At 35.9% G+C, this 60948-nt stretch overlaps 1 protein-coding gene across 6 annotated transcripts; it reads left to right on the forward strand.

Moving 5' to 3' along the window:
• The first annotated feature begins 17681 nt into the window (after positions 1-17681).
• Positions 17682-60263, forward strand: WDR17 (WD repeat domain 17). 6 transcript variants are annotated; one of them, XM_065633832.1, is made up of 30 exons: positions 17682-17762; positions 23269-23397; positions 24467-24650; positions 26398-26628; positions 32356-32607; positions 33125-33247; positions 33593-33780; positions 34995-35163; positions 37165-37256; positions 38402-38484; positions 39396-39482; positions 40194-40358; positions 40898-41100; positions 41235-41384; positions 41480-41610; positions 43357-43482; positions 45821-45976; positions 46249-46313; positions 46712-46844; positions 47818-47909; positions 48817-48916; positions 50081-50220; positions 52567-52587; positions 53512-53623; positions 54374-54515; positions 54601-54703; positions 55588-55689; positions 58054-58149; positions 58337-58520; positions 60144-60263. In XM_065633832.1, exons 1-30 carry the CDS (start codon positions 17697-17699, stop codon positions 60261-60263), a joined length of 3945 nt encoding a protein of 1314 aa, XP_065489904.1. In that variant the 5' UTR covers positions 17682-17696. The 6 variants fall into 6 exon arrangements, with proteins under 6 accessions (XP_065489904.1, XP_065489905.1, XP_065489906.1 ...); XM_065633833.1 differs by having other exon boundaries at positions 17697-17762; positions 53491-53623; XM_065633834.1 differs by lacking the exon at positions 17682-17762 and having other exon boundaries at positions 23275-23397; positions 32356-32670.
• The last annotated feature ends 685 nt before the right edge of the window (positions 60264-60948 follow it).

Raw genomic sequence — 60948 nt, forward strand, 5'->3', positions numbered from 1 at the left:
GCCAGTCTCTTCGTGATATGCATTGCCTAGGCTAAATGTCTGTTGCTAGTAAATATCTGGAAAGAGATTCAGATGACCTAAATTTAAGTACCCAGATTTCCTATTATAGTCAATAATGATCTAATCAATATGACAACAGATCCCAGGAAACAATTCTTTTTACCCTAAACACCTAGTCTCTAGTAAACCAAGCTGCTCTGTGAGAGATTGTGAAAGATCTTGTGGGACTCCTGTGAGGGATTAATGGTATTCAGTTTATATATCTACTGGTCTAGCGCCTCAATATAATTGCCCCAGTCTCAAAGTGAATCTCACCCCAATGCTACATTTTTTAACTAGAGCCTGCCAACCAGTTCAGAGCAGTAAGCATCCCACATTGCTAAAAAAATCTGCTTTTTGAAAACTACTGGTAATCATCGGCCAGGAAGTCTGTGACTTTGCACTTCCTCAGGTCCCGTGGAACCTCTGTGTTCAAAATCTACCCCATACAAGTCACTAAGGGCAAGTAGGACTTTCTGACTGGTTTGATCTCATCTGCCAGTTATGGACTCTGTGACAGATATTCTATTTCCTGACATGAATTCTAGGCAATCACAGAATCACAGAATCACAGAATGTTAGGGATTGGAAGGGACCTCGAAAGATCATCTAGTCCAATCCCCCTGCCAGAGCAGGAAAACTTAGGTGAGGTTACACAGGAAGGCGTCCAGGCGGGTTTTGAATGTCTCCAGAGAAGGAGAATCCACAACCCCCCTGGGCAGCCTGTTCCAGTGTTCTGTCACCCTCACTGAGAAGAAGTTTCTTCTCACATTTAAGTGGAACCTCTTGTGTTCCAGCTTGAACCCATTACCCCTTGTCCTACTGTTGGTTGTCACCGAGAAGAGCCTAGCTCCATCCTCGTGACACCCACCCTTTATATATTTATAAACATTAATGAGGTCACCCCTCAGTCTCCTCTTCTCCAAGCTAAAGAGACCCAGCTCCCTCAGCCTTTCCTCATAAGGGAGATGCTCCACTCCCTTAATCATCTTTGTGGCCCTGCGCTGGACTCTCTCCAGAAGTTCCCTGTCCTTCTTGAACTGAGGGGCCCAGAACTGGACACAATATTCCAGATGAGGTCTCACCAGGGCAGAGTAGAGGGGAAGGAGAACCTCTCTGGACCTACTAACCACCCCCCTTCTAATACACCCCAGGATGCCATTGGCCTTCTTGGCCACAAGGGCACAGTGCTGGCTCATGGTCATCCTGCTGTCCACCAGGACCCCCAGGTCCCTTTCCCCTACACTGCTCTCTAATAGGTCATTCCCCAACCTGTACTGGAACCTGGGGTTGTTCCTGCCCAGATGCAAGACTCTACATTTCCCCTTGTTATATTTCATTAAATTTTTCCCCGCCCAACTCTCTAGCCTGTCCAGATCTCGCTGGATGGCAGCACAGCCTTCTGGCGTGTCAGCCACTCCTCCCAGCTTGGTGTCATCAGCAAACTTGCTGATAGTACACTCAATTCCCTCATCCAAGTCATTGATGAATATATTGAACAGTATTGGTCCCAGAATCCTAATGCTGTAACTACCAACGGACAACATCAACAGCACCGCCAAGGTGGAAGTTCCTCCACTTAAGATAGCTTTTAAAAGTTATTGATTTTAGCCACAGCAGAGACCACATGCATCTAATAAAACAACTGCATGAGCTAAGCATAATGAATGAAACTTCTTTCAACTCTCTTCTTTTGACACCTTTCAGTAAGTACTTCTCAGCAAGAACAAAGAAAAATAATCATTAGCCTGGGTCCTACATGAAATCCTTTGCTAGATGCCATTTGACAGTTAACATGAGGCAGAAAAGCATATTATTCCTGCCAGGCAGCAGGCTAATAGTATTACAGGATCACTAGTGTAAAAAAAACCAAACCATACTTAGTGGGAAATTAAAATATTTGCTGATTCCCATCAGAGGTCAGCCACATCATAGGAATAAAATGAAAGTTACCAAAATTCTAAGTACTCACTGATTCTACATTTAATGGAAATTGAAACTCCTTTTTTTGACCCAATTTAAAGTTCTACTTCTACTTGTTTTATTATATTATTCATAGTTGGGATAAATGTATCTTGCTTTAATAACATGACTGCAGGAGAAAATGCAGGTTTCTGGTAAGAAGAAGAAACATCTAGCTGAATAAACTCCAGTTTAGCTTTCAGCGATTGAGGAAGAACAAGAAACAAGTCTGTAAAAACTTAAAGCACTGGTAAGTATAACTAATGCTCTAGATAATTCTGTGTATGATGGATGTGGATGGCAATAAGGTAGTACGTTTCACCATGAGAGTTATTACATATGCCTAGATTAATCAAGACTCCTAGTAGTTAGTAAAAGTTGTATTACTTTTTCTGAATAACTAAAATAAAACACAACAGAGATTGCAGTGCTAGATATAATTTCAAAATCCAGAGAAAATTACAACTTTATGCCCTCAACTGTGAGTAGCCTTATTTAAATAAAAGGTTTCAATATTAACACGTGAAAGATTATTAAAACATTTTCTATTATACATATTTAACTTTTTTTCTCTACTCAGTACTTCTTAGACCACATCTGTAATACCACATCCAGTTTTGGGCCCCCAATGCAAGCAAAGCATCAACAAAATGGAGTAAATTCAGCAGAGGACCACCAAGATAAAACATTGAGCAACCTAGTCTGACCTCATAGTTCACCCTGCTCACTTTGATTGCCTCAGAAGGCTCCTTCTAATCTGAATCATCCTCTTGTACTATCTTATGATCCTATGAACCTGTCCTATGACGCAAAGACCACCTCTTTTCCAGGAATAATCCTCAGGCAGTTCCAGTCACCCTATATCAAAAGAATGAAGTAGAACTAGAAAAGATAAAGAGAAGGGCAACAAGGATGGTCATTTGAATTTACAGATTAGGTCTTACCTAAGAGACAAAATATGCTAGATCTCTTCAACCTGTGAAAGAGATGGTTGGAAAGAGCTACGAAAGCATGAATGACACACAGAATAAAAGAGGAGCACATGGATCACTAGATAGATATTTTAAAAGTAACAAATATATATATGGAAATACAATATCAAACCATATCATATCATAGGATATTAGGAAAAATCTCTTCACAGGAAGGGTTGTCAGGCAATGGAACAGGCTGCCCAGGAAGTGGCTGAGTCACCGTCCCTGGAGGTGTTTAAAAAACATGTAGATGAGGTTCCTAGGGACATGGTTTAGTGCCAGAGTTAGGTTGTAGCTGGACTTAATGATCTTAAGGGTCTCTTCCAACCACAATGATTCTACGATTTGATGATTCTATAAATGCAGATGCGCTTCTGCAGGACTTTAAAAACAGAATTCAGTGTGGTGGCATATTCTGTAGAGCAAATGTTTAGGGGGACAGTTAAATGCCAGGAGTACATATCCACGATCTGAATGTAACATTTAGTACAATAATCTCGTAGTTTATAATTGCCAAAAGATATAATATCAAGAGGGGAAGAATACTTTTTTCCCTTTATATTCTTTGCACCTACCTCCACTAAAAGCTTTTGCTGGAGATGGAATATAGTGCTGGTGGGACCATCTGTATGACTGTGTTGGCAGTTGCACTTTCCTCCCCCCCACGCCCTGAGAACTGGTGTGGCAGTTCTCTGGTAGCTGCCCATCCCCCTCTCAGAACTGGGGCCTTCAATGGGGCAGCTAATGGCTCTTTGTGGAGACCCAGAGTTGGTGGACAGGGACGTTAGCAGGGGAGGGGCCAAGAGCGCCCACAGCCCAGAGAAGCCGAGAAGCTTCTCGAAGGCCCACACTCGAGGGGGCGGGGTGTAGAGAAGCTGAGAAGCTTCTGGAATGCCCACAGTCAGATCTGAGCATACTATAAATGGGGTTCCCGCCGGAGACCCCCTTTGTGTGGTCTCCTCGGAGCTGCGGGTCGGCCATGCTGCCGGAGTCCCTCCCCTTAGACGGGGAAGCTGTCTAAGGTAACCTCCCGGGATGAGGAGCACCTCACCTCTGCGTGTGAGTGAGTGATAAATTACTGAATTTATGCTTTAATAAGTCCTTGCCTGGTATGCAAGTGTACCTTCCTCATCTGGGACGGATGAGTGTACCTTCCTCGTCTGGGGCAGGCGAGTGTAAGTCCTGGCCGCAGTAGGCTAGTGTTTATCTATTATGGGCAAAACGGGGCAGAGAGGGCTCCGATTTGTTCTTCTCGTGAGTGTGTATATGCATGCTGTGGATCCTCATTCTTATTTCGCTGCACCCCAAATAATTCCCTAACCTAATATCCGAACCTTTATCTTATGTTATCGGAGTCCTAGTCCGCCTAAACTTATATTTGGGATGCCTCCATGACAATGACCAAGTCCCTAATTCACGATTGTCAAAAGGCATATCACAAAGAGGAAAAGGATGTATAGCTTTGTTCCTTCCCCTCTCTGCACCTGCTTCTTGTACTGGCTTTGACATACAGTGTTTGTGACTTCTGGTATGAACAAGTATCTTTGTTATCATCTTCAAGATCACATAGATTAAAACTTGGCATAGGCTTCGAAGGAAGGAAGCAAATTCAGCAAAAATTTTCATGGATAGGCGGTGTGTGTTGGAGCTGTGCACTTTCCACTCATTAAATCATGTATAAAGTGTCACTCTATCCACCTCTTCTCAGTTCCTTCTGCTAAAGAAGAATCTATTGGCAAGGTCAGGAATTACATTGTAGGACAGATCTCCTCAAACGATAGAGTATTTTTATCCAGAGAACTGAGTAAGAAGACATTTTTTTCTTATTTGAGCATTCACAGATACCAGTGACAGTGGATGTAGTTAGCTTTAATGAAAGAAATAAAGAACTATCTTTGGAGTTGAAGTTCCACAATACTTGGGCTACTTCCCTACTATTTACATTGCATTGACACAAACACAGTAATGGTGATGAGGTGAGTTGAATCAGGAAATTGTTCTGTCTGCAAAAATAATTAAGGAAAAATAGTTGTTCAGTAGACAATTTTCCATGCTGCAAGTCACCTTCCAGCTGCACAAACAACTGGAGGAGGTAAAAAAGGAAAAGAGAAAGATAATTGTCCAGTAAATGTCTGTGGACTGAAAGCCCACATGATGTACCTGATGACTCCAGGCTGGTGGAGTAGGATCCAGTGGAATGGGTGTTGTGACTCCTACTTGACGGGCTTAGTCAGTGTGTGACATGATAGCCTGCAGCTCTTTTCAGTCCCTCAGCGTGGAGCAATGGTCTCTACAAATGAGGCACAGCTCCAGCTAATTGGCTCAAAATTCATTTCATCTTTAAAATGCTTGGCTTAACAACAGCGTCGTCTGGGGGTATGAGGCCAGCACTCTGCGGAGATCCTCGAAGCACAAAAAATCTCCCCTTCCCTCCCGACACTGGTTTCTGATCCTCTCACGGTAACGGGGAAGGCAGCTTGCTACCTCTGGAAAATCTCTCCTCTACTAACTACCGACGCGGTCGAAACCCGCAGGAAAGAGCGGAGCCGGGGCCGGGGTCGGGGTTCTCCCCCTCAGGTCACGCTGGCGCGGCCGTTAACGGGTCTCACGAAGCCGCGGAGCGACACGCGCCCAGGGCTCTTTGATGGGGCCCGCGCCGCCCGGCCCGTTGCTAAGTAACGCAGCCCCGGCTTCCGCCCGCCGGCATCTCCCTCTCGTGAGCGCGCGGCGGGGGCGGGCCCGCCAGGTTGCCCGGGAGACGGGGCTGGTTTCCCTGCGCGGCGGCGGGGGCGGACGCGCTGTCGGTGCGGCGGGAGGACAGGTGAGGGCTGGCGGGGAGCGGGCCCCGAGCTCGGCAGCTGGGCTGAGCAGGGCAGGACAGGAGGTCTGTCCTCCGGCGTGGGGGGCGGCCCGGCTTGGGCGGTTGAGCCCTGTTGTCGCCGGGGCGGCGGTTCTGTGGGGCTGTGCCGCGCCCTGCGGGGCCGCTCCGCCCTGCGCCCACCTGCGGCCTGGGGACGGGGCGGCCCTGGGGAGCTTACGGGGCTCTGGGCGGTTGTCCGAAGTGTCCAGGAGCGGGCAGACGGTATTGTTGAGGTTTTACACTGATTTGGGGCCATTTCTACTGTGTGCATATCTCTGTACAAACGTGCTTGTGTGGAAACATAAAATTGAGTGAACGCGGCGGCAGCAGCCTTTAAAGGAAGCAATCTGCCTGGAAAACGCTTTCCCTCCGTAGGGAGGGAGAGCTTTGGGCTTGTTTATGCTTCAAATGCTTTTCCCAGCTGGGACAAGTGTGGAAGGAGAGAGCAAAAACGAGCTTAGAGAATTAAAAAAAAAAAAAAATGTTCAAGTACAAAAGCAAACTACAGGCTAAGCAAACAAAGCTTATGAAAACAAATCTAAGACAGCAGATGTCACAAATGAAGAACTAAGTATTTAAAGTTCTTTTTGTTAAATAAGTTCCTCTGATATCTTCAGAGATGTCGCTTTACATAGAAATGGTCACACGACAATTTGAGAAACTATTTTAGAAGGCTTGAATCATGGCAGGCATTGAATCAAAGTCTGAGTGAGATCTTTACTTGGAATGCTGTAGTAAATATAATCCTGGGTTTTAAAATCAATGAAGACCAGAGTGGTTTTAATAATTGGCTTAACCACTGTGTGATATAGAACATAAATACTTGGAAACTTCCATTTCAAGCCTCAAAACTGGTTGTTTCAAGAATATCTTTCTGAGGGCCATGCACTCAGTCTTCAAAAACATCCTGGGCGAGCGAGTCTGTTGTGTCTCTTTCTTACTAATTCTATAAGTCTCTTTTATGTTAGGAGTGTAGAGCTTACTGGTTTTATGCCTCATTTAAAAATCTTTTCCTGACATTATGCGGTTTCCTGCTGTTTAGAAGAACACTTAGGGGGAAAAATACAGATAATAAACACATATAGTAAACAATCAGATGTTCTTCAAACTTTAGCAAAGCATTATTTTGCTGAAGTTATTCATGGTAAGGCATATTTCCCATTGTTTTAAATTAAGTTCAAGTTGCTAACCTTTTCACTTCCTAATTTTTTGTAGTCCTAAAATAGGGGAAATTCATTTAGATTGTGCCATTTGCAAATAAATCCTTTCCTGTTTAAGGGAACAACTGTGTAGGTTACTGATATATTTTACAGTTTCTGTTAAAGAACAAGTGCCTTGCTCAAATCAGTCAAGCTAACTTTTTGGTGGTGTTATTTGTGTTTTGCATATCAGAACTGTTCAAAAGCTTCAGTTAAGACTGTAGTAATCTTTGGCTAATTGTTGCAACCCATATGAGACATGGTGATCCAAAGAACTTGCATATGAAGTATGTGTGGAATAATACAGATAATGCAAACATTTTAAAATATCTTAGAAGTATTGTTTTACTTGCTGGTTTTTTTAAACTTATTATTATTATTCCCCCTGATGAGATATCTGCTGTTTTCTTCCATCTCTCTGTTTCAACAGAAGCGTCATTTTGTGAATTCTGTCACGCCAAATCTTGGACTCATGTGGTAGCTCTGGCTATTTAAAGGACCTATAACACATTATAAACTTGTAATTTGGTCATCTGCTATGAGGAAAATTTCCACATAGCAAGAACAACATAAGGAAGTCCTCACTGGGTTTGACTAATGGTCCATTTAACTCAGTGGGCCAGTATTTTATTTCTCACAGTGGTAATAAGAGATGATAACTTAGGGAAAGCTGTACTTCCTCCTCTGCAGTCTGTGAGTCAGAGTCGATGTGGACAGTAAGAGTTAGTTCAGCAAATCCTGGTGAAGATATCATGTAATTCACTAGTTTGTTATATAAGGCAAAAGATACACAGCACAAGAAGTAAATATCAATATAACATTTGAATTATAGCAACCGGCTATGAGAACTGAGAATTTGCCTGTATGGTATGGGCAACTCAGTGACATAGTGTTCTTCAGGCTAGCAATTATTTATGGTAGCAGCTGAGCTATATTCTGGGCACTGGGGGAGGATGGAAGCTTTGTGCAGTATTTTTTTCCCCATTTAAGTTATATAATAAATATACCTTGGCTGAAGCCACTGGGGCCATTTTTTCATCACCCTGTACTAGCACAGGTTGGAGAATTTGGTTTTGCTGCTATGTGTGGTATTCACTAGATTAGCAGTAAAGGTTTGTACAGTTTTGCTGACTTTTTAAAATGTTATTTAACAATATCCTATACTAGCTCTCAAGGCAGTCTTGTCATGAAGTGTGGGAACTTGTCTCTTCCAGTTCTTTCTGTCATTTGTTGGTGTTTTCATTTGTGGTGATGACCTTGACTGTACTGTTGTCCCTGCTAAGGCTCCTCCTTAGATTTTTTTCATTTAGGCTACTTTGTTCAGTTTTATGTGGGAAGCTGTGTGTAAGCAGACAAGTTGATAATAAGTTGCATCTAAAATCTTCATCAGTAATGAATCTATTCAGTGTCTAATGTCTAATATCTATTTCATGATGGGGGATCCCCAGCTCATGGAGGCAGTTGTTGGAGTCGAAAAGTATTAATGTCATCTTTTTTCTTGAGCTCTATATTTGGTGAAGTTAATAATGCCTTTTCCCTATCTCTCTTTTTTTCCTTGATGCTTTTGCTGACTAGAAATTTGGTTCAGGTACAGGAACCTTCATCTATTTTCCAGTCTATGTGGCCAATTTGAAACCAGCTACTTAGCCTGTATGGTATATTGATATAAATAACACTTCTATATCTCCAATAATTACTAACTCCTCCCATCGTTTTTTAAAACACTGTATTTAAAATGTTTAAATCCATTTCTCTTGAAAACGCTAACCAAAAGTAGTGCATGAATGTCTGGTATAATGATGTTAAGCTTCTTTGTGTGTTGAAAATAGTTTTTCTAACACACTGTACATCTCCTCATGGCCATGTCCCATTGATCGCTCATACTTTTCCCGTGGTTTATCATATTCAACGCTTGATTTTGTAAGAATTTTTTCCTCTTTCTCCTTTTATTGTGTTAGAGTTGTGTAGTTTTTACTCAATTTCATAGTCTCTTGAAACCAACCCTCTTTACTTGCGGGTTTATCCCATCCCTTCAGTGTATATGTTTTGAGTTCTTCTATTTTGTTTCTGTCTTAGACAAAACTGTTTGTATTTACTTGCCACATTAGACAACCTACTTTTGCTTCTTACTCCATAGCCTCTTTCTTAATGAGTCGTAAATCGCCTAGTTTATTGATAATCTGAACCCTAATCTCTTTGGTTTTGACCTTCTGTATTCTCTTTTTCAATCGGGTTAAAGAATCCTTTGGAGTTTTTATGCTAGAGTTGACTTCCACACCCGCCCTGTCCCTGTGGGCAAATCAAGGTCTAAGAGCACTAATAATGCTACTATTTTAATTGTCTTAACTTCCTTTTAAGTTGTTACCTATTTTCTGAAAATACTTTTAGCGGGAGACTGATAATGATGCAAGGAAAGATGATATGTCAGATCCCAGAGGCTGATTTCATACTTAAGTTTAAATGCCAGGAAAGAAAAGTTAAGACTTCTACTTGTTACCAACCTCCAGCACATTTGTTATACTTAACATGCACGTAGTGGTATCCCATTCATACTTTCGGAGAATGGAGTACAATCTTGATGAATTTAAAGAGGTTTCTTTTTTTGAAGATGGTTGTGGTGTACGCTTTTTTGCTTTCTTTTTGCTTTTGTGGTTATTGGAACACAAGTGGCCCTTGAAGTGTCAGGAACAGAACTGTTAAATTGACTGCTCTGTAAAAATCCTTGGACTAGAAAATCTCCATGTTTTAGAACATTATCTGGGAAAGAAACTTTTCAACAGTTAATCTGTTTTTACAATAATGACTTTAGCTATTCAGCCTCTCTTAGCTCACCAAATCCATTCACAAATACATACAGAGGATGAACAGCACATGGACATGACCAAAATCTGAGGGATTTTAAGTATTACCTTGAGCTTCACACATGGAGAGAATGATTTCTTCTGGTGTTGTGTGGTTTTTTTGGTCTTTTTTTGTGTTTTTGTTGTTGTTGTTTATTTGTCTTTTTTGCCTACTTTCAAGTTATATTTTCTGTGGGCTTGTTTGTGTTTCAGGTGCTAAAGCTTTTTTCTGCGAAGGATAGTTCTTGGTACATTGAGCTAAATAGATTGAGGGTGTGCTTTTGTTATTTCTTATCTCTGCCATAGAAATGTACTTGAAGATAAATTAAATAACATGTAATATTATCTTAACATCCAAATAAAAATATAGTTTAAAAATATTATTATTATTAAAATGTGTACTTCGAGATTAGTTAATTATCATTACAAATAGGGATTTACAGTATTACAAACTCATTCATTATAATCTAAATTCATTATAATCTAATGTGGTTCTGAAGAAGTGACTTACAGTCTAGCTAGCATAGATAAATCCTATAAGCATGATACAAAAAATCCATGCAGCATCTTTCTTGCCGTATTAACTGTTTGCTGACACACTGAACAATCTTTTTTTTACAGAAACTGGGACATTTCAGCTTTGAGTACATCCCGATTTTATACATGTAGTGATTATGAAACTGAGCCAAGCATTTCAGTATAGGAATAGCTTTATGAATAAGATTGTAATTTTTCTCTCTCTATATATAGTGTGCCATTTTTGTCTTTTTTGACTAAGGACTTTGAAAATCAAATGGATATTTGATTTTCCCTTTTCTTAAATGTTGTATGTATTCTTCACAGAATTTGAATGGAAGCATTTGCTAAGCCATAGTAACAATGGTACTGTATATATAGAAACATACTCATTTGTATTTTTTCTTAAGAGATGTTGAAGTTATTTTCTCAAAAAGAAAAAAAGACTATGAAAGTTTCATTGAATTTATTTTTTAGGATCTAATTATAGATTATCCTTAGGAAGATACGTGATCAAGTCCAATCCACTGCTATTGTTGGCAGCTAGAGCCTAATCTTCTCCATAAACTGATAAAGCTCAATCTTAAAAGTAGCTATGCTTGTGTCCTTGTGCTCTTGTGGGAAGGTTGCTCTAAAGTCTCATCTCAGTGCAGATCTGTTGATGATGATGATGTTGCATGTCTGTTACTAACACTTTATTCTAATCACTGTGAGGTGGTCTGGCTACACTGTATGTGATCTGATAAATCCACATAGCTTGTTGGAAAAGAGAAAATGAAGGGGGAAATAAAAAGGACAACCATTTAGGGCCCTGCTTATGTTTGTGCTCTTAGTAGTTTGGGAGGAGTAGGAGAAATGTCATTCTTATCTGACCTCATATGACATAAGATCACTGAGACATGGGTTTGCTCCGTGATTATCATATGATTGCTTATTGCACAGCCTTCCTGTAAACATTGTACTGTAGGATTTTTTTTTTTTAGGATATTTAGGATCATTACATGCTATACATTCTCAAAGTAAAGGTTCTTAAAGCACTAATTAATAAATAAAACCTGAGGCTTTTAAACTGATTTCTTTACTATAGATGTTGATGTAATGAATGTACATAATGCCATATAAATTATGAAAGTAATAAATTTTTATACTCCTTTGACTTAAGGAGTTTTTAAAGTATTTCGTTCTTGGGGGTTTTTTGTTATGTGGGATTTTTTTGTCATGATATTAATTTTGTTAAGATATTAATTCTTATAATGAATTTTGTGGCTTCAAAATATCTCAAAAGAGAAAATACAAAGTTGTAGCATGTTAATCTTTAGTATGTAGTAATTTGATAGACAATTTTTAGTGCTATGATCGGATATGTTATAAAATAATGTCTATATGGATTGATAGAGAATGAATTTTGTCATAGAATTGGGTGCAATGAATCTGGAGACAAGCTTACTAAACTACCAGTTTCTATGAGGTGTAAATATAGTCAATTAATTGAAAATCAATCTTAATTTTGAACCATGCTTAATACTACTGATACATGGCAAGAATACTTCAAACCTGTCTTTTTACAAAAATGATAGAAACAGATGTCTAAGTATTTCTCTACATGAGATTTAAGCAGAAACAGTGGTTAGAAATGTATTTGGGGAAAAAAATACGATTGATTTGGCCCAGTATATCAGCTACGGAATGACAACAAATTTGGTGGCAAAAGTGGAAGATCAAGATAGAGAGGTTTCTTATTTCTATTCCATTCTTGAAGATCTTTCTTCATAACTGAAATGCATTGCTGACTTCAGATATTGCCAGATGATGTGGGAAAATAGTATCAGCTTGTTCATTCCAATGACATATAGATCATTATTTTCAGATGTAATCTTTTATACTTTGTTTTCTAGGTAAACTGCATATGTTATATTTAGGAATATGTTTTAGTGTGTTGACATTGAGGCCACTATACCCTTCAGCATATCTGTTCAGACTCTTTTAAGGTCATATATTTGTAGAGAGAAAGGTAGTAGCTTACTATCATAATAAAAAGATATCTGCACTGAAGCATCCAGAAGTAAGATTGAGTTTCAAGAAGTAACATCAACTTTCATATCAAATACTAATAGAAGATAAACATTGATTTTGTTGTTGTTGTGTTTTGGTTTTGTGGGGGTTTTTGTTTTGTTTTGTTGTTGTGGGTTTTTTTTAATGTTTTGTTTTGTTTTTTAATTCTTGACCTTTGTAGCACTGAACTCTAACCACACATTGTAATGTTTCAATCCTAAAGCATCACAATTTACAACATGACTTCCATTTTATCCTTATGACCAACACGACTCATTCTGTCATGCTCTGTGTTGGTCTTATTGCAGGGATAAAAGCCCTACTCCTAATGGGAAGCCTCCCTCAGACCCAGACTAAGGGATAAGGAATAAAAACTGCACATTTATATGAAGGGGAGAGAACAGAGTCCATGGTCCTGTATTGTCCAGCTGCCTCCATGGAGTTGTAGAATTTGGCCTTCTCCCAAACATGTTGGCTCATTTATATCCCTGAGACACAACCTCAGCATGACAGTGAGACTTCATGAGGGCTGTGGACAGTCTGGACAATGCACTTGAATATGTGCTAATATGACTGTGGATGCAAGAGGTGTTAGGCATTGTGAAATGACAAAGAACAGCATTAAATCTAGAGTGCTCTTTTTGTTTGCTTTGAGTTGGCTTGTTTTTCATATCACTTGCCTTTTAAAATGTACATGGTGATGTAAAAAAGCTGAAGTGCTGAGCCCAACAAAATACCTTGGGTTTCTCTATGTTCTTATAATTATATGTATTTCTCTAGAAATCTTATGATGAGAAGTTAATGTTTGTGAGTGCTAAACAGTAACAGATGTTTTTGTCTTATCTCGAGGGTCTCTTCCAGCCAAAATGATTCTATGGTGCTGCGACTTGTACATTGATAATATTATTCTTGACATGTTCTTTATTTATGTCTTTGTTGTTACATATGCATAACAACTTTAGTTTCTAAAATGTAGTTACTTTACCAGAATTGTTCCTTTTAGGAGTTAAGTCCTGACCCTAAAAAGTAAAAAATTATTCTTTTGCTCACTGAAATGAGAGCACCTACTTCCAAAGGCAGGATTTTGAAATGTCTGCAGCATAGGCTTGATCATAGAATCATAGAATATCTTGAGTTGGAAGGGACACATGAGGATCATTGAGTCCTTTCAGGACTACCTAAAACTAAACCATGACTAAGAGCATCATCCAGATGCTCCTGGAACTCTGACAGGCTTGGTGCTCTGGCCAGTTCCTGGGGAAGCCTGTTCCAGTGACCAGCCACCCTCTTGACGAAGAACCTTTTCCTAATGTCCAATCTGAACTTCCTCTGACACAGCTTCATACCATTTCCTTGTGTCAGCTCAATAGTTAAACAATTGTTTCTGCATGAAATGAATAGGATCTGTTTTATCTTTTTGTTTCCTCTAGAATATTGCTGATACATTTATTGGGCAATCTGTTGTAAGACTGTATACACCTTAAAGATGTCTCTCTTGGTCTGATCTATTAAAATTCCTTACTAACATACAATGCTTGAACAAAAATTCAGTTTTTTGACTTTGATGCCATATTACATTTTGTTGTCCTTAAAAGTGAGAACAAAGAATGCTGAACTAGATGTACCAACTGGACTTTAGCTTAAGTACATACTAAGTTATTTATAAAATCTTTAATAAGATTAACCTTAATCGCAAAAAATTAAAGGATGGAATAATTTTAGATTTTTCATATTTTTATTGTCATATTTAGGACATGGAGTTTCATTCATCCTCCACTAGTATATTGTTATATCTATAGTATAATAGTTTTTCCAGCAGTTGGAGATGTATGATGTAATAAGCAAACAAATATAATGGACCCATGATGCATTTGCAGCTACTAGTCTTTCTTGTCTTTATTTTTCAGGTATAATTTTGCATAAAGCTTTTTCATTTACAGGTAATTGTGACAGATCATTTTTAGCAGTATAAGTTCCTGTCCACTATCCTGTGAAGATTTTAATTACATATGTACCTTTGAGCTGAAGATACCACAAGTTTATTGAAAACATAAAACAGTATCCGTATTCATTTAACCCGTGCTTCCCTGATGATCCTGAAACTAAATGTGAATCATGGTGTTAACCTCTCTTGAAAGACTCGTCATTCTAACACATTGGTATTGAGACTAGAAAATTCAGTTTACATATGTTGTAGAACAGCTATAGTTGTGAAACAGAAACAAATTTGTTACTGTTGAACTACATGTAATACTTTGCTCAAGATTCTGAGTGATGCTGTGTGCCCTTACGAAGAGACAGGGCAGCCTGAAAGCTAAGCCTTTCCCAAATTAATTAGTGTTAATTTATTCAAAATCATGATTTTGGGTTGTAACAAGGAGTAATAATGTGGATGTGATTTGTTTAACAAATTGTAACATTTTTGTTCATAGGTGTGGTACATCAGTAACATTTTTATCATTTAGTCATAGACCATGGATATGGTCAGGCATTTCTTCAGCTGTATCAAGATGTCACGAAGATGATTAAGGGAGTGGAGCATCTCCCATATGAGGAAAGGCTGAGAGAGATGGGTCTCTTTAGTTCAGAGGAGACTGAAGGGAGACCTCATTAATGTTTATAGATACATAAAGGGTGAGTGTCACGAGGATGGAGCCAGGCTCTTCTTGGTGACAACCAGTGATAGAACAAGGGGTAATGGATTCAAACTGGAACAAAAGAGGTTCCACTTAAATATGAGAAGAAACACCTTCACAGTGAGACGGAACACTGGAACAGGCTGCCCAGGGAGGTTGTGGAGTCTCCTTCTCTGGAGACATTCAAAACCCGCCTGGACGCCTTCCTGTGTAACCTCCTCTAGGAGTTCCTGCTCTGGCAGGGGGATTGGACTAGATGATCTTTTGAGGTCCCTTGCAATCTGTAACATTCTGTGATTCTGTGTGATGTCTGAATTAATCCTGTGTTTCCCGTATATTTTATGAGACCATGCAATTCTGTGCACTTTGCATTGTTTACGTTTGAGCCGAAGTATCAGATGACAAATCATCTGAATAAAATCAGCAGTATGGTGGCAAGTTACTCTGTATTTTGTGTATGTATACATTTATCTGGAGGACTATATAACCACAAAAAAGAAATCTGTTAATCTGGGAATGCTACTTCCCATAAATATAGTGGTTGTCTTGATTTAAATTTTTTTTTTGTGCTGGTGTTTTGTTTGTTTGTTTTTGGTTGGTTGCATTTTTTGTTTGTTTTTGTCCGTGGATTTATTTTGTGTTGTTTTGTTTTGGTTTTGTTTGGTTGGGTTTTTTTACCCCCTTGGGTGTCTGTTATGGTTTAACCGCAGACAGCAATTAAGCAACATGCAGCTGCTTGTTCACTTCCATCTAGTGGGGTGGGGGAGAGAATCAGAAGAGTAAAAGTGAGAAAACTCATGGGTTGAGGTAAAGACAGTTTAATAAGTAAAGCAGAAGCCACACATGCAAGCAAAGCAAAACAGGGGATTCATTCACAACTTCCCATTGGCAGGCAGGTACTCAGCCGTCCCCTGGAAAGCTGGGCTCCATGCATAACGATGCCTTGCAAAGACAAATAGAATCACTCTGAAGGTCCCCCCCCTCTTTCTTCTCCAAACTTTATATGCTGAGCATGACATCATATGTTATGGAATAGCCCTTTGCCCAGTTGGGGTCAGCCGTGCCCCCTCCCAGCTTCTTGTGCACCTGGCACAGCGTGAGAAGTTGAAAAGTTCTTGACCACTCAGCAACCAGTCTGTTATCAATTTTTCTCCTACTAAATCCCAAACACAGCACTATAGCAGCTACTAGGAAGAAAAATAACTCTGTCCCAGCTGAAACCAGGATGGTGTCATAGTTTCTGAGTAAGAGGTTGGAAAGCAAAAGTATTGCTGGTTTTCTTTATTTCCCTGCTGTGTATTTGAGAAAGTAGGTTGCTTTTACAATAGGCTTAACGGAAACTGTATGCTAAAGTAGGATTGGTAATGACACTGAATTGTTCTTTGGAAATGGTAAGTAGTGTTGATCTCTAACTCCAGCTTAATATCTGGTACTTCCAGCTGTTCTTTTCCAACTTACTTTGTTTATTTCTTGAATGAACAATTGACTTCACAGTCTAGCTTTTGCATTTATTGTATTATGTATTTTGGGAAACAGCTTGTTAATCCAGTACATTTCTGTACTGGGTTAGGCAGAGGTGGTCTGAATTCTAGATTTCTTAAGAAACTGGGGTTTTTTAGGTCTCCATAATCTCTGTTCAGGATTTGATGGTTGTGGCAACCGTGCAATCAGGAAGAGTTGTATGATAATGTCTCCTAAATAGCACAGCTGATGAAGTGTGCTGCTGCAGTACTGAATTGTGCTGTGAGCAATACAGTTTTCATTTCTCTTTTTACCTCTTGCTTTCATTGGTATAATGCACTGTGAAATCTGATATGAAACTTGGGAGCATACCAAAAAAGGATAATTAGCTGCAGAAGGAATAAATAAGTCAGATATGCTAAACTCTCCCAAGGGAGAGAAAAGAAGCAGATGCATTCTGATGAATTAGTGAAAATTGGGCTTTTGAAATTTCCCAGCCAGTGCTGGTGGCTGTAGTTGAGCCCTTCAGGCTCTGCTGGCTGTGAACAATGGAGATGCAGATTTTTTTTTTTTTTTTTTCCCTTTTTAAAAAATGTTAAACGTAAGATGTTTGGCACTGGCGATAATCGTGGCCCCTCCTACTGTGCCAGTTGAAACCACTTCCTACATAACCAGAACATATCGCTCCCCGTGATTCTGAAGGTATTTTACATTTCAATACAAGCTTTTGTGCACTGAACCATATTTCTTACAGACAGTACCTTTGGAAAAAAGGAAGATAATTTTTTAGGAGACAAATAAGAATGACTTGAACAGCACCTCATTTTCAGAGCTCAGACTTACTGTAAAATCATGCTTGAAGCACTAACCTGCTTTAATTTAAAACAGTGGAATATATGATCTAGTAATTAATTGGTTTAGTGTTGATTTCTGTTTACCAGTTCAGAATCTAATAAATGTAGCATTTAAATTGCTGCTGAAAGTATTTCAGATTATGTATTTATTAATGTAAAGCTTATTAATGTAGAAGCATATCCCAGAGTTCGGATCTGGTCTTGGGGTAGCTTGTTGTAGTTTTGAGTAAATTTTAGCACTGGACTCATTGTACTTACATGTGTTCAGGTTCCATATTTTTTATTTCAACTGTGCCTTCTGTCATGGCTTGGATGACTTATATTTCCCACTGGTTTGATGAAGATGATTGGTATGAAGGACAACAACGAGTAAGAATTTTTTAAATTAGTACTGTCTCTTTTACTTCCTTTATATTTTACTTCTTTAAGATGCTGTTTACTATATTACTAGTATCAACAGTAATATTTCCATAGTGGTACTAAGAAGGTATTTTTAGTAGTTTTAATGAGATCTTGAATCATATATAAGAACATCTAAAATGAGTTTTTTGAAAATTATTGTTGCTAGCTGGATAAAAGATATTGAAAGTTGAGTGGCCACTTATTTGCATTTTTTAGGTTACATAATGTAATTAGTAGTAGTTCTTTAATATGTAATGAGATAGAAATCCAGCATTTAATTTTGTTGTAGTAAGAGGAATTAATATACTGTGCATGGAGTAAACTAAAATAACTATAAGCAGTTATTGAGTAAAAAAAAATATATTTGAGACATATAAATTCACCTAGGGTCATTTCTAAGTTGTATCTTGGATACCTGTATATTTTTATTAACATTTTTCCATGGAGGAGTTGTTACTATAGCAACATTTGCAGGATATCTTGTGTGGTTTTTTGTTTTGGTTTTTTTTATGTTTATTAACTGCATGCCTTGGGCAAGCTTGATCTGCTGCTGCTTTCATAGATTTATGATGGGAAGTGTATATAAGTCACATTTCTTTCACTTTAACAAGCTCCTTTATGTAACCATATATTTATGTAATTTCTATTTCCCATTTTGATAGCATATTCACAGCTATTGAATCAGAATGCATGATATGCTACTGAAACATAAGAGCCAGCAGCTGCTTTAATTGTATTATTGTGTATTGGCAATGCCAGTTACATGCTCATAAGTGTTAAAAACCAGCAGATTTTAATACTTTTCCACTGTTCTCATGTTACATGTCACTCATGACATGAATGTTTCAGATGTGGAAATATCTTTCAATAGCTTCTCATCAGGGATTCAGTTGTGAGATGTGTCAAGAGGTAACTTTATCCAAAATCAGAAGTGTCGTCTGTAATTTGCCAGCAGAAAAACAATTTTTGGGTGATCGTGGTAGCACTGGGTTGGAAGATGAGAACAAAATTCTTATGGAGAGTCTTGGATGCTTTACATTGAGATCAGACTTGGTTGTATGCATTTCTTTGTATTACATTCAGTGCCTGAAAACTAGATTTCTGGTAGCATATGACTAGCCAGTACTCTATCGGTTATCGTTTTGTTACCATTGCTATGTATGATGTCTCGAGTTGATTAGGTACGTAGTTCAATAATCCTGGTGATATATTATTAAAAATACCAGCATTTATCTGGGCTCTGTTTCAAACCGTAGTATTTTTGTAATGTTACATTGTTTGCCTTAGGTTTTTTAAGCAGGGTATCCATCTTGGATTAATATATTTGTTTTAATTTCAAATAAGCGTTTGTACAATACAATATCAGTGTCTGTAAAATACAGTCTCAGGCAGTGATTTCAAATCCGAACTTTTTCCAAACTTCAGCCAGAGGTCCACAACATTTTTAGGACTTTTTCCCTTGTGAAGCCAGAGATGCTGTGATTAAGTCAGTTCAAGTAGTACTTTTGCTCTAGGTTTATTGTGGAGGTTTAAAATGTCTGTGAACCCTGGTTTAACTCTTGTTTGTTTAAAATGACCTTTCAAATAATAGTGTTCTGTTCCTAATCAGCATCTGGATAACTGCATGCACTGATTTTGAACACTTGCTAGGTTATTGAAAGTTAGGAAATGCAGCCAGCATTTGCAGATTACAAGAGTCTAGCTCCTGGTAGTTTTGAATAATCTTCCTGAAATTCAAAGCCTTCTCCAGGGCACTCTCTTCTTGCCTCTGGTTAATCTTCTGATTCTCCAGGAGTCACAGATGGTCTGTGTGCGATGAATCATATACAAAAGTAGAAAAAAGCCTTTCTAATTTTTGCAGAGAAGCATGCAACCTCTCTGTCTATACTGCTCAGTGGTGAGCTAGCAACCAACTTGACATTTTAACAAGTGGTAGGCTACCTAGGTTAGATCCTGCTGAGAAATATGAAGGGCTTAACTTTTGGTTAGAGCAGTACATGCATAAACTTACATAATTATTCTGCATCGTGACCATCATGGTTAATGTAGTCAGTCTTTGCTCATCTTTTGCTCAGAAGCAGTTTCTTGCAGGAGTGTGTACAGTCTCAGTAAGACTAGAGACCTGCATTATTAACTGCAGTTTGATTTTCCACATCAAGAACCAAAAATTCTTTATAATTTTGTGGTATACTCCACATAAAGTAGGAGGAATTTTTGTTTAGAGGGCGTAGCTCAACTGGAATTGAGATATCTGGTTCTTAAGAAATTATAACTGAAATATGACACCGCCATCTATTTTTGTTTCTAATCTTTTTTTCCCTATGGATCTATTAAAAATCTATGACAGCTGCCAAAGTTTTCATAGTGTAAGATTTCTTCTCAATGTTTGATGTACTTTTACTTTTAGGATACCCCAGATTCATAAAGTAATAGTTATAAATACATTTTAATGTAATGGATAGATAGCATAGAGTAAAATTTGGAAAATGTACTAAATTCTGAAATGACCTCTCCAGAAACATTAAAGTTTTTGGAAATTTCATGTGGACAGGACATATACCATATGGACCACAGTTGCTAACAATATGAGCAAATGGTATTGGTTGTGCTTGATGATTATGAATTGATGAATACAAGCACAGCTCTTGATAATAAAAGGGTGCTAAGTGATGGATTTTTAAGCTATTATTATTCTAGAAATATTGTTGTTGTACAGTTGGGAAATACAACAAGCAATGAAACACACTGATAGCTGAAGGAGAGAAAAAGGAGTTAGGTAAAAATTAAAATGGTGCCTGTTAAAGAGCTGCAGTTGCCAGGCTACTGACACTGCCGTTTGTGTGTGTGGTGCGACACAATGCTCAGTCTTTTCTCCTGCATCCTTTAGTAACTGCATTATTCTGTGAACATCAAGGTTTAGTTCTTTCATCTGTCAAGTAAAGTGATTTCATTCTACAACCAGTGCAAGATTTTGCATTTTTGGGAGCAGCAAGGTATTGGAATGAACGTGGAAATTCTTAAGTGGTTTACAGAAAATGATACCTATGCTAAGGTAGGGATTATATATAGCCATGTCTATGTATCTAGTCCATTCAGTTATTTTTAAATGATATTAAATCTGTGGCATGCAGAATTTCAGTTTAGTGGGGCTTTTTGGATTTTGTTTGTTTGTTTGTGTTTTTTTCTATTTTTAGCAACAAGGAAGGACTTAGAATGTTGCTGCTCATGCCAACTGGAAAAAAAAAAAAAAAAAAGGTTTCTGTTGTCCTTCCTCTGCCTTTCATCTCCTTGGAAACTGTGGGCATCCTTCGATAGCTTCTCCAGTGTGGTATATGTCTTTTACATGCACAATTTTTTTTCAGTGTACTTAAGAGTCCGTTGTATAAAAATGCAACATGTGTGAAATCATACACATATGTATTTATTCAGTTATACTGGATTTCTAGTTTTCTGCCATTTTACTCAGACTATTCTGATGAATGCTGCTTTCTCCCTTGTAGTATAAGTATGTTCAACAGAAATCTATAAAGTCTGAAAAGATCTGCAGGAAACTGCTTTGATGCATGATACTTAGAAGACAATAACAGTCAATAAGCCACAGAATTGTAATTTCTTCTTTTAGATACCATTGTACTGCATTTCAAAGCAAATGCGTCTTAATATTAACAAGTTTAAAACAGCAGATATTAGTAAATGAAGTGCAAATCCCTTTCTATAATACATCTCAGGATATTTTACAAATGTATTTCTTACATATGCTTAAATAGAAAAATCTATATGAAGACTCAAAGCTTAATAATGCTTCTTAAGCATGAATTATTAACTCAGTGAAATAATGATGTATCACAAAGCAGCATTTTTTGTCCAGATGTTGATCTTATTTAGGAGACATTTTCATCTGAATATCAGACTTTACGAAAAATAGCACATTATCAAAACAATGGTTGTTTTAAATTAAACTTGTGAATGAGGCTTCAATTGGTGAATATCTTCAAAAAACATATTAAAGCTACCTTTTGTCTTCAATGTAAAAGTAGACCAAAGAGAATACAAATTTTACTAAACAGTAAAAGAGCATTAAATGGCAAAATCAGAAATTTGAAGTCTATTTCTTGTCACTCAGTAGTGATGATGACAATGATTCTTTATCTAAAAAGATAAATTTCTTTCTGTGGGATTCATACCATTTGTGACATCAAATGGATTGCAGATGAACTGCAAGCTGATGCGATTTATAGAACTGTTCTCTCTAGAACCTCTAATTTGCTTCAGAAGTCAGAAGAATTGTTGGCAGAAACAGAAAGGAAGTCTAATAGCCAAAGCACTTGTCTGCAGCAGAGCTCTATCTTGCAATTTGTTTTTCTGTACATTTCTGTTCTGTTGTTGTACAGTCTCCTTTACCAAAACTTTCAGAGGGTAACCATGGGTGTTTCATCTTCTTTAGGCATTTAGAACTCAGCCAGAACCTTTAAGCACTATAACTACAATCAGTGTTATCTTTGACATGCTTGGTCCCAACCATTCGATCTGATCCTGATTTTTCTGCTAAAATAGCATCCAAAATAAGCTGGTTTATTTTTTTTTTCTTTCACTGTTTCCAAAGTGAAAGAGGGAGACAATCTCATGGAGGTTGTTTCTTATATTTATTCATTAAAATTTATCTTCTGAGCAGATACCCCCCAAACAAATAGGAAAAATGGAAGATAAAATTGATCGTTCGGCTTTATTTCATCCCTTGTATATATGCATTAAAATGAAATTTTGCTAATATTTATATAATAAGATTTTTGTCAATATTGACTGATAGATTCCCTTGGGTACTATAGGTCACTATTACTATATTTGTACAAAGTTTTTTCTAAATGTGCCTTAATGGCATTTGGAAAAATATTTCCCCCTCCATATGGTTAATAGCAAGTAGGTAGAAAGGGATCTGTAGCCAAGATATCTCTCTAAAGCTGCTACACAGCATTACATTGATTAACCAACTGCTGCTCCTTTAAAATACTTGATTGTGTTTGAAGTATTAGCATATAGTTTATTTTGTCCAGCTGTCTTTGTGAGGATGAAGGGAAGAAGAGAGCAGGGAGGGCATTGTACTGTAATATAGAAAGTGTTGAAGAAGACTCCAGAAGAAAATGAAAGTGATCAAGAACAGCTTCAGCTGGTACAAATCAAGAAGTATTCAAGCTTTTGTGTGCTGTTCTCGCCTTTTTTCCTCCCAAATGGATTCCTGTGAATGGTGTTAAAATCCCTTTCTTGTGTAGCACTGAAGCCTCTGAACATCTGCTTGGCTTTATTTTGGATACATTCATTTGTACCTCATAAACACAAGATGTTGCTGTTAAAACTTAAACATTAGCTATATTTTTATGGTACATATGTATACATTATTTATCGGAACAAAAATGTATTATTCTGTTCTTTAACATTCTGCCATCTTGTTGTAGTTTAATGAATTTCTGTTTTAAAGGCAAAAATGTCACAGGTTAAACAAGTGGGGCTTTTAGCTGCTGGATGTCAGCCGTGGAACAAAGATGTATGTGCTGCCAGTGGAGACAGATTTGCCTACTGTGCTACCCTTGCTATTTATATTTATCAGGTAAAATTATTTTTATTTAACAGACTAGTTACATTTTAACATTGTTGTCTGTCTCACTTTGAACCCTTTCAATAAATATTTCTATGATGCTTTTGGAAGTGTGATTGCTGCTGAGATGATGTCTCTGTAAAGCTCAATCTCCCATTCAAGATACCCCTTCCAAGTTATTTTTTCTCCTTGTTATAGCTAGTGCTAGATTGATGTAAACTTTGTTTGAAGTTGTATGTGTCAAGAATTTTTCTTAAAAGATAGGCTCTCAATCTAGCAAATACTTTAGATGAATGAAGTGCAGTGATAGGAGAGCAGGTTCTGAGAGAGAAATGAAGTAATTCCATGGTTTTCTTTGAAGCCGTAGTGTAAAAGTAATCTTTTGAAGTAGTTTAGTCTCCTGTGCAAAGTTGAGAATTCAGTTTCCTCGATTTGGAACAAGTTATTAATTTCTTCATTTCTGAACTGCTCAGCGCCATGGTTTTCTGAAGGTGGCAGTTGCTATACATAAAGACCTAATAAAAAATGAAATGCTGTGTTGTGGAATTTTCAGACTCGGAAATATGTCAGGAAATAAAGGATGTGCTTTTTTTAACTTCATCAGTTATACTACTAGTAAGATTAAAATAAACAAAATTTACTGTGTCGGGTTTGTGCATTTGATTTTTTTTTTTTTTAATTGTACTAAGTGATTTAAGAAAATAGAAGGATTTCAAACTCATTTATGTATTCTATCCTGTTTAACCCCTTGCAGATCACTAAATGATTGTTGCCATGCCTATAAAGCAATTTAGGATTGTGTTTGAATGCAATTAATAATGGAGTATAATAGTTAATAACCAAAAAAAGGATAGATTATGTTAATACTGGTTGTGCTAATTGAATATTTAACAACTTTTCTGTCCAAGTCAAAGGTATGAGAATTTAATTTACTGAGATGTCAGGTACTGACAATTGTTAAATCCACTGCAAATACATCTGTAAGCCTAATACTATTACATGAACTATTCTCCAACCCAACAGTACTTAAAGTGAGTTTAGAAAATATGTATTTCTAAAAGGAATTTTACTTTTTGTTTAGCTGGATCACCGATACAATGAATTCAAGCTCCGGGCAATTATGTCTGAGCATAAGAAGACAATCACAGCCATATCTTGGTGTCCGCACAATTCTGATGTGTTTGCAAGTGCCAGTGCAGATAGTTTAGTGATTATTTGGAATGTGACTGAACAGAAAGTTGTGGCCAAGCTGGACAATACAAAAGGTATTTCAGACACGTCGATCTATTTTATCCAGACAGCTTTTTCATCCACAGGTATCAGAAATACTTGATATAGAGTAAATTCTAAGCAGTTTATAGGCCAGAGGCTAAACAATTGCCTAACACAATATTCTTGTCAGATTTTTAGCAATTCATTTTAGAAAATATTGATGGCATGTTTAAGTAAATTGCTCTGAAGCATCTAGTAACTGGTAAAGAAAGAGGTTATTATTTTTTCTAAAGTACTTGACCAACTAATGAATTGACTTTGCCATTGCTTTCTTGTCGAGCAGGGAGAAGGGAAAAGAAAAACCATCACTGTATAAAAGGATAAATAAATAGGCTTTAAACCTTGTGTGTTTTCATGATAACTTCATGGAAGTAAAAGCAAGTAAAATGTAGCCTTCAACAGATTGAAGTATAAATTATCAGTGAAGTTGAAAAACAGTTTTTGTTTAAATAACCTAATGCTTGTTTACTTGCATCTTCTCTCAGGACTTGAAACTCCTGATTAGGAGATTGTAATAGAAGTCTAAGGGTTTAAAAGTCTGTGTGTGTCACCTTTCCCTGCCCAGTTCTGGTTCATTCCCTTCAGTCAAACCCAATACCTCTATTTCTTTTCTTACAGTCAATCTGTGTCAGGTGTCCTTGACTCTTACATTGGCATTCTTGCAGAATAGGTACAACCCAAGAACAGTCAGTATCTCAGGATCTTGTAAGACATTTCAAGACCTGCTACACTGTTCTTTCCAGAGCACTTAGAATACCTCTGTACATCTTCAATATCCTGCAAAAGGAATAAGTAGTAAAAAACACATTGATTTGATCTATTCAAACAGGAATATTGTATCAGATTATGCATTAATATAAAACCTGATATTTATTTTTCAATACATTGCCTGTTTAAAAAACTACTTCAGCCAAAGATTACGTGTTAAAGAAGTGTTGTTATTATTTTAAACTTTTTTTAAAGCTGATTTGATTTTAAGATAATGTGTAAACCTCCTATAAATGCTGCTTTTACTGTCTTTGATACTGCTGTATTAAACTGTCTACATGCAAACAGTTTTGAATTCTTAGCTTAAGGAGTTTTTCTTACTGTTGTTTATTCCTTCAGAGACACACCATTAAATTATGAGGTTAATGATGGCTGGAGATGTTAAGGTTAAAATCCTTAAACTGGAATGTCTACAGTTAGGTGTTAAACAGCTGAATTTAAACTGGCATATATCCAGAAGGAAGCTATTGAGAGTTCTCTTTAAGAGCTAGCTTTCCAATTTTGTCACAAATACCTGCCTCTGTTATATTTATCTCTAAATTTCATTGTGTTTTGCAAAAATAGACATTTTAAAGTTTTCAGTATTTTACCAGCTTAGTAGCAAATAGCTTACAGTAAAATATAATGGTAAACAGAATTGTAAATGAATGAAAGTATTGTTTACAGGATCAGACTTCTTTCATATGTAAGATTGTCTTTGACACTACTGAAGTATAAATATCCTAAAATACAGTCCATCAAAGCAGCATTAAAATAATGTGGAAAATAATTCTACTTCCTGCCTATGGATACGTGTAATTTACTTTTACACTATAAGATGTTCACACAGTTATCTAAATTTCAGTCTAATAATTTTTATGTAGAAGAATAATTATTGCTACAACTTTTCAAGATAATTGCTGATATGGGGTCAAGCAGTAATACACTGAATTTCAAATCCTGCTTCTTATAAGGTTTACCTGTATGTTTCAGGAATTCCTGCGTCACTTAGCTGGTGCTGGAATGCAGGTGATGCAGTTGCATTTGTGTCCCACAGAGGTCCATTGTACATTTGGACTATCTCAGGACCTGACAGCGGGCTAACTGTACATAGAGAAGCGCATAGTTTCTTGTCAGACATCGGTCTGTTTAGGTGGCATCCAAAGAAAAAAGGAAAAGTAGTATTTGGACATACTGATGGAAGCCTGTCTATTTTTCAACCAGGTAAAAACTGATATGGTAAAATATTTATGTAAATATATATTATTTTTGTCTGTATACATGTGCAATTCTGCACTTTTTTCATTTAGGCTTTATAGTGTATGTACTTACATAAAACTTGTTCTTAGTTTATAGTATTCCTACTCCTTCGATATCACAAAAATGTTTTCTTAGATACAGAGCACAGAGCGTTTTCTTTGCATCTTTTCTCTTTTTGTGAACAAGATAACATTACAATTTTCAACAAGTACAATAAACTAGGTTTTTTTTAGGGAATGATAACAGCAATGAACTTCTACTGAATTATACTTCCCAGCAAGTTTGTTCTTCTGAATGAACTGTCTTGAATCTTTCACTTAGGCTCTTGCTGTGCTTGAATTTTTTCTGGAGTCTTCTGCTTAATATTCTAGAGTCTTCATTTTTGTAGGTAGAATATCATGTCACACTTCATATTACCTTCATGATTCTCTTCTATTAAAGACTATATGGGAAAATATATTCCTTTGTCTGAAATCCACCATGCATATTTGTGCATATGTTATAAATTGTCCAGTAATCTGCTAATGAAGATATCTTGTTCATAAGCTCATTTGAAGCTAAAATTTAGCTCTCTTTTATAAATAGTTTCAATCAAAGATGGATATCTGCATTAGGTGGACTATTTCAGATTTTTTGACTATTTTTCCTCCATTAAAAACTGATTTTCAACCTTATTAGAAAAATTGTTCTGTAAATAATGTGTTAATTTTACATACTGTTATGCTCCAACAGCCATGAAAAATTTATTCTCCCTCAGTTCACTCTACAACGTCACTCAGCATGTCACAGAGAAAATATTCCCTTGCTTGAATAGTGCTGGCTGAATTAGTATTGGCATTGGGAAAAGAAAGTCTGTTTTAAAATGGTAAACTCTAAATATGTACCAACTGAGACTTCTCATGAAGTTTGTCTAGAATGATTCAAATATTAAAACAGAAATGATGGAAAATTTATTTGAAATGTCAAAATTATATTCTGCAAATACAAATATAATATTGGGTTAAAAAGCTAGCAGCAGTGGCAGTTTTGTATGTACTGTGACTCAAGTTTGTATCAAAAATTTGATTATTGAAAATTATCCATTACTGCTGGGGTAAAACCTACATGCATCAGCTTGAAAACTGAATTTATCACAGAAATTTTGCCTCTCTATTTAGGATAGTTTTTGTTATTATTCTAATACTATACATATTAAGATAATTTAAAAATAACCTATAGAATTTGTTTCACGTTCTTAATTTGTATAAGATTCTTGGTTTCCAAAAGAGAACTAAGGAATTGAAAGTTTATACGCAGTTCGGTGAAAATTTTTGTCAGAACTTTCACTGAAAATCCAGGATTTAAGTAGTGCAGTTTACTTGTACTTAACAAAATGTTTAGAATTGAAAAGAAAATGTTGCACTTTGGCTCTTAAAAATGAACTTTTCAGGTTTTTATTTTAAAACTGTTTAGAATTTCACTTTCTCAAAATTATTCAAGAAAAGTAATTACTTTCTGTCGGATGATATTAGGTGTTTTTTAAACCTGGTCACACTTCTTTTCATTAAATGCATGTAAAAAACTTTCTAGTCAAATGGGGGTTTTTGTTTGATTTTATGTAATCACTGATCTGCAGAGGTCTGCTCACAGATTAGTTGTCAGAACTGAGTAGAAAATTTTACTATGTGGGATAAATTAGAACAACAAATTCAGATGCATTCAAGAACAACCACCACTAATTGAAACACTATAGAGCTGCCGTTCAAAGCCCTGACCTGCATGCAATAAGAAATTTGCATATTTCAGTTCAAAGGGTTATATTCTCATAATTAAGACACTGATATTGGAGCAATTGTAGTTACTTTGAAAGAACACAGACCAGTATTACTTTTAACGTGCTTTCTTTACACTATTAGGAAAAATTTGTTTAGATAAAAACTTAGATGTGTTTAAGAATAGATCATGAAAATTTTGGTGAACAGATAAATACATTAAAACATGTTTCAAAGTTAGCTAATATTGAAAAATGGATTGTGTCACTGTAAGTACCATAACTGTGGTTACACTTCTACAAATGACTTTAATACATGTCAACATTCAGATATTAGGTTAGTGCAAAAGTAATTGCGGGTTTTGCGTTGTTGAAATTTGCTGTTTGCTATTGGAATACATTATAAATGTGGCTATGTTACACATCATTTTAATGCGCTTTTCTTGCTTTATGGTTGTTTGCTGCTGAGTTATTGCTGTTTATTTTATATCCATTTTGAACTATGGAAGTGATGTTAGACAAAAAGCAAATTCGAGCAATTTTCTCATTCAAGTTCAAAATGGGTCGTAAAGCAACGAAGACAACTCGCAACATCAACAAGGCATTTGGCCCAGGAACTGCTAACAAATGTACAGTGCAGTGGTGGCTGAAGAAGTTTTGCAAAGGAGATGAGAGCCTTGAAGATGAGAAGCGTAGTGGCCAGACACTGGAAGTTGATAACAACCAATTGGGGCAATCATCAAAACTGATCCTCTTACAACTACAAGAAGTTGCCGAAGAACTCAACCTCAACCATTCTATGGTCATTCAGCATTTTAAGCAAATTGGAAAGGTGGAAAAGCTCAATACTTGAGTGCCTCATGAGCTGACCAAAAATCAAAAACATCGTCATTTTGAAGTGTTGTCTTCTCTTATTCTATGCAACAACAGTGAACCATTTCTCCATCGTATTGTGACATGAGACAAAAAAGTGGATTGTACATGACAACTAGCAATGACCAGCTCCGTGGCTGGACGAAGAAGAACCTCCAAAGCACTTTCCAAAGCCAAACTTGCACCAAAAAAAGGTCACAGTCACTATTTGGTGGTCTGCTGCCAGTCTGATCCACTGCAGCATTCCAAATCCTGGCGAAACCATTCCATCTGAGGAGGATGCTCAGCAAGTCGATGAGATGCACTGAAAACTGCAATGCCTGCAGCTGGCATCAGTCAACAGAAAGGGCCCAATTCTTCTCCACAACAACGCCCAACTGCACGTTGCACAACCAGTGCTTCAGAAGTTGAAAAAAATTGGGCTAGGAAGTTGTGCCTCATCCGCCATATTCACCTGATCTCTTGCCGACCAACTACCACTTCTTCAAGCATCTTGATAACTTTTTGCAGGGAGAACACTTCCACAACGACCAGGATGCAGAAAATGCTTTCCAAGAGTTTATCGAATGGTTCTTATTTTGATTAATAAAAACGTGTTTGAGCCTAGTTAATAATGATTTAAAATTCATGATCCGAAACGGCAATTACTTTTCCACCAACTTAATATAATTGAAAATGTAGGCTTATCCAAGTATCTATTTTTAAAATTGCACATTTCTAGTTTGCAATTTATAGTCAAAATTAATCTGAATTTTGTAACTGATAGCTTTTAAAAAATAAGAATACGTAGGAGAAGGTGGTGTCAATAGGATGAATGTAGGCCCTCTATTAAAAAAAAAAAAGGGGGACATATACACACACACAAAGAATCAGTATTTTTCAATAAGGAATAGAAAGCTAATTTTTTGCCTTGAGATCAAAGTTCAGCCTTCATCTCCCTCATGTCAGAATGTGTAAAATGGCTTGTTGACCAGAACTTAGTTTGTCATCAAGTAAAATCAATTAAAAACAAAAATCCTGTTCCTTACTTGTGAAGGTTTCAGATCTTTTGTGGGATATCCTACAAAACACTATCTTAAGAGAACCCGAACATTGACAAGTTCCTGTTAATTGCTTGGAATTTCAGTGTGATTGACTCATTGAAGGCTTTAGTCTTTCTACTTAAGTGTGAGTCACTGCCCCATAATTAGCAGGCTGCACAACTCTTTTCTTCATTACTGTTATCATCTTAGGTTTTTCTTTCCTGGCTGTACTTAACTTTTATTTTTTTAATTAACTCCAGAACATCCATTAATGTAGAAGAACAATTAGTGTAAAGAGAAAATATGTAAGGTTTAAGACTAGTACCCTCTTTTTAAAAAAAAATACAGTGCAGTCATGGAAAGCCAAATGTTCTGTACTAGTTTACCTTTCATTTTGTTCTCAAAATAAGCACAGCTTCCTTAAATGACCTGTGGCTCAGTTGCATGATTCACAGTGCTGTTGTCGTCTTTTAATGGAAAACAAAATTTAACAGTTAGGGTTTCCATGAGCTTTGCTTCTGGACTCTTTTGTGAAGCACAGGTAAAACTGAATAGCTCCTGGATAGCCATACTCCCCCATGAGTTAATTGTGCTTTATTGGGACTGAAGTGTTTGAACATCACTGCCTTTGCTCAAGGACTTTTTACCTTCAGTTCTCAAAAAGCTAACTGAAAAATTACAATTCTGCTTTGTTGGCAGTTCTTAGGTTTTATTTGAATGTTGATTTTTTTGCTCAACAAAAACTCTGAACTGAAATGTAAGCAGGAGACATTATTAAAGAAGGTAGGAATCCCAAAGATTTTGGCAAATTTAGAGAAGTTACCTGATGATAGTTCTGATGTCATTCCTGATGCTTCAAAAGAGACAAGTGCACCTTTGCAGTTATCTTATATAAAACATAAATAAAATGGAGATCAGTTTGTGCAATTAATTGTTGTGCAGTCTTAAATTATTTCCCCCGTTTCTGGTAATTAATCTATAAAGTTATGCTAGATAGAATGTGCACTAATAGCATTTCCCCAGAAAATCATAGTAAGAGTTATTTTAGTACTCAGGATGTTCCTCAGTGAACCAAAACTCTTCAGTTTTGTGGTGTTTTTTTTTTTTTTTTTTTTTTAGTATGTATTGGAATAGGCATTGTTCTATATAAATTGTGCCTGAGTATAGGTATGTCTTGTCATTTTTCGTAATATGACAAATTATTTGGATTCTTCAGCATCAAAATTGAAAATTAGATTAAAAACTGAATGATGGAAGATGTAAATTCATTATTTCTAGAAAAGGGGTCTAAAATCAGTTCTTTCTTTAATACAAGACAGCAACTTAAAAAATACAGATCTGTGTTGTTAATTATTTGTTTGGACTGTACACTGTCTTATAAAACTAAGAGACAGCTCTCTGTTAAAAAAAATTTAAAAAAAAAGGTGGGAAATAAACATGATCTTAAAAATTGTGGTTTTCTATAACATGGATCATCAAGTGAAATATGTCTTCTGTTATCCAGGTGTCAAATTGGATATTTAATGGCCTGTTCTGGCTTCAGAATCTATGAACACTTCATATTTGCACACACAGTTTTGAGGAAGAAAAAATCTAAAGGCAATTGTTCATAAATAGTTTTTTGACAGCTGTATTTTTTTCTGGTTCATACTGCTTTTATTTTGCCTGTATTTGCTGTGATATGCAGATTTACTTATACTCAAATACCTTGTATTTTAGACTGTGCTGCAGGCCTTTACTCATGGAAATTGTTAGGACATTATACATGATTTAACATACTTTTCTTTAGTATAAAATTATGTTAATAAACCTGACAGCTGATTCTGTTTTCTACTGTATTAAAAAGAAAGTCAGATCCGATAGAGTGAGAAGTACTTTAAGTCAAATATTGTAAAGCCACCTTCATTGATTTCACTGGTGCAGACAATAGAACAGGCTACCACACATTTCAGGGAGAGGCAACAATGATGTTTGCAAACCTTGTAACTATTGGAAGGTTATACTTTCTTTCATTTTGAAATAAGCTGTTTTCTTGTGCTCTTAAAGGTTCTAAAAATCAGAAACATGTTTTAAGACCAGAGTCTCTTGAAGGAACAGATGAAGAGGATCCAGTTACGGCGCTGGAGTGGGACCCTTTGTCAACAGACTACCTTCTTGTCGCTAATTTACATAATGGTATTCGACTAATTGATTCTGAATCTCTGTCCTGCATCACAACTTTTAATTTTCCCAGTGCAGCAGCGTCCGTTCAATGTTTAGCCTGGGTTTCTAGTGCACCTGGAATGTTTGTAACTGGAGGTAAGCCTTTTTACTTCCTGATTTTTACGAAGGTAATAAATATAGGAATGAGTCTTCAAAATTGATACTTCAAGATTAACTTTTCTGTTTCTTAACATTTCTACAAATAAAACCATACATGCATTGTACAGGAAAGATACATAAAACTGTAGAAAAGAACAGAAAACTACATAGAAGCAGTTCTTATTTGTTTTTGTTGGGTACATAAACAAATTACTCCAAGCTATTTTTTTATAAGGGAAGTGAGACTGTGAGAATATTTTATAATGAAAGATATTCAATTGAGTTTATCTACTGAAGTTTAAAAAAACTAATGGTAATAATTATCATTCTTAATAGTGATATAATGATGGAGATGACAGTGCCTGCTTCTAAAATTCTTTTTAGGATTCTAAGTTTAATTTATTGTTATATTTTTACTTGAATGAGTCCTTAAACTGCATACCTCTGTGTACAGTAAAAAGAGAATAATAAATTTTTAAAAAGAATGGCTTTGTATGCTTTTTCTAAACCTCAGATTCTCAGGTTGGCGTGTTACGTATTTGGAATGTTTCACGTACAACACCTATAGATAATTTTAAATTGAAGAAAACTGGTTTCCATGGTTTGCATGTGCTAAGCTCTCCTCCAAAGAAAAAGTGTAAGTGCAATTTTGATTGTTTTTCATTGCAGTGGCTGCAAGTTAAGAAAATCTTGTGTATAAATCTTGTTATATCTGAGCTGATCTTTTTAAGTTTGTGTTGGCTCTGTGGTTCTTAGTTAAACAAAGTAGCCTCTGGTGCCGGTGGACTAGACAAAATTGAGTCCTTCTTTAGTAGGCCTGGATTCATACATTTCTCCACTACTTTTGTTTTTAATGTCATTGGAATACAAGCATTTTACTCTATAATTGTTACTTAATACGAAATTTTTAAAAATCTTATATGTTTATATATTTTGCTTTTTTTAATATCTTTTACCTTTTTTTGTTGTTGTTGTTCTTAAGCATGTTCATCACAGTATCCTACTAAAAATCGCCACACATCCTCAACAAGTGAGGCTGTTCCTCTTCCAACTTTAACTCAAAACCAAGCATTTTCTCTTCCTCCTGGTCATGCTGTCTGTTGCTTCATGGATGGTGGAGTGGGGCTTTATGACATGGGAGCCAAAAAATGGGATTTCCTTAGAGATGTGGTACGTTTCATCTCTGTCTTTGGAATGAGAGTTTATTTGGCTTGTATACTTTCTTCTAAAAGCAAAAAAATGGAGAATGAAGTCTTCACAGCACTGTGAACCAGTTTCTATCATTCAAGAGACTAAATTTCTGGGAAGCAAAATGACAGTTCTGAAGTTGAAAATAATTCTTTATTGCAAAAGACTGAATACTGTTGGAAGTATTCTGGCAGTTTTTATCCAGAAATGAAGATTTAAGGGCTTGAGGGGTTTTTTAATTGAAATTTTAGTTTGATGGCCTGGAGTGTTTTCTATAATCCAGATAAAGGTTCTAGTCGTATCAGAGAGAAAAATATATGCTGCTCAGATGGTGAGGTCACGCAGTTTAAAATGACAACCAAATTACTAAATCTTCTTTGAAGCAGAAATTAAAAACCAGGTTTATCGCATATTAGGTGAACCTCTTCACTGGACTTTTGGTTATTCTTGAAGATTTTTCTGTTTTCCTCTTTCCCTGATCCCTTTTCATTGGAAAAACTTGAGTAATTTTCAGCTGTACTCCCACAGGTGTTTGGGTAGAGACTTCCGGTTGGTGTTCTTTTTTAATTTTTAATGGTTTTGGTCATGTAAAGCAACTGAGGCTTAAAAATTTCCTACATATGATCTGTTTCTCACGTGTGTCAACATGCATGTCTTGGAAAACAAGCAATTGACATGTGGAATTTCTAATGGATTGAAGTTTAAGCTGCAATAGAGTATAGATTGTGTTCAGAGCATGGAAAACTCAACGGAATACTAGAAATCTTGTAAAACATCAGTATACAAAGTTGTTTGTTTTTTTTTTTTAGTTAGATGCCTTCTACCTAAAAGAGTAAAATTATTTCTGTTTTTTAAAAAAATAATTTTCCTTGGTTGTTTTAGCTTATTTTTTTAAGTTCTATTTGTTCGCAACTCAGTTTCAATGGAAAATGCTAAAAAGCCTGTGGTATTGCATCACCCTGTTGTTTCAAGGCAGAATTTTTCTGTCTTTAATAAACATCTTTGAAAAGGAGTGTTATAGTCCAAACTATTTTATGCCTTTTAATTTTAACTGATGAGCCATAACATACAGGTTATTTTGAACTCATAATTGATCTGACAGGTTATAATACAATGTATTTCAGAGTTTGATCTAGAGTTGGACTTCTGGAAAAAAAAATGTAATAAAAATGGATTAAATATTTGTTTCATTTAAGGGACATGTTGAGACCATCTTTGATTGCAAATTCAAACCTGATAACCCTGATCTTCTTGCTACAGCTTCATTTGATGGCACAATAAAAGTTTGGGACGTAAATACTTTAACAGCAGTTTACACATCTCCTGGTAATGAGGGGGTTATTTATTCCCTTTCTTGGGCTCCAGGTAAGAATATTTTGCTTTAGGTCTAAATGTTCTTTGAATTAGCACTGACTAGCAGCAATTTGTGTTACAAAAGTATTAGTTTGATAGAAGTGTATCTTATAAGCTTTAAACACAACTAAATTATTATCTGTGAAACCTGTAGAATTCAATGCTTCAGACCTTGTTGAGGCTCACCTTTATGAGGAATTATCTCAGCGTTTCATAATGGCTCAGAATGGAGGGCACAAAATCTGTAGAGCCTTTCTAGCATTACATGAAGCAGATGATGAAAAGGTTTTCTTTGCATGGGGAGCAGCTGATTAAAGGAATTTAGATTTATTTTTTGCTGAAAAAGTGGAACATATGTGGTTAGTTCTTTCTCTTCTTTCTTTGTGCAGAATTCCAATCACTGAAGAGCGCAACTTTTACTTTATTAGAATAGGGAACACCTTTTCTGCAAAACATGTTTTTTTTTCTTAGAGACCCCACTGAAGTCAGTGGGAAATGTCCTCCTTAAAACAGTTCTGCAACATACTTAGGTGAAGCTGGGAGTACATTTCTGATAGTTACGGGTGTCAATAGTTGATGATAGGTAGGCTTTCTTGTTGTATGTTAATCCTTGTAGAGTAGGCGCATTTTTTAAAAGGTCTGAATAATTCAGCTCGTTGCTTTTCCTATGCTTTTAAACTCTAAGAAACAACAGCAGACAGGAAAAAAAATACTGTGGTGGGAAGCTTAATGTAGTTTACATATGTGAAATGAATTTGCACTTTTTTCATTTCAAAGAGTCTCTTCCACCTTGTTCCTTTTCACAGGTAATTTATCTTGCTATATGGAAATTATGGCAATATGAAATATGGTGTTTTCTTTTGTGTTATTTTGGTTTGAAATATAAATTCAGTTTGTAGTAGTATCTCACATGGAGAAAACATTTTTTTCACTGCTTTTCAAGTTTTGTACTCTAGGGTTTTGGTTTTTTCTAGGAAGTAAATTTAAGATAATTGGAAGCATGTGCTTTAACTTCAGTTCCTTACCATCCTGTCCAAAAGTTGCTGTCCATACCAGACAGAACTTTTCCTACTTCTTTCACATTCCTTACTCCTAGAGAGTTCCTCTCTGCCTAGTACTGACATTGATCTTCATTCTTAACATATAATCCAATGCATGCCACTGTTTGATTTTTGGTCTCAAAAGACCTTTGAATGTAGTGATTACTCTTTTTTTTTTTTTTTTTTTTTTCCCCTGTCATTGTCCTACCTGAATCTCTTTCCACCTTATATATGTACCTTTCTAGACTCCTTCTGCATAGATTGCATTTTCTGCCTCTGAACTATGGTATAAAATAACAGTCAAAACTTATGTATAAAAGTGCCATATAGCTATTTAGGAAAAATAGAGCTGTATTGGGATAGAAGGTGACTTTGGTGAGGAGAATTTGGTGGCTTTTGGATCAGGCCTGAATTCAGTTTTCAAGTTTTCAGTCAGGAGTCATATATTCCTAATTTCCACTCTGTAGAGTGTAATTAAAGATTCAGCTACATTCTTGATGGGCTTAGATGCTGCAGTGGTGCAAGATTAAGAAAACAAAGTACTGTCGTGTATTTTGTTGCATTCTTCCTGATTTGTTTTAGTACATAGTGAACTTTAAAAGAAAATGCTCTAGTGGCTACAAAGTTAAGCTTAGAACAATGAGATTGTATCTCTTTTTCAGTTTGAGTCATATGCATCGTGGATATTTTTCTTTTTACCTTAAATGCAAGACTTTCAGCAGGCATTGAAAATGCTTTTTGTAACAATACAACTTTCATTTTACTCTTTCCTCAAAATAGGAATGTAGAAAAGCAGGTCGGGGTTTTGTTGAAATTGATATTTGTGATTTAGTATCAAATGCTGGCCTTAAACTATGAAAAACTCTTGTTTATGTACCATTGATGTCTTCTGTTTAAATTACATTTCTTGAATTTAAAGTAGAAAAATATTCGTCAAAAAATATTGTGATCTTACAAATATCTTTCTCTAAAGGAGACCTGAACTGCATAGCAGGTGCAACATCCAGAAATGGTGGCTTTATCTGGGATGTCCTAAAAGGCAAAATGATAACCAGATTCAGTGAGGTAAGATGAGATTACATTTCTTTATTGTCTATATGAAATGCAAGTTAGTTGTTCCCTCTAATGTCAACAAATAAAGATGAGTCAAAGTTCATGTTTTTTAAAAGGTGCTATAAAATAACCTATAGAAAGAATTCTGTGGTTGCTAGTCTATCTCTGAGACGGCAGCATTTTTACTTCCTCAGACTGGGTTTATGGCATGAGAATGATGAAGCACCAGATAGTCTTCGTTATCTTAAAATTGGTTCTTTAGTGACAAACAGCAAAAGCATAGCTTATTCTTTCTTAAATGTGTAAATGTGTATGGACATATAGACTTAAACTGGGTATCAAAATGTAAAATGATGTTCTGTATTTTCAAATATAAGGCCCAGAAAAAAAAATCAGTCCCTGAAGTCTGGACCAATAAAGCTCCATTTTGCAGCACACTAAACAGTTTGCCTTATTTAGCATCATGTCTTTTATTACCTGAAATCTATGCAGGCACTCACAAGTCTTTAAATAGTAGCATAGTTGTTATTGACAGAAGGAGCTGTTTTGTGTATTCTTAGTATATAGCTGTAATCTTCAGATTCTACAGACATAATTGTGACAGCTGCATCAGAGGACAAAGTATGCTCTTTAAGAAGATAGAGGTTGGGTGATGGGAGAGGGAGGCGCAGAAAATGGATTTTCGTATACATTCAGGAGTTCTTGAGTTCTAACAATCAGAAGATTTGCACTTGTGCTACTAAACATATTTTCTCAAACACTCATCCTGATATACATCCCACCGAAGTTTTCACATGCCACAATTACTCATGCCCACTAACTTCATTATTCCAATAAGTAGCTAAGCTAAGCTTGAGTGCTTCAGGTTCATATACTTATGGGTTGCTTATTCTTCAACTTAAACCAGTTTTGTCTCTTGGATCCTGGAGACTACGGAAGTTTTACTGTATCTGTCCCCAGTCCAATTTTTTTGGACATGGATTCTCGAATATCCCAGCTATATTGGGGACTCATTATAATGTGTTTTTTTACAGTGTACTTTCCTGGGAGAAAAGGGCTGAAACCCATAGGAGAATAAAATCAAAAAGATGAGTCAATAGATGAGAGAAAAAGGGGTGAATTATTTCTTATTGATAGGTATTTTGCATTTTTTGAAGCATGGAAAGAATGGAATCTTCTGCATTGCCTGGAGTCATAAAGATTCCAAAAGAATAGCAACCTGCAGCAGTGATGGATTTTGGTGAGTGTTATTGGAAGAAAAACAAATTGCTAAATGCCCTTCGCAAGTCAGTAAACTTTGACAGTACTATCAGTGATTAATATTAACACTCCTCCTACTGGCCAAAACTGGGATTATATTAATCTTTTGTACTTTTTAGGATATGTTTTTCATGATTTTAAGAAAAAAAATAAAGGAAATTTTTGCAAAAGGAATAGCGTCTAAGATACTCTTGACAGTGAAACTGAATATTGATTTTTATTTAGCCAAGAATATTTTTGTAGGTTTTTTTATCTGTAGATATGGAGGACACAAAAGCTATCCCACTTTACTTGTCTTAATTTTTAAAATTTTTGAAGTTCATTATTTCAAGGACTAAGAATCACTATTTTAGAACAAAGTAATTGCAATTCTACTATTACAGGAGTGTAGAAGTAAAAAGATATAAATAGTAAAAACTTGCAAATGCCGATTGAGACCAATTTTGCGTTTATTGTGTTTCAGTATGTTTTTAAATCCTTATTCATTCTTTTCCTTTGCTACCTATGTTATTTCAGCTCAAACATAACAAGAGCATGAATTTTAGAAAACAATCAACTTTTTTTCTTTAACCCTAAAGATCTATTTGTACCATAAGGCCGTAGATACAACTTAGATTTTGGGCTGTGAGGATCCTTTCAGGGAGGGAGGTACCACAGTGGACATTTTACAGCTCCTCTGAAGGAATATGGACTCTGAAGTCCAATTACCTGTTTTCTTGGGAATATATAGCTAGCTTTGTAGTTGAGAGGCTGTAGGAGTAAAGATTTCTTGTATTCTTTCTGTATACTTTTTTTGCTATCTGGCTTATTTGCACAGAATCTAACTTGACTTTTGGATAGCCTACTCAGAATGCTTTTTTCTTCATAGTATTATGTTGTAATTGGTTTCAGTATTATTCGAACTATCGATGGCAAGGTTCTTCACAAGTACAAACATCCAGCTGCAGTGTTTGGCTGTGATTGGAGTCAAAACAACAAGTAAGTAAAAACCAACCCAAATAATTGATAATATTTACTATTTAAATTGTTTACCAATAAAGTAACACAACGTTATTTAGAATGTGATATGTATTGTGATGTTCGAGCACTGAAATTGTTTCTTTTCCGCGGTAGGATATGTCTGTAGCAGCTCTATGTACCTAGTACCGTATTTCATTGGCCAGCATGTTAACGTGTTGAGTAGGACAAGGACTACTTAACTTTCAAAAGAGAATCTTTTCATATTGGTGGGAAAAAAAAATTATCTGTCTGGATATTAATAGGGGGAAAAAAGCAGACATTCAATACCAGGAAAGGGGGTTTTAGATTAGTTTCCTTTTAATGTCTGCTAAGCTGAAGATATAGCAAGCAACTATTATAAATACACCATGATATATGTTAATATTGCAGATAATTCCTAATAACAGCATGAGAGCTTTTTGTCAAAAAACAATTATGGTTGTGTGTTGGGTGCTTGGTCAAACTAGTGCAAATATTATTCCCTGTTGCAACTAATGGATCTTTATCAGGTTTTCTTCTGATTTAGTATATTTAGTTAGTTTATCAGTAATTACATCATAAAAAAGACAAAGGAGAAGCAAAACTAAGCTGTTTTTTTAAAGTAAATTGCAAAATCAGCATAATATTTATTGTTAAACATAGGTACGTGTGATCCCAGAGATCGAGGATTTTACTATTTTTATTTTGCAGAGATATGATAGCTACTGGTTGTGAGGATAAAAATGTTCGTGTTTACTACTTGGCAACGAACTCTGATCAGCCACTGAAAGTTTTTACAGGGCATACTGCCAAAGTGTTTCATGTACGGTGGTCTCCTCTGAGAGAAGGAATCCTCTGCAGTGGCTCTGATGATGGGTGTGTATTTCTGAAATATTAGAAAACTTAAAACCTCAAGTGAGATTATTAGAGAAACGTAAGATCTTTAGTGCTGACACCTTCAAAAACTCTGTGAATAATATAATAATCTAAATCTCTGCCATGTTCAAATTCAGGCTGTAGCTTTGCTATTAGCTTAATATAGCAGGGCAGCAGGATAATTATCAAAAATTGTCACAACTGCTGCAGCAATGCAACTTTCCAAATGCTTTCCCAAGAGCAGAGTCAGCGACTGATACCTGTTGCTGCTAGGAATGACACAAGGAGGATACCACATGCTTACCTTATGTCTAAAGATATGGGTTCAAGGTCTGCTCTTATTTGATGTCTTTCAAAAGAATAAGTATAATCTGTGGAGATTTTTAAAGGGTGCTAGGTACTTCGGTTTTCTTGGTTTTGATGACATATTGCAAATAAATATTCTGATAAATTAAGCTTGGAATGTTGCTGAAGAAATGAGAGAAATCATATTTCAGTAGGTGATTTGATGGACATTGGTCTCTTTTATCCTGTTTCAGTACTGTACGAATATGGGATTACACACAGGATACTTGTATAAATGTTCTTAGTGGACATACAGCTCCAGTACGGGGACTGCTGTGGAATCCTGAAATCCCTTACCTTCTAATATCTGGCAGTTGGGACTATACAATTCGAGTCTGGGACACAAGAGATGGAACATGCTTGGACACAGTTTATGATCATGGTGCAGATGTATATGGTAATATTTTAAAATTTGGTTTACTTCTGTATTGAAATGCATTTTTATTTTTTTAAATATAAAATAATTTAATCAAACTGGTTTTTGATAAACTTAATTATTTGACTACGTTTTTTAAATGCCCTCTCTGCTAGGATTAACCTGTCATCCTAGTCGTCCGTTTACTATGGCATCTTGCTCTCGTGACTCCACTGTGAGACTCTGGTCATTGACACCTCTTATAAGCACTGTACAAATAAATATCTTAGCAGATAGATGTTGGGATGAGATTATTGGTAATACAGGTAAGTAAATTGTATATACATTTCTGTATTTTACTATTCTACTTTTTTTTTTTGGTCTTTTTTAATTTTCATGTATAAACCTTTGTGTGTTTTAGATCGTGCTGTAGAATCTGGTGCTCCTCCTTTGCTGTGTGGTAAAGTTTCCAGAGATATTAAACAAGAACTGGAAAAATTGTCAGGAAATCCTCGAGAAAAAAAACTAAGGTGGTTTTCAGAATGTTTTTCAGTAAGTATTCTGCAAATGTAAGAATGTTGTCAGTATGCATGACTTTATCTTCTGAAGGCAGTCTCCAAAACTGAAATTTCTTCTCTACCATTTTTTTCTCTTAAAGGGAGCTCAGAAAATATCCAGAAATCAATTCTGTCTCTTAACAGTTCTGCATGTAAAAGTGTCCATGACTGTTTGTCAGTTGTGAACACAAATTTTTCCCAAAGTGCGATAGGTGTCATAATTTAATTTTCCATAGTGCAAGTTTGATTTGACAAGAATTTTCTATTGAATAAAATTAAAATAGGTATTTTATCAATCTACATTGGAGTTTTAAATTTTAATCCATCAAAGAGACACCATCATTATAGATAAGGTTCGAACTGCCCAAATGCGTGTGCTAAAACTGCTGTATTACCTTCTAGGAGCTGTAGATCTGGATGAACCATGCTCCAGTATCCACCCAATGGAGCCTTTGCTCCATTGCACAGTAATATTTCCTTAAATCACTGCAGCCTCTCTGTGCAACTGAGTTAAAAAGATAAACTACTGTGAGTGCTTCCCTGCATAGGAGCTGAACTTGAGGTAGAACAAGGACAAAAATGGCCTAGAACCACAGCTGTCTCAAGCACTGTTGTAATTTAAGTCAATACACTGATCTACAATGACCTAGTTCATCTGAAATATTTGTTTTGATTTCTAGCTAAATTGAAGTGTATGATTTAGAAATGCTGAAACAATATTCCTCAATTACAAATCTTGAAATTTCATAGTTTATTAAAAAATATTTTTATGGAATCCCTTGTTTCACAGAAGTTATATATTTTGATGTCCTGTGTCAATTCAATGGTAGAACCATTATAAGAATATGAGAATTTTCAAAGAACAAAAACTTCTTGTGATCGGCTGTGGTCAGTGCTTTTTGAGTCCAGAAAATCGAGTGTTGTGATTAAACTATAGAGAGTCAAGTAAGAGCTGTAATGGACTGTAAAAAGAGGGAATAGTCTCTTTTCTTTTTCCTAGTAGGATCTTCTGCTTTTTACCGGCTCGGAAGTAATTAGACTTCTAAATTTGTGATCCTGTTATTCTTAGAAAAGCTCCTTCAGGTCAAAGATTTAATGATTATTTTTAAGCTTTTAATTAGCCTCTTCTAGACCTCACTGAATGTTAAACTGTTTTCCTAGTTCTACAGGATTGATTCAGATGTAAGACCAATAAAAATGCTTAAAAATTATTTTTTTTTAAAAATCACCTTGAAAGCCTGCAAGATTTTGTGCATGTACAGATATACTATATGTGGGTATTTTAAGATTTAATATTAAGATAGTAAACCAGATTGTGACAGTCGAGCCTTGAAGTTGTTTTTTACCTGGCCCACACCTTTGCTTTACAGAAAATGCTAGACAATTACTGGGGCAGCTCCTACATCCCAGCAGCTGGATATTGTTTTATGCCAGCAGTAGCCACCAGATCACTTGTATTCCTTTAGGAGCAAAAGGGAAAACGCAAACCCTCCTCTGTGTCCACACATATCAAATACTAATGTTCATGGATCTTGCTGTGTTTTCACAACCTTCAAGAAGACTGAAGGAGTTGTAATGTCTTAAACTAATTCGTGTCTTCATAGTAAAGCTTCTAATATTGAAATGGTCTGAAATTGTATTTCTTGGAATTGACTGACATGTTTTCCAGTGTTTTTATAAATTCAAGTTTCTCTATTGAACATTACTGTAATACAACTCTTTTCTTCCCTAACAATTTTAGCCTCCAGGAGGCAGCAAAAATTTGTGGGATTTAGTTGCTGTAATAAAAGGACAGGATGACACTTTGCTTCCACAAAACTACTGCAAAGGTATTATGCACATGAAACATCTCACCAGATTTAGAATGGTAAGTGAAGCATAAATAGTATGTGAAATGGTTGTTAACCCATATAGTCTTTCACTCTTTAAAAATAACATTTAACGCTTTGCAAAAATTGCAGTCTCTTTTATGTCCAAAGATATTTGTGCAATGTCAGTTATCTGTGCAATGCTAATTTGTTAGAACAATAGCATCTAGGTAAGTCTGTGTGAATTGTTGCACACTCTCTGGTGTTAGGTCACAGTTATTAACTAGAAAAGCAGTTTTCAAAATAATGAAAAAATTGCAAAGCAAGTTTCACTACAGCTTGAGCTACGAGGGAAGTTTGTCTTCCCTATTACATATGCTGTACTTTTATATTCAGTGAAGTAAAATTATTTAGGTGTATAAACATGAAGTTTTAGTTATGTTCAGATGCAGAGACAGAGGAATTCATGTCTGAAAATGGAGGAGAGTCAGCAAAAATATACTGTGTAGCTGTGTGGAAGGAGTGCAATAACAAGAACCTGTCATTAATACATATATGCAGCTGAAGAGTGACTCAGATGTGAATGTGAAATTCAAGTACTAGGCCATAAATTTATTAGTAGCTGCATATATGAATATGCAACCAGTCATATAATTTGCACAGACTATGGGGATGCATGGTTTTATCAGGGATTTCTTAGGGATACTAAAAAATCCCATACTCTGATGCCTGGGTTGGAAGTAGAGGAGACATATCTGTTGGTATGGATAAGGAAATGCATAACTCCCCACTTGCCGCCCCCAGGGCTGAATGCCTGCCAGGTATCACCTGGTGTTTGCTGTTGCAGGCCGTCTCTTTTGCAAAATTACAGACTGTTAAAAAGTGTCCTACATACCTTATGTATCTTAGGTAATAGGAGTTTTTATTGGTGACATTAACTGCAATAATAGCAGCTGCTCTGTTAATACTGTGAAGGAATGGGGGACGTGTCTGTGTCCAAAAAGCAGTTTTCTCAGCCAGTTAGCCTGAGAAGAAATTCATTCTTGACTCATACAGTGCAACCAGACTGTTTATCCCTGCAACACGATTTCATGCATTTGTAACTTGGGTTACCTAGAGTAACTACAGTAATTGCTGATCATTCTGTGGATCTGGATTAAGTATTCACATTAATTGAAAGCATTTTGTCCTCTTTTTGCGGACTCAGAAACTTGCTTGAGAGCTTTAAGAGAAAATAGGGATAGGGTGATGCTGGCTGCTTTTGTGTGGCTGCTGATACAATTTTTTCCTTAGGAAAATGGATACTGGCATTGCAGCACTTAGACATTTCAGAATGAAGTATGGACCTAGGGCAAGTGTGTCTTTTCTGTTTCTAGCAAACAGAGAGGGTATATTGGAGAATTCAGCATGAAAATTATAAAGATAGAAGTGCCAAGTAAAAGAGTAACATAGTTAAAAAAAAAAAAAACCCACACCAAAAAAAACCCCAAACACCAAAAAACCACTCAAAACAAAACAAACAAAAAAGAAAATTAAAAAAACACACACAAACAAAAAAAGAACAAGATCCTTTTCCTTTATCAGCAACTCCCACTGGTCTACTGCAGTTTACTTTGGTGAAGAATGTTCAAAGTTCGTTCTCCATCCTCCATATATAGCATTGTAAAGCCATGAATAGCCAAACGCTATCATGCGTACATTGATGATAGAGTTAAAATGAGAGTTCTGAAATGTGAAGCTCCTTTTGCTTATTTTTTTAATGTTAAATGTGATCTTGTTGCAGGTTGTTTCTCAAACTCTGCCAGATGGAGAAATTTAGTCTTTTATTTTTAAATAATATAAAAATTGCAGTGGTTGGGAATATAAAGCATTTATTGGTCATAAGGTTAATGGGATATGACTGATCAGGACACACATTAAGCCTACTGTCTTTATTCTTTCTTTACGTGGATATCATTATAATGGTAATAAGTATTAATATAATTTCCAGCTCTGTGTAGTTTCTGTTCACAAATATTTTTTTGAAATTTCAAAAATATCAAGATTTTTTATGATGGACATCTGGTTGAATTACTATTATATAAGAGAAAATGATCGAGAATTAAAAAAATACATAAAAGAGATTGTAAGAAGATACTTGAGGAAAAATTTGTGTGCAACAAAACACTAACATGGTTACTTTTAACAATATAAATAGCTCACTGTAATCTCATTTTAAGCTGCTTTAATTAGTTCACTGTAATCTCTTCTAATTAGCCTTTTCTCAAAAGGATTTTTGTCTTAAATGATAGTTTTTATATGCCATTTTAATGTTTGACACTAGTTCATTCTTAAGAAAACTTGTTTTCATCACAGAAAACTATATTTTTTAACTTTTTTTTTTTGTTTCACCCTCAGTCCAAGGCACAAGAACTGACGACAGTAAAAATGTCGAAGTTTGGAGGTGGTATTGGTGCACCAAGCAAAGAGGAGAGGCTTAAAGAAGCTGCAGAAATACATTTAAGATTAGGACAAATTCAGCAATATTGTGAACTAATGATAGAACTTGGAGAGGTAAAATATCAGAACATTATTGAACAATAAAATATGAAAACCTGCTACCCTAGCAAAGATGGGGTAGCAACAAAATGGGTTTCAAGTCCAGAAAGGGTAATCTTGCTCCAATTATATTGTTTTTAACATATGCAGTCTAATGCATAGCTCATTCTTTATTTTTAACCACTTGACAAATTTGTTTTTAATGGAAGAAACATGAAACTCATTAAAAATACAGCTGTTTCTCAAAATAAAATGATCAGGTTAAATGTGTTGCTGCTTTCTTCTAGTGGGACAAAGCTCTCTCAGTGGCACCTGGTGTGTCGATGAATTATTGGAGGAAGTTAATGCAAAGGTAAGTTAATAAAAATATATTTAATTGTCACTTCTGTCCATAAAAGGACACAGACAAATAGGAAGAATAGAAATTAATGTCAGTTGTACTTGGCTTTTGTTATAGCATTCTAGTGATGCTACTTTTTGTGCAGTAAGCTTTGGGATAGAACTGTGGAGGATTTCAACAATGACTTTATGTACAGGAATCAAGTTAAGGGGTTGAACATAAATTGCTGCTTTAACTGGAAACTCTTTAGTACAATATCTGCAGTCTGTGAGTCTTCTGAGGTCTGGAAAGGCAAATGGGTTTCAGTGAACATTCTATGGCTTCATCTAACATCTATACCATAGAGATAAGCTTAATGACCAGTTATGTATGTAGATCTTTCTTGTTTATTTTTTCATTTGTTTAATTAGGAGAGCTGATCAGTTAATTCAGGAAGAAAATGATGATGTCATCCCATACTGTATAGCTATTGGAGATGTGAAGAAATTAGTTTCTTTCTTTACCTCAAGAGGCCAGCTTAAAGAGGCTCTGCTTGTTGCACAGGTATTACATATAACAGTGTGGGAGATGTATTTAGCTATTTGTTTCTAACTCTGGAGATGACAAGCATATTGAAAAGGCTCACTCTGTTTGCTTTTGCAAAATTTCTAAATAATTACACCCTACTCTTTACTTATTGTATTGACCAGTTTTTCTGCAGAAATCACCAAATGGTATCTCGTGCATGAATTTGTCCTTTAGAAATTGTCTACCTGTATATTGTTGTTCTTCTAATAGTAGCTGAATGGTGCACAGAATGGACTTTTGAGATATGCATAATTTAAAACGTCAAAATGTTTGAACCTTAAAGCACCCTAAAACTTTAAAAAGACCTTAGTTTTTCTTCTAGAGAGACATTGCAGGGGTTGCTTTTATTACAATTCAGAGAACAGTCTTTGTCTCAGAGGTTTAATCAAGTAATATAAAATACCAGGGCTTTTCCTTTTAATTGAGCATGGAATTTTAATATTATTCCAGCTACACCTTAAAATACATGAAAGAATTTCCTTTTAACCCATCCTGATCTCTTCTCACTTCATGTTAGGAATCATTTGTTGCCAGACATGAAAAAGGTTCAGCTTATGCTACTATATAAGCCTTTCCAGATTTGCCGATATACCTACTGAGAAGTATCTACAGAGTTTGTCCTTCACTCGCAGACACTTGCTGCTTTGGGTGTAAAAATTAAGGTTGTAGCCCCCACTGTCCATTTTAAGCATATTCAAATGCTCAGAAAATCCTGTACAACTTGCATAGGAAGGAAGAGGTTTCTTGCTTCTGTAGAATTTCTTGTATGGCTGGATAAAACTAGGCTAGGATTTAGTTATGTATAAGTTCACTGGTTTAAACATTTCCTTTATCATAACTGGACTTTAGATGGATTTTATAGATCTTAGATTATTTTGTTGTCATTGAAAAGTTACATTTCATATTTAGTTTGATTGGTACATTAATCCTTTTTTTAATTCACTTCTAGGCAGCTTGTGAGGGAAATATACAGATGTCAACACTCTCCACAACAAGCGGATCTTCAAATTCTGGTGGAAACAATACAGATGATTATAATGAGTAAGTTGTTCTAGTTTATATGTAAAGCCTCATTTTAGTGTCGAATGTAAAGTCATCAGAGGAACCAAACCTTAGTGGTTTAATTTTGTATCAGCAGTGTAGAATTTGACAAAATATTACGTCTTCTGATACTTAGTTGATAGAGTTGGCAACCAGCTGATGCTACACTGAATAGTTCTCCTGTTATGCCTCCTTCTGGTGCCAAATGGATTTTTCATGTGTATGTATTATAATTATAAATATCCCTTTCACTCGCTTGATATTTAAGGTGCATTCCTATGCACTTAAATATGTAGCATATTAACTTAGAACTTTCGGCCAGTAGAGTAAGATTTAGCATTAACAAGTATCTGTGAGAGTCTGTTTTATGCATCTTTTCCTCCTGAAGTGTTGCTGTTTATCATCAGTGAAATTTCTGACAGTGTACACTAATGGCCACATTTTAATTGTATGTGCCCATTGAAGAAACCATGCATGTCTCCTTGTTTAGAACAGTGCTCAAAAACCTAAATGACGTTATAAAGTTATATGTGTGGTAGCAAAAGCACCTTGGAGACTGTGTAGTTACTTCATTTACATATGCAGTTTTTGAGCAATTAGATATTTATGCGGAGTTCACAAGTACAGAATTAATATCCAAATATTTTATTTTTCTTCTGCCAATCTGAAGAAACATTTCCATACTGGTGTAGATTTTGGGAAACTGACCCACCTGAATATGCACCAGTGTAAGTGATAGGTGAAGCTCGAACTGAGTGCACTTTGAAAGTTTGTCATTTCATTACCTGTAAGTCAAATATAGAAATTTTAGGGTACAGAAGCAAATGTGGTGACTTGTAAATAAAATAAGAGCCAAAGAACTCCAACCTTTAAGTGACCTTGCAGAATTCATGGTTTGTTCTTGCAGGCTCCTGCACAATGTCAGTAAAGAACTAGCAGAATGGTATTTCCAGGATGGCCATGCAGTGCTTGCAGCATGTTGCCATCTGGCTGTTGAAAATATAGAGGTAACTTTTTTTTTTCTCTTTAATTACGGAAAGGCTAACATTAACTTCCTTTTTACATCTTCACATGTTGAGTGGGTTTTTTAAATGTATGTACCACATTCTAAAATGTATGACTTTTATTTGGTATTTGCTTTGTATATATTTATATAGAGAGTTTGACCCTTACAATATTAAAGTTAATAGCAGAACTCCACTGATTCTATTAAATTCCATTTCTCTCGTGCACAGAAAGTAGTATGGTATTATTTAATTGTATTTGCATATATACAGTATCATATTAGAAAAAGTAAGATACTTAGGTACCTTATATATACTTATGTGTATATGTATATTACTGTTTACTGTTTATGGTGACTCAAAAGACCCACTCAGAACTGGGACTTCATTGTGCTACAAAAGATGCAATCTCTGCCTTGAAGAATTTTCAGTCTAAATGATGAAGTAAATAGGAAAAAAAACCCCTACCCCTCAGTACAAAAACAAGGCTAACATGTAGGAAACATGTTATTAGATTTTCATTTTGTTTGTAGTTTTACAGATTGTTTCTTTTCCTCATTCTCTCTGGATTTTGTTGTTGCTGACTCAACATGTTTTTCCTCCTCTATGCCCTAAAATGAGTAAAGTTCCATCTTAATGTGCTGTTCAGAGAGAAAGCAGTAATCAGTTAATGCCTGTATTTCAAAATAGACATATTTCAGGTTGTTGTGTAGTCTCTTACTGTTTAATATTCTGCTATGCCTATCAGCAACTCCAGTTGCTCAGAGAGGGTAAGGACAGGAGAGTCCTCCTCGTTGGGTGTGGGGTTTTTTGAGTTTCCTTTCATCAAAAGAGAGGGGAAATGTGTAGTCTGAAAGCTGGTGTCATTACTTAAGACTAGAAGTAATTGCTGTCGTGCTTTTTAGGTAAGATATTTATGTAATCTCTTTAGTTGAATAAAGGAAGATTCTGCTAAAGGAAATCTATTTGGTTATTTTAAAAATTAACACGTGTTACACGATTATTTACTCATTCAAGAGATCCAAATTATATATAATGTTGCTTTAATTAATGCATATTTTGTCCTTCTATAAAAAGCAGTCTCATAAATGAATGTCATATGCTCAACATGGTGAATCCCCAAAAATGTTTGTGTCCCTTAATGATATAATTTTTTCATTGAGCAAGCTTGCGATGGCAAACCTGATTCGTGGAAATGAACTGGAGTTGGCAATCAGTGTGGGTACTGTCTTAGGAGAAAGTGCAGCACAAGCAACACATTATGCCCTAGAATTACTAGCAAGAAAATGTATGACAGTAACAACATGGTAAGATTTCTTAATGCAAAGAAGATTTTTTTTTTTTCCCCCCCCCTGACAAAACGATAAAGGTGTTTCATTCTGAAACTTCCATAGACACCAAACCACCATGGGTAGATAGAATAGGAATTGCTGCTTGAATGAGAATTGCTGTATTAGACCTTTGAAGCACAGGGCATGCAAATGTTCTGCTTTAATCTCAAAATACATTATATATGCATTGGAAGTGAGAGAAGAGCCATTGTCAGAGTATGAAACCCACTGAAAGAAACCAAGATACTTGGGCAATAGGTGGCATAGTAAGTCCAAGTCTGTACTGAGTAAAAATAACTGCTTCAGACAAAGTAAGGCTACAACTGAATTGTAAAGTCAAAAGGAACAGAAGCTTAAGTAGGATCTGTAAAGTGATTTTTAAGTACTTGTTTGAAAAATATAAAAACCTAAGAGGCTGAGGAATTATTTTATATTGGTGTTGGGAATACCAGACAGCTGGCAAGATGTAAGGATGAAACAGGATTACCGTTTAATTACAAAGGAGTAGATCATTTCTCTGTTGCATATAGGGGAAACTTTGTCTGCTAATTTTTTTTCTCTTCCTCACAGTGGTTTTACTTTGAAGGATACAGTTTTAGTCCTATTTTGTCTACCAATGGAAAGCAAAAAATATTCCTAAGGTGTATTTGGCAGCTCTACAGGTGTTTCGGAATTAACATTTCATAGGAAATGTGCTTAAACAGATATTGCAATTAAGCATCAGCTTTTCTGCTACAGTTGGTGTTTGCTTAAGCGTCCAGAGGTAGCATGAGAAAAAGGTAGTGGGACTCCTCACTACAGAGCATGTAGCCTGCCTTAGACAATGAAGCATTGTAGAAAAAAATAAAGAAATGGATGACTTGCTGCTCTGGTTCTGCGATGATTTAGCATGTCTGCATTGCACCAGTTCTAACAGGGGTGTTTTGGCAACTCCATCTGCAGCTTTTAAAGTCTCTGAAGCTGTTTCTCTGATCTCTCTGCCTTCATTGTGAAGAGTGATTTTTGTGTAACCTCTGATAGGAAGCACTGGATGTAGAGTTAAGAAGAAAATTGTATATTTTTTCCAGTTCCGTAACAAAAGTTTTTTCTGATCTCAGTGCTGCAGCAAAAACTTACAATAGTATGGCATTTATGCGTATGTGCATAAAACTTCTGCAAATTTATGGCATGTGTAGACTGAAGTCTACATTGGTATACAAGATAAAAATGTAAATTGGTGTACTGCATGTTGCCTAAGTATATATCTGGATTTGTCAGTGGGTTTCATATGCTGTACTGAACACCTCTTACAGCTACACCCTGCAATCCTGGATTCAGATTTGCTGCCATTACAGCATATTTTACTATTCTGTAGGAAAAGATCAGAGATTCCTGAATCTCTCCATATTTTGTAATAAAGAGATACTGGCACAGCACAGTACCCCATGGTCCACTGAATATATAAGATCAAATAAGGGGAAGCTGGAGTTCAAGGGCCTCTGATATTCAAAGGGCTCCCTTTTATGTTTTTACTGGTTGTTATACTTAGGAATACCCATCAATTGGAAATGTTTCACTGTAGAGACAAACTTAATTGTAGACACCTCAAGCAATAAGGAAGGACCTTGATGGGTCAGTAGTGACATCAGTTATTTGTGGAATCTTTCGGGTTTTGATTGGTTTGGTTGCTTGTTTTTTGGGGGTAGGTGATTTGTTTGTTTAGAAGTGTGCTAAAATATAAAATCAAACCAAAAAAGTCAAAACTAAACCTTCTGCTATTCAGAAGGCTAGTGGTATTTTACTTGAGATACTGAATTCTGTGTATTCAGACTCAGCCACCTGATTTTCTTCTTTATACCGGCAATGGTTTTAGTTTGATTCTTAAAAAAATCCAAGGTAAGACAATTTGTAGGTCATTATATGAGGACTTCTTTAGATTTTGTTCTAATAAAAAATTTATTTCAGTTTTTGGGCTGAGCAATTTCTAATCACTCTTAAAAATGTTTAAATTGCCTATGAAGATGAGTACCCGTGAGTAACTTATCCTGAAAATAGTTTAAGAACTTATAAAATATGCTATATTCTGAAAGAGCCTTTCTGTATCTTGAAGAAGTGGCTACTGCATGGTAATAGTATAACAGGTTTTTCCAATGGCCTTTTGGCATTAGTTTCTCTAGGTTGTCTAAAGGCACTGGAAGGCTTTTTTTTTTTTTTAAAGTTGGTTAATCTGACCCTTATATTTGCAGTTGTAGTTTAATTATTTACTATTAGATTTTTTCCTCTGTAAAGTAAGAATACAAAATAAGGTTTTTATTCATTACTGTTTCAATGTCTTCCTTTTAGCTTTCCATCACTTGGATACAGGTATTTTACTCGTTTGTAGAAAGAGATTTGAAAAGCATATGACATTGCTGATGCTAAAAACAAGCTTAAACTAAGGGTTCTAATTTTTTAATTGTAATCAATACTTGAAAGTGGGATAGAAAGCAGTTGCAAATATTGTACAGTAGCTTACTCGAACATTGTTAAGCCAAGTACTACATTCTGAAAATCCAGAGCAACTTGGCAGGAGTTTTTGCCTTGCACAAGTCAGTCCTGTGAGTCACAGGAGAAATTGTCTGCAAGAATAAGAGAGTCACAGAACAACCAGAATAATCATTTTTTAAAAGCTCAATATAATAATTGCTTCAAAATAATTTCTTAATATTTCCTTCCAGCTGCTTGTTGTGTTAGGGAGGGAGTAACAAGTGCTAAAAAATTAGGAATATTTCAGAAATGTAAGTTTGCTAAAACATAATTTTCAGAAGGATGAAAATAGGTATTACATTCTTTCCCTGTATAATCTCTCTTTTGTGATGTCACAGAAGCACTAGCTATTCTAGATGACTGAGAGATGCTTTATGCTGATGTCATGGAGATCTAAAAGCCTGGAAGTTTGAGGATGACATCTTCTTTCAGACTGGTTAGGTCCTACTCTCACTTCTCACCCCTACTCACATATCCAGCCATCTCACTTTGAGGTGGTTCTCGTGCTTGAGGATTACACAGCTATTTAATTCAGCAAACTAAAACAACAGAAAACTAGCACATGACTTCCAAAAAAAGATTAATAGATTAAGCCTCATTTATTGCACCAAAATAATCTTGGACACTGAGGTTGCTTCTGCTCTTCCCCGGAAATAGTATTATTTCAGTAAACTTCTTTAGAAAAGGAACGTAAAAGCAAAAACTATTTCTTCCTATTACAAACCATCAAGAGTAACTACATGTCATCTTTTGTTTGTGCAGGGATTTAGCAGCTGATCTTCTTATGATGATTCCTGATAACAAGCTGCAGTTAGTAAAACTATGTGCTTTTTATCCTGGATGCATAGCAGAAATAAATGACCTTCATGAAAAGGTACAATGAAAAATAATTTACCTGAATACTAACAAGAGATTATGTATTGATTTGTTTACTAATTTCAGAAAACCTAAGGTCCAATAAATCTGTAGGATTGATTTGTCACTAACAGTCTTAAATGTTATATATCCTTTTTTTTCTTTTAGGCCTCATGGAGTTTTTTTCAGTATTGCACAAGAAAAACTTTAGTTCTTTAATTCTACTCTGTGTGTAGTCTTTCCATAACATGGGTTGCTTCCTGAAATAGCTTATCATCTTGAGAATTACATGTCAGTATGATTTATAACCTCCTTATCACTGAAGTGATGCATTTTATGAAGTGCAGCCTAATCATATCTTAGTAGAACAGCTTTCTGTACTAGCCTGAATTGTTCTGCATCTTATGTCTGTAATCTCCTTAAATCCTCCCTTTCCTCTTCAGCAGTAGAAGGGTCTGCTGCACTAACTCCCTTAATGTTCGACTTATACTGCACATCTATTGAGTAGTAGTAAAAATTTCACAAACACATTAGCAAAGGAAACTGACACTGCTTAAATTACAGCTACAGAATCTTCTCCTCCCGTGTTGTTCTCTGGTCTAGATGGCTTTCTTAATGTGCATTATGTGCAGGTATGTCCTTCAAACAAATTACTCTTCTTTCAGAAAGAGTTTGATCCTATTGTTATGTGCAAACTTCAGTATTTCTCTACATCTTAGAGAATTGTTTGAACATTACAGTAATTTTTGGGAAAATCTTTGTTTTCCAGTGTAATCTTCCTGATGTAGAAGAATGTATGCGATTGGCAGAAACAAGTCAGGCAGATGGAGATATATTTGAAACTATAAAGTACTATCTGTTAAGCACAGAACCTGAAAAGGCTCTTCCTCTTGGCATTCAGTATGTGAAAGGTAGGTACTTGGATGAAGAAACCTTTTAAAACATAAGGCATTTGTATAGCTTGCCTCTTGATCTTTTGTTTCTATTTTTCAACAGAACAACTTTGTGGCTCGGATTGGACTTTAGATTCAGTCTGTCCATATCTTGATCTTCTAAGTTACATACGCACTGAACGATTAGTGTTGCATAGATGTAGCGAGTGAGTATGTTTTCATTACTTATGAAAGTGGAAGTTTCATTAAAGGAAACTTGGAATTTAAAAAAAAAATACAGGTGCACACTGTTAGTATCATTTTTTTGTTTACCAGAAGAGGGGTACAAAAAAATTGCAACAAGCAAGCTAGTTCCACAGTCAGGAGACAAGAATGTAGCATTTTCCTAAGTTTTCAAGGTTTAGCAAGAAGGAAAAAAAAATATATCTTGCTGCTTCTTTCTCTGTGGGACATTTATGATGGGTAAATCAATGTTGCTCTTATTTGAAGAATCTCGCTGTGATCAGCTCTGGTTTTAGTTTCCTGAAGAAAAAGAGTAGTGGTACCACACATAATATGGGGGCTTATGTCAAAGTGTTAAGGAAATGTGATCTGTCACTCTCAGAATTAACTCTGAAATAGTTGGATAGCTGTGGCTCACGTTTATGACAGGTTGTTGTTGATAGGCCTGCATGCCTGCACCGGTGTATGTGTGAAGAACTAAAAGGAGCAAAAAGCTTAACTATTATCTGTGGTGTATGGGGAAACTTGGGAAAATTGAAGTTCACAATAACGTGCAGGGTGATTTTATTTACATTTAGAGTTTTATCACATTAAAAGCTCTGAGTGACATTGTTTTTGTAACTTCATATGATTGCACTCAATAACTATGTGTTGTACATGTTATTTAAAATTTAATAATTGAGATCAATATAAAGCAGCATCTGTTTTAACAGTTACATCATACAGAAAGTAAGCATAATCAAACATATATTCTCCCCAAAATATGGAAAAATAAATTAGGTTTTAAAATTATAGTTTCAATATGAGTTTGTTTAATGTTTTTGCAAATGCTTCTTCTTTTTCATGATTAATATTTGTCCATTTATAGATTTCGGAATGAGTTGCTGATTTTGTGTGGTTACATTGGTGCTTTACTTGCTATCAGAAGACAGTACAATAGCATTGTACCTGCACTTTATGAGTATACAAGGTAATATTATGTTTTCAGTAGCACTGAGAAATCTCAGTCCCTCTTATGATGTAGGCCATACATTGTCCCTATTTCCACCTCCTCCTCACAAAAAAAAAAAAAAAAAATCTGAGTTGTGTTATAAAGTCATAAGGGTATACCCATGCATGTGTATAGAACCTTCTTTACTTTCTGCATGCATTATACATATAAGAGTTTCTGAGGTAATGCAACAAATTGTGAATCCAGAATTTCAGTCAAACTCTTAGTTCTGTAAGAAAACAATTTTTAGAAGTACATGAGTATTCAATATTACCTCCATGCATTATTGTATGTTGACAGTTCTAGTTTTGTATCTGTGTGTAGACGGTTTGCCAAGATTTACTCAGGGAGCCAATAGCAACAAGGACAAGCTTTTAATTTAAAGTTTATAACTGGGCACTAGCTTGATTCCCACCAAGAAACTTGGCTTGACCTTCTGTTACTCAGTGAGTTAATATTCCCAGGCATTAATACAGCTGACCTGGCCCGTTTGATCTGACCCGTCCTGGTCCTGCTCACTTGGCACAGCTCAACCCCAACCAGTCACCTGACTTCACCTGACATGACTGGGCCCACCTGACTAGGCTTGACTGACTTGAACCAGCTCAGCCTGACCCAATTGACTTAACCTCACTCACTTGACATGACTGGACTTGGTCCACTTGACATGACCCGATCCACTTGATGTGTCCCGACTTGGTCCACTTGACTTGACCAGACTTGGCTTGACTTGACCAGACTTGGCTTGACACAGCCCAATCCAGTTTGGCCCAACCCACTTGACCCTACTTGATTTCACTGAGTACACTTGACTTGACCCCACTTGTCCCACTTGGACCTGAACTGACCAACTTGGACTTAAAAGAAGAAATATTAAGATCAATAATCTTATCTGCTAAATAAAACAGGCTTATATACAATACTTTAGTATTCTTTTCTCAGGGTTTAACCACTCTTGTTTAGTATTCCTGTCTGGTTTGGTAACCAGCTATCCAGCTGACTAATTTGCATTTCTCCCTCACAATTTAAGACTGTCAGACCCATTTGGTTTTGTCCCCTGACTTGCTGGGGTAGCAAGGCCAGCTCCGAGGTGTCACTGATTTTGTGGTTGCATTGGCACTGCTCTAGCTGTTACTGCTCCACTAGCTGCTCTAACTGACCACTGCAGCTTTGATAACAATTTCAGCTCATTTATCTCTTCATCAAGAATAAATGTTGCATTATGTTGCCCGGTCCTTTCACGCCTTACTAGAATTGTGAGTTTTCCTACATCTCCTGATGTTTTATCAGAATTGCCTACCAAGGATAATTAAACAACATAAATTTAGCATGTCTTAGATCTGTGTCTTTGCCCCTCGTCTTTGATTCCTCAAGAGCACTCCTTTCCTCTTAGCCATCCCGATCTCTGAAATTTGGTGAGAGGATAGGGAAAAGGGGAAACAACTGCTTGTTGGGGGTTTTTTGGGGGGGATTTGTTGTGTGGTTTTTTTTTTCTGAGCCACGAGACTTATGTATGGAAAACAAGAAGATGAAATATGAGCTCTTACAGAAGGGCTATTTTGATACAGAAATGAATAGACTAGTAACAAGCCATTTTTGAGACTCAGTTTGTGATACTTTGGCTGTCAAGCTTTACATTTTCCTGGGATTCAAAAAACACAGAACAATGCTACTTTCTTTTTTTTCAAATTGCCCAATACTTTCAGGATTCATCGATTTTTAGATTCCATCTGATCTTAACCTGGACACTTCCATACTTAAGCTGGCCATTTTTAAGGCATCCCAACACAAGTGGAAGTTTGCTGAATTAGGTCAGGTAATAACTGTCCCTTGTATTATGTATTGATAAATAAAAAATGCATCCACTGCAAGCGTTTTGAAACTGTTTTCCACAAGTAACCAGGTGAGACAAGGCTATCCGAGAAAATGTATTGAACCGTGTCACTCCTGACTGTATTTTTCTCGTATCTACTATATATAGGCAAAATAGGCCATTAATTTTAGCAAAGTTGTCATTATTAAGAAGAATGCATGTAGCCTTAAAATACAGAATGGTCTCAAAGAAAAAACAATAGAGCTAATTAAAGGCAAACATAAATAAGATGGTGTAAATAGGGATAATTAAAAAAAACTTATATGAAACTATATACTTTATATCTAGTAATTAAATATTTCTAAGGTTTAATATAGTGATTATTATGAAGGATCAATTTATTTCCATAAAGTTATTTCCATATCCAATGAAACATAGTTTTATATTACTATTGTCTATCTTGTTTTTCTTTTAAGAAAATACTCAATATTAGAATTAATTTGGACTTTATTATTTGCATTCCTTTTCAGTCAGCTTTTAAAAAGACGGGAAGTATCTGTACCTTTGAAAATTGAACAGCTTTCTGAGGAGCTAGATGCATGGAGAGCTTGTACTCAATTGAACAAGTAGGTGGAAAAATATAAAATTACCATGAATGAAACTATTAGTTTTTAAATGTTTAGTTGTAAATACAGTATTTATTTCCTTTGTAAAATCTGAATATTAATGTAAAAAAAATGAGTACTTTGTGGCTCTCAATTTCTAAAACAAATTAAGATGTATAGTTGAAAAACAAGTGTCTTTTGCTCATAGGTCTACCAATGAATCACCATGCACCCCGCCATCGGAATCGCAGAGAACTGTGTATTCAGTACTCGAGTCACGAATGCAAGAGGAGCCTCTGAAAGGGATGGTTGGGCCAGACTATGTCACTGGATCAAATCTTCCTAGTCATTCTGATGTTCACATCTCTTGTTTGACAGGGCTAAGGATACAGGTATGGTTTCAGAGTGCTAAGGTATTCTTTCTTGGTGATAGCACTGACTAGTTGTGAGGTTGCCATAAATCTAAGGTCCCCCCCATCATTTGCGAGGAAAAATCTTTTCCCTGTTGGCACAGCAGCAGAAGTCAGAAGCCAAGTGCTGACATCTGCTATATCAGAAAGGCTATATAAAGAATAATTTTCCAATAAAATAATTGCTCAGTTTCCCAACCCAAAACTTTATAATTTCCATGGGAGAGATTTCTTTTGTCAAATGTTCTGTCTGAAGCGCATGTAACTTATTGCTTATGACCTCAACACAGCTTGAATAAAACCCAGGAAATTATTTGTCTTCAACCACATTCTAATGTTATTCTGTTGTTAGCATGCATTTCCATAATGATAAATACTATCAAATTTGTAACTCTAGGTTAATTGAAGTCAGATATTAGAAGACTAAATGTTCAAATGTATTTATTCATACTCACATAGAGCTTTATGATCAAAACATACTAGCCCTTATAACACCTATTTGATAAACGTTGTTGTTTCCATAAAGGGAAAATTGACTGAGCCTGAAACACTCCTCTCAGGGTCCTGTCTACAGACAGTGCCTCGGTGTCAATTTACTCTCTTATATGACGCTGAGTCTGTTTCCTCTGTTCAGTGCAAGATGTCAGCCCAAAGAGTACCAGAGTTGTTCAGGGATTAAGAGGGATAGTTTTGCATCAGAAACTGGAGATTGCAAAATGCTGGTGGGATTTTTGAGATAAACAGGATTCAAAATTGCACACCATCAAGTCTAAAAAAACTTGCTGCCAACACTTCCACATCCGACCAATGGTCTCTGGCTGTGGCTGTATTCTCAGTGTTTTCTAACAGCCGTGTAAAGTGCCATTATTGTAATCCATTCAACAAGAATAGCAAATATGGTGTCACCAGCTTGTCAGCCTCGGTGTCCTTATTTCTAGGCTAGTGAACACTGGGAGTCATTGCTTTAGGCACAAATCAGTTAATACTAAGCTATAGAAGCCTAATTGCTTGGGTTTACTAGTTTTAAGTGGCAAGTTTGAAGAACATGACTCTTTAAGAAGGCACTTAAACTGAGTTGCAGCTTCGAGACCATATTTTGTCAAATCAAGTTAATAGCAAATAGCTGTTCTTCCATCGGCTAAATTAGTATTTTGTCCTTCATGCTTTTCACAGTGAGCATTTGAAATTGATCTGTAGACTGCATGTAGACTCCATGTTTTCAAACAATTCACAGAGGCATTATATTGGGGGTTTTGTAGATGGAGAAACAGATCAGCACAGATAATGACTGACACAGTGAAATATGTATGGTATTCTGAAGGAAAAATACCACAATTATCAAAAATCAAAGCAAATATTTAAGGATTATGAAATGCTTGGTCTCTAGATCGTGGAACATTACAAGTTCACTCAATTTATGATATGTAACTATTACCAAAGCTTTTAGTTATTGGGGTACAATTTTTGCAGGAACGTAGATGATAGTTGTAAATCAGGTTTTCATGCCCTCCTCAGATAAAACAAACCGTGTTCTCTGTTGTAGTAGTCTTTACACAACACATGTGAACTTTTTTCTTTCCCTCCCCAAACACTTTTGCTGTACAGGGTCCAGTGTTCTTCCTTGAAGATGGAAAATCTGCAATTTCACTGAACGATGCTTTGATGTGGGCCAAAGTGAATCCTTTTTCACCACTAGGAACGGGAATACGGCTGAACCCATTTTGATGAGACATTTTCCCCTGTACTTTGTAGTGCTTAAAATAACACTCTGGGAGTTAATGCTGATTTAACCTTGATTTTTAAAGGGCAGAAAGATGGCAGCTGACTTCTCTGGAAGGGACTTTGAAAACTGTAAAACGAGAACAAGGAAAGGATTTCTATACAAATGTTTGTTGATAATCCAAAGAAAAAGTTATTTGAGAATCCAAAGAAAAAAAAAAAGTCCTAACTTCATAGACAGCCATGTCTTTTTTAGATAAGAATAGTGTTGTCAGACAATACAGACATATTTCAGTCAACTCTGTGTAAACAGATGCCTTGTGAAGGAAGTAAGCAACTATCTGCACATTATCAAAATAATGATAGCAAACTGTGAAATCCGTAAACATAGTTTCAAATACATAGTCATAGAATTACTTTATTGATAGCCACTGCAACCTGTTTTTACAATAACTGGAATCCTGTGGCTGTTTCACACGTTATCCCCCTTTTTAATTTTAACTAATTTTTACACACAGGATTCTATAGCAAAAGTAAAATTTTAAAAGTGCTTAGATTATTTTTTTCATCAATTAGTTATTGTACTTTAATAGCAGTACAGAGTTGTTTACTAATGTTTCATTTAAATAGGTTTGAATATCTAGATTATAAAATTCTATTTTCTAATAAGTTCATCTTTGACAGCTGTCCC

This window comes from Caloenas nicobarica, chromosome 4 (assembly GCF_036013445.1).
Source record: "Caloenas nicobarica isolate bCalNic1 chromosome 4, bCalNic1.hap1, whole genome shotgun sequence".
NCBI lineage: Eukaryota > Metazoa > Chordata > Aves > Columbiformes > Columbidae > Caloenas > Caloenas nicobarica.

Bases quoted from the DNA above. Each gene is read 5' to 3' on its own strand.
- WDR17 (XM_065633833.1), top strand. From the start codon at position 17,697: ATGGCTTGGATGACTTATATTTCCCACTGGTTTGATGAAGATGATTGG. The intron at 37,257-38,401 runs GTAAGATGAGAT...CATTTTTTGAAG, and splicing joins TGATAACCAGATTCAGTGAG to CATGGAAAGAATGGAATCTT. The intron at 40,359-40,897 runs GTGTGTATTTCT...ATCCTGTTTCAG, and splicing joins TGCAGTGGCTCTGATGATGG to TACTGTACGAATATGGGATT.